The sequence below is a fragment of the Phodopus roborovskii genome, unplaced genomic scaffold (assembly GCF_943737965.1).
Source record: "Phodopus roborovskii unplaced genomic scaffold, PHOROB, whole genome shotgun sequence".
Taxonomy (NCBI): domain Eukaryota; kingdom Metazoa; phylum Chordata; class Mammalia; order Rodentia; family Cricetidae; genus Phodopus; species Phodopus roborovskii.
The window spans coordinates 21287137-21344801 of record NW_026126407.1 but is presented as its reverse complement, the minus strand read 5'-3'; the positions used below and the strand labels follow the sequence as shown (position 1 = coordinate 21344801).

Here is a 57665-nt window from a genome sequence, read left to right as displayed (position 1 = left end):
TTGGTGGTGTCTCCTCTTAGTACTCTCAACATTCCTGTGGCCCAAGTCAGGTTTTGCATTGTGTGGATGGTACACCTCATGACAGTGACAACTAAAACTCCCTGCTGTGTGCCAGGCTCTGTGCAGACCAGGTTAGTCCCCTTGGTAGATATAGATGTCACCACCCTGAAGTATAAGTCAGCTCACATTCCTGCCCTAGACTAGTGCTCTCTCTGTCTCTGTATTTCTCTCTCTCTCTCTCTCTCTCTCTCTCTGTGTGTGTGTGTGTGTGTGTGTGTACAAGTGGAGACACTCTTCCAAGGAGGCATCAACAGGCTCACGTTCACCACGGCACCATTTACAGTGGCCAAGAAACCAGCTGGCCATGACCGATGAATGGATAAGGAAAATGTGGTACAATATACTCTATTTGTCGGGCATAAAAATGGGTGTCTTTTGCGATATGAACTGGGCTAGAGGATGGTACATAGAGGAGTGAAGCCAGAAAGACAAGTGTTGCATGTCCTGCACTGTATTGGGAAACTAAAACTGTGTCTCTTAAATCAGGAGTGGACAACACAGAGAAAGTCCCTGCCCACTCTGATTTTCTCCTTGCCCCATTGTTAAAGACCAGACCTGCCTAGGGAGCACAGCATCAGAGCTCAAGGCTGAAGTTCTCCCATGCAAGTAGATTATGTGAACCCTGGTCCTAGAGAACAGGAGTGTGAGGCAAGGGGCCAACAGGGGAAGAGGGAAAGCCATTGGACAATTGAATTATCTAGGGCTACTATCTTTCTTGGTGGAAGGACACTAAGGTATCACGATCTTACCTCTCCATCTTCAGCCTGTGGACCAGCCATTCAAGAGCAGGGAGAAAGTCAGACATGCCTTTAGGATGTGAGTTCAGCTTTGAGTCCCTTCTGTTTCCATTGCCTGGGAGGTGTGGGCCCAGCTTCATTTGGTCAGAACAAAAACTAAGCTGGGGAGCGCACCTGGCCAAGGTAAGCTTTGTGGGGGGCAGGTAGAAGGATCTGCAGGGACAGTGTTGTCTCTTGTTGCAGTGGAAACATTCTCAGCTCCAGCCCAGAGCTAAACCCAGGGGAAAGACCAAGACACAGGGGTGGGGGGGGGTGACACAACTCAAAGTTCATATCTGCAGAAGGCAGACAGTGCCATGTGACAGAGACTTCCCAAATAGCCCACTGCTAGCATGTGCTATTTGCACGCTACATCCCAGAGAGACTCCACTCTACCAATGTACCCTCCACCCAATTCCCCTACAGGCGCGTTTGCACACACACACATACTCACACACAGAGTGTGGTCTAAACTTGAGCCCTTGCCTCCAGACCCTTCACCCCATCTTCCATCCTGTCTCGTTTCTGTGCAATCTGTTTCGCTTTTTCAAGGGGGTTGTGCCTTCTCCATCCTTCCCTTCCCTTCTGAATTACCCCATCTTTCTATAGAGAATACCAAAGGAAAGAGGTTTATTTAGAAACAGTTTGGGAGGCTGAACGTCCAGCATCCAGCAGCCCATCTGGCCTCTGGAGAGAGGAGATGAAATCATGACAGCATGGACAGACAGAAAAGATCTTGTTGGAGAGATTGAGGGATCTAGGACCATAAACATCTCTAAGAGCACCAGTAAATCAGTCCCTTTCCACCTTTCTACTTTCATAACCTCACAGGGTGGGGGGTGGGGGGAGTGTTTTTGTTTGTTTGTTTAGGCAGGGTCTCACTATGCAGCCCTGAGGACACTGAACTCACTATGTAGATTTGGCTGAGTTTGCCTCCTGAGTGCTGAATTAAAGGCCCATGCCACATGGCTGACAAAACAAAACAAAATTATTTTTTTGAAACAGAGTCCCATTCTGTAGCCCAGGCTGGCCCCAAATTTTTCAATCTTCCTGCTCCTATCTTCTGAATACTGTATTTATAGGAATGTTCCCCAGCCAACACTTATTTATTTCTCATTTTATGTCACTGTGGTCAGAAAAAAAAGCACATGTACTGGAATTGCAAGAGTGACCCCCTAAGCCTGGCTCATTCATCCTTTCTTTTTCCTCTTAGATTTATTTATGTCTGCGCACCACATTTGTGCAGTGCCCACAGAGGCCAGAAGAGGGCATTAGCTCTCCTTGAACTGGAGTTAAAGACAGCGGTGAGCTGCTATGCTAGAAGCCCAAACTGGGTCCTCTGCAAGAGCACCAAATGCTTTTAGCTGCTGAGCCATCTCTCCAGCCCCTAGAAACCAGTCCTTAATGGTCTCCAATAATGCTACATAGAGGGCCAAGCTCACAACACATGAACCTAGGGAACACACTCACCCCATATCCAAGTCAGTGCATCTTTCCCAGGGCCTTCTTTCTCATGTGCCTCATGGACCTTCCCAGAGAAAACAAAATGAGCACAGAGACTCAGTTGGTGAAGCGCCTGCTATGCAGGTACAGGGACCAGAGGTCAACATCCACATAAACAGCCATGTGGCACAAATTAATAACCCGGGTGCCAGGGAGACACTAGAGACAGCGACAGTAGATTGTTAAGGACAAAAGAATGCTTTTTGCTTTTGGAAAGAACACAGGTTTGACTCGCAGCATCCACCTGCAGCTCATCACAATGTGTTACTCCCGTTCCAGGGCATCTGATACTCTCTTCTAGCCTCCAAGGACATCAAACTCACACATGTAAGCAAAACACTTATACCTGGAAAATTAAAATAAATAAATCTTGGGGGGGGAGGTCCCCAGGAATGACACCTGAAGGGAGGGTGACCTTGGTCTTCCATAACAGCCAGATCAACCCTGGGTGACAGACATCATGGTGTGGTCTTTCTGTGTTTCTTCACTGGTAGTTTGTTGAATTTCTTGATTTTTGCTTTGTTTGTTTTTTGGGTTTTTTTTTTTTTTTTTTGAGATAGGGTTTCTCTGGGCTTTGGAGTCTGTCCTGGAACTAGCTCTGTAGACCAGACAGGCCTCAAATTCACAGAGATCCACCTGCCTCTGCCTCCCAGGTGCTGGGACTAAGGGTGTGCACCACCACTGTCCCACAATTAGGAATTCCTGGGATGAAACTGAGTAGAATGGTGCAAAGCTGTAATCTCCAAATTAGAGATGGAGGCAGGAGGTCCAGGAGTTCAAGGTCAGCCTGGGACATACAGGACCCTGTTTTTAAAAACCACCACAAAGAAGGATGAGAAGGAAAAGGAGGAGGAGAAGAAGAAGAGAATAAAGAGATAGAGACTGGAGGGGACATAGGAATTCACTGGCAGAGTGCTGACCCAGCGTGCTCAAAGCCTTGGACTCAGTGTCTACTGCTGCATAAATTGGCATAAAGCCCAACTAAATCCAGCATTTGTGAAGAGTCAGAAAGATGAAAAGTTTAAGATCATCCTTAGCTACATAGTGAGTTCAAGTCCAGAAAAACAATAACAGCTACAGGACAAAAGGAAGGAAGGACAGAAAGAAAAGAAGCTCATAGAAGGTCTTTTCTGGGTTATGGTGTTCTGTGGTCAGAGCAAGAGCTTTGAGGTTGGGGTAAGGGAACACAGAGGAGAGAGACCATGAAGTGTGTGGATAGGCTGGTGATCCACAGTGGAAATCTGATTCTGTCAACACTACTACCATCATGTGTGCTTAGCCAGGAGTACAGGGAATCAAAGTAAAGATCATCCTTCCCTGGGATGCACAACACAAGATTGGGAAGCTCCTGCCTGGCAACACAAGCATTGTGGAAGCCAGCAATGAAATCCCCACCTTCACAACAGAAGTCGGAAGCCACTTTCTGTGCCCTAGCCAGTGCCCACAGCAAAACAGGGCCTGGGAGTTGTATCCTGAGTTTGAATATTGCTTTGTAAAGACAATTTAATAAAAGTCTTGCACAAAGGGAAAAAAGCAACAACTTTCTCACACTTGTCTCCTAGAAGATATAGTAGTGTGGATGGATGTTTTTCTCGACAAGTCTGCCTTTTGCCTGGCATCTGTCCCAAGCCAAGCTTGAGACAGTAGGTATGCACATGGTGGGCTGGGATCGTAGCCAGAACAGGGGCTGGGGCTCTGGCCATTCTCTCACTGACCGGCAGGGGGCAGCCTGGTCTTGCAGTTTAGCTTTCCATGCTTGGCTCTCTCTCTCTCTCTCTCTCTCTCTCTCTCTCTCTCTCTCTCTCTCTCTCACACACACACACACACACACACACACACACCACCTCCACCACCACACACTATCACAGCCATGAGCTCATTCTGTCCTGTCTGGCAATCTGGGTGGGTTCATTTCTCCTCACACTCTGTCCAGCTTCATTTCAAATGACTCATGCATGGTTTTGCATTCTCCCCCAGGGAGACCCCTGCCCAACCTTCTCAATTAGGCAGTGTTTCCTGATAAGTGGCCCCTTGGCCCACTCCTCCCAGACCACCCGAGCTTGGCTCCCCTGGTTCCAAATGCTGAGTGGGTATATAGGATGGGGACAAATCCCACCTCTTTAACCTCTTCCTGCCTACCGTAGGGCCCGCTGTTGACTGTCTACTTACAATATGCAACTCTGGTCTAGAGAGAGGGTAGCAGGATAGCCTTGGGGCCCAAGGTGCCCTCTATGAAATGGGGTGAAGCTAAGACAGCTTGTCCCTCTTAAACCTGTATTCTCAGTGGAGGACAGTGAAACTTCAGGTTTCTGGGAATCTACATGAGCCCAGTAATCTCGAAAACATCTGGTCATTCCCTTTCTCTTTATGGACAGGTACCTTGAAAAAGAGCTAGAGGCAGGCTCCTTCCTTAAGGGGACTGGATCTCCCCTTAACTTGAGGGTTCCTGGCCTGTAAGTGGGCTCAAGTCCTAGAACCCATCAAAGAGCTAACACAGTGGCATCTGGCCCCTGCATTGTATTTGGATAGCTGCACAGGCCTAGGTGGTCACTGATGGAGATGGCAAAGAGCCTTCTAGTCCTGTACCCAAAATGAAACCAGAGGGCCACTTGCCATCCACCGGAGCACAGTCTTTGGGAGGAGACTTTCCCAGTAGAATGCCCTTCCCACACTCTGCAAAGCCAAGAGCTCACCACCCACACTGGAGAAGGGGAGATGGGAGGGAAGAGGAAAGGGGGAGGGAGTCCACTTCCTAGCCTGCTGCATGTCCTTAGGTAGGTGAGTGCCAAACTCAGTGGGCTCAGTTTACCACCAATGCTTATCAGCTCTTCTCTAGGAATGGCCTTCTACCTGCTTCCTGGCTTCTTCTGGCATTGCCTTTTGACCAGCACAAGAAAAGCGCCAGAACCTTCTGTTTCCTGGACCTTTCATTCTCTTCCTCACTGAGCTGCTGTTTCCTTTCTTCAGCAGAGACACTGATGTGTGGAGCGGAACCTTCACAGGGCAGGTACTCTCTCCACCCTGGCACTGGGCTGGCTGGTGGCAGATGCAGTGTGGCAGGGCAGAGCCCCATACGAAGAAGCACCTCAAAGATCTGTGAGGGACAGAGAGAAGCCACCGCGGCTTCTCTATGCTATGAACAGGGCGGTGCTAGCCCTGGGCGAGGCTGCATGCAGGTGAGAGTGTATAGGGTGGGTGCTGCGGGTCTCCTGAAGTTCTGTTGAAGGTGGGACAGCTGTGGTCTCTTCACCATCCACTACCATCTCCCCCTATGGGAATGGAAGGCTGGGGTAGCCCTCAGACGCGGATCTGGAATTACCTTATGTGGAGCATGCATCCTGCCACTCACATGCCCTGGCCCAGAGGTGAGCCAGGGCTCTGAGTTTGACAGGTCACAGAGATAGGCTACCCCCTACTTCCCATTGTCATGATCAGACCTAACCAAAGCCCAAGAAAGCAGAACCCTGCCTAGTATTTAAAAGGTGGGTCATGTTCCCCATCTCCACAGATGGCCAGGGCTAAAACCAGGTCTCTCTGTGCCTGGGCTGCCCAGTTGCTGCCTGCTTCCTCGGCACTTGCTGGGTGGCCGAGGTGCCAGCTCCACTCTCATGGAGTCTGTACCGCCTGCAGTGCCTGGCGACACTCGTTTACAGTCTCACACATCATTTGTCTTGGAAGCAATCTTATGCCTTTAAATATGTCATCGCTCAGGGTCTCCGGTCCCCTGCCTCTTCCCAGGAGCAGGAGCCAGGCCTCCAGGTGGAAGTCTCCCTGGTGCTGAGGCCCCCAAAGCTGGGGTGGCTGAGGCTGCCTTTTGGGTTCATTTTGCTGAGAAGCACCATTGGACAGCTAAGTGGGGTGCAAAAGGGTTCCCAGCAGTGGGGAGTCTGCCACACCCTTTAGGAAGGCAGCTCGTAAGCTACAACATGATATTGCAAGTTAAAGACACCACTCAGTGGAATTAAGTGGGCCTTCGATGGGGAAACCAAGGCTCAGAGAGGAAGTGATGGGCTTGCCCCACCCCTCACTCAGCCACACACCCACATCTGGAAGCTTTTCTGCCAGGACACGGCATTCGCTTGGGTGGTCTACGCCCACAGGAGTAACCTGCTTGGCTCGGGCCACTGTGGAGGCTGAGGCTGATGTGATTCTCTCTCTCTCTCTCTCTCTCTCTCTCTCTCTCTCTCTCTCTCTCTCTCTCTCTCTCTCATTTCCTCTTTTGCTTTCCATAGGAGCACCCTTCCTGTGACAGGTGGCTGAGCAGTCGTGAACAACTAGACAGCCCAGCCTCCCAGAGGAGCTCCAATCTTAGACTTGGAAGTCTCTTCATCCAGAACCAGCCCTTTCAAGCTCAGAAGGTGCTGGCCTGTATGGAGGTTTGCCTTCCTCCCGAGTGGAAAGCCTCAGACCAAGGAGGTTCACTAGTGTTAGTGGTCCCCGAGTTTTGTCAGCCTGGCTCTGGTGTGTGTGGGGTCGCCACCTTGCACAGAAGTGCATCTCTGTGACACATGGGCATCTACTGGACCCAACCCTGTCCTCCAGCACTTTATATGTCCCTGCATAAGCTCTACCACCCATCTCAGGGAACTTGTAAGTAGTCTACTGGGTGCCCTGAGCTTTCTGTTTCTTCACATCTTAGTTCAGGTCTGACTTATCAGACAATGCAGTCCACGAAGGTGAGTCACAGCTTTGGGCTTTCACAGTCAGCATCCTAGCCAGCCACAGTCATCTTCCACCCTGTTGTGGGGGGGTGATGAGGTCCCTGGATGTTGGTGCTATCCGCAGCTGGTAGTCAGAGGGTCCCTAAGCACCACATCGCCCCACTTTCTGGTCCAAGTTAGCCACAGTGCCCGCTCTGCAGAAATGCCCTTTTGGTCTCCCTTCGAGGGATCACCCTTCCTTTTCTCCAGCCACAGCACCCCAGCTTCCAGCAGTGGCTCCCTCTTGGCAACATCTCGGGCCGAGTGGATTCACGCCCCAGCGCTGTAATCCGGAGGCTAACGTCGCCCCCAAGACATCCAGTCACCACCCCTCAAGCACAGTCGTCCAAATTTCCCCGGTCTCGGATGCTTTTCCCAGAGACCAACAGCCGGCCCCAACTGTCAGGAGACTCCCTGGAGCTCGCACTTGGGTCCCTGCTGCAGACGCCTAGCCCGGAGCCTACCCTTGCTCGGTCTCCGGTCCCGGCCCCTCCTTCTGGCCCCGTTACTCGGCCCGGGTTCCCATCGCGCCACGTGCCCAGCCCTCCCCACGGCGCTCCCCAGGCCCGCCCCGCGAGCCGAGCGGCTCAGCGGCGGGCGCACAGCTCGGGTTTCGGCCCGCCCCCGGCGCCGGCGTGACCCCTCCTCCGGGGCTCCAGCGGGCCAGGCCCAGCTGGCCGGCGCCCCGCCCCGCGGCCGCGGCTGCGGACGCTATAAGAGAGCGGCGGTCGCGGCGCGCCCTGCGCGGATCCCGGAGCGCGATGGTCAGCCGCCGCGGCGCGGCAAGATGCTGGATGGGTCCCTTCTGGCGCGCTGGCTGGCCGCGGCCTTCGGGCTGACGCTGCTGCTCGCCGCGCTGCGCCCTTCGGCCGCCTACTTCGGGTAGGTGCCCGCGGCGGGCGGCCGCGCGAGGGCGGGCGAGGGCGGCGGGGCCGGACGGGGGCATCGAGCCCGGGGCAGCACCCGCCAGGTGCTCGGCGGGGTACTCGGGTGGCTTGGAGTTGTTAGTTGGCAGCGAGCGCGCCTCTCGGTCTGCAGGTCGTTGCCCGCCGTGCGCCCTAGAGGTAGAGGGGCCGGTGTCCCCGACGGGCTTGCGCGGGGCCGCGGTCCGCGGTGACTTCTGAGTCGCTGCCGCCGCCTTAGGCCGCGGTGCTCTTGCCAAAAGGCTGGAGCCTCCCTGGCCCCTGCCCACTACCCCCCTTCTCTCCTGGAAAAGTTAATTTAACAACAACAAAAAAACACGTACAAAATCCAGATGTTCCTTGCACTGAGCCCCAACGGGGAGAAAAAAAACCCTCCAAGCTGGAGAAATTTATTTTTCTTGCGCTTTCTTCTGGCGCCCGCCCGAGCCCGGGCCCCGACCTCGGCCCTCGGGAACACGTCTGGGAGACCTGGCCCGGGGGGTGGACGCCGCCGCTGTCCCGCGGGGTCGCCGCCCGCACTCGCTTTTCTCTGCGCTAGCAGTTTTGCCGCGTTGTTGAGCGCGTTTCTTCGCCTTTAGTTCCTTTCGTTCCTCCCTTTCTACTCCCTTTCCCAGGTCTGGGATGCCTGAACCCAGCGATCTTTAGAGGGACACCCTATGCACTTTGAGTTCGCCGAGGTCCTGGGTGGCACCATGAGAGGCAGCGTCCCAGCTTTCTCCGCCCTCCCTGCTTCTCATCCCCGCACTGACCCCCTGGGAGCTATGGTTGGTCCCTCGGGTCGCAGCCCCGGTTCTGGGTGCCCTGGACTGCTCTTGGGCCGCCGCCCTTTGCCGGTCACCTGTTCCCTCGCCCCTGGCTGTGGTGCCCGCTCGCAGCGGTGTGGCCGGCAGAGGGCCCCGTTGGTCCAGGAATCTGGTACCCGCCAGGGCAGGGAGAGGCGGCTGGGCCGAGGAGCCCTGCAGGTGTATCCTGTTCTCAAAGAAAATAAAATATTTTCATGGGAAAATTTCCCTTTGTGTTTTTCTTTCTCCTCCTTTCTCCTCGTCTGTCCATTCCTTCTGGGTTGTCTTCCAGGGTCAGTTCCATGTCTCGGTTCCCAGGGTCTCCCCCTCCCTAGCTCCCTTGGCTTCCACTGTGGATCCAGCCCCTGGGCCTTGGCCTGGCACGCCCCTGCACACCATCTGTGCAGCCCTAAGCCTCACCCGCGGGCAAGAGGGAGGGCTGAGGATGGCCGTCTGGCCGCAGGTCCGCGGTGAGTCACAGCAGCCCATCAGCCAGCTGTGCCTTCCTCTCTTCTAGCCCAGCCGGGCTTCTGACACGCCCTGGGCTCGCATGGGCAGCCTCTTTGCTCCCTCTGGGATCTCTGCTGCAGGCAGGCCTTGTGGCCCCAGGATCCAGAACTTACAGATGATGGTGTTAGAGTACTGGCTGCACTACTCTTCATCCGTCTTTTTCTCCCCCTCTCTTCGCTGTCTCTATTCCTTGTGTCTTGAGAAAGTCCTCTTTCTAGCTTGGGTACTGTAGGGGTGTTGGCACCCTTTGATTCTATGGCAGGGTTTAAGCACAGGGTAGTAGCTCCCAAGCAGGTACTGAAGACATCAGTATTGCTATGGCTTGGGTCAACCTCTTCCTAGCTCTCTGCCCCAACCCTCAAGGAAAGCCAAGCCTGACTTAAGTGCTCCTCTCCTCCAGCTGCCCTGGAGACCAACTTGGTTTGGAGGAAGAACTCTAATAGACTATAAAGATGGACAGAGTGGATACCTGTTGAACCAAGAGCCAGGGGGAAACCTGGGAGGACAGGCTAGCTGACGTGGGTCTCTCTGAGAATTGATTTCCATTGAATACGTATGTATGTGTATGTATGTTGTTGTTGTTGTATGTATGTATGTTGGGGGCATAAGATGTGTCCTAGGCTGTTTTGTGTCCAGAGGTCCCACCCCTGCCTCAACCAAGGGAGGGTATAAGTGTGGGAACCCTGAAAGGCGTAGCAGGCTTGGAGCTGGAGGGGGAGCCTGAGGGTGCGCCCGTGAGAATGTGGTGTGCCTGTGTCCCTTCCCAACTGGAGAGGGAGTGGAGAGTAGGGAGAAGGAGTTGGAATCTGGGGCTCTCCTCTCCCTTCCCCCTCTCCAAAGCTCTGCCTGGCACGGAGGCTCCCAGGCAGGAACACGGCTCCAGTTACAGCCCAGGAACCCAGAGAGGAGAGGCTGGCCCGGGGGAGGGTCACGTGGCTACAGGATCCCTCCCCACCCCCTCTCTGAGCTGCAACCCAACCCTACAGTTCTGGCTGCCCTTCCCTTCTAGAGGCCTCTGGCCACCCTGCTGCTGGACCCCTCCAGGCTGGCCACCAGCCATGGGTAAGGGGCTCCACTCTCCTCTTCCTCTTCCCTAGGCCCAGCTTTGCATCCCAGTCAGTTCCTCAGATCAGCAGGTGGCAATTCCATTAGTTTCTTCTAGAGCTGCTGCCTGCTGTAGGCCTGTGTTCCTGAGGCCAGTCGGAGGTCACATGTGGGTTGGGAACACAGACACAGAGTCTCGTGGAGGCTTTGCTTCCCTCACCCCCTGCATCTCTCTGGGAATTGACAGGTGAGAGGGCTGGTGTGAGCAGACCCTGTGGCTGTTCCCCTGCAAGATTGCACAGAATCTAGAAAGGAGGCCCCAGACTAAGTGGAGGTCAGGATTAAGAACTGCACCCTCGAGCAAGTGAGCTCCCCAGCAGAGGCCTTTGGGAGTTTGGAGACTTTCACCCTGTTTTCTTGTAAAGAACTAGGAAGGTGCATTATAAACCTTACGACTTCCTTTCTTTTCTCTGCTCTGGTTATATGCATCTGATTTCTATCAGGGATGCTTATATGTCCCCTTCTGAAAGATACCCTCACTTGGGATCTCTGTGGACTGTTTGGGGCTGAGTGGTATCAGGGCCTACTAATATAACTCACATCCCAAGAAACTCCCCCAGCTCCGCGGTTTGGGGTATATTCACAAAACTGTCAGCCATCACAACTGTCTAATTCCAGAACATTTTCCTCACCCCAGAAACCTCATACCCACTCAGCAGTCATTCCCCACTCCCCTCCCTCCAGCCCCTGGCAACCACTAATCTTTCTGTCTCCATGGATTTTCCTATTCTGGACTCCTTGTAGAAGTGGGACCATACGCTCTGTGGCCTTTGTGTCTGGCTTCTTTCATTCGGTGTCATGTTTTTGGAGGCTCATCCATGTTGTAGCATGAATCAGTGTTTCACTCCTTTTTATGACTGAATTGATTATACAACAATTAAAAAAAACAACCCTGTTTGTCAGTTGATGGCTATTTGGGTCATTCCCACCATTTGGTTATTTTTACTAATGTTGCTATGAATATCAGTGTTCCCATCCCCAGTATCTTTTTGCGGCTCTTGAGTAGTTCCTATCTAGAAGTGGAATTGCCAGGTCCTCAGGCAATTCTACTTTACACTTCTTGAGGAACTGCCAAAATGTTGTCCCAAGTAGTTACAGTATTTTATATCCCTCCCATAAAAGTGCAGGGGTCCAATTTCTCCATGTCATCACCAAATACATTCTGCTTTTTTCATTGTTGTTTTTAATTCTAGCCATCCTAGTGGGTGTGAAGCATGTGTTCTAGTGAGTTTGATGGCTGGTGACATTGGTTACCTTTTGTAGGCTTCTTGTTTGATTGGTTGGTTTTGTATTGTGATTTTTTTTTTTTTTTTTTTTTTTTTTTTTTTTTGAGACAGGGTCTCTTCAGTATATCGCCCTGGCTATCCTAGAACTCACTAGTGTAAACCAGGCTGGCTTTCAACTTAGATCTGCTTGACTGTGTCTCTGGAGTGCTGAGATTAAAGGGATTAATGACCATGGTTTTTGCAGACTTCTTGATAATTGTCATACCTCCTTTGGAGAACCATCTGTTCAGTTCTTTTGCCCTTTTAAAAGTTGTGTTATTTGGTTTGTTGTTATGTGTGAGAGCTCTTTACATAGTCTAGATCTCTCCTAGATAGAGAAGTTTTATTTCTCTCATCCCATACACAGAGGTGGTAGCAATCCTTAGCTGTTTTTCATGTGCCTGCCCCAGTCTGACTGTAAGGGTGGAAGGGCATCCTTTTATTTATGATAATTCTGGATACTGGAGAAACTAGAAGAGGAAGATCTCCTCAGGTCAAAGGGCAGGAGACTGTCCCATCCTTCATTCTTACTCTGGAGCCTGGGTGGGAATACCCTGTGGCCATTTGCCCAAGCCTAATGGCTCTTTGGACAAGGGGACTCAGGTAGCTCTTTTCCTAGAGTCAGAGAAGGCTGGGAAGGAATCCAGGCAGGATGCTGGGTCTGAAAGCACAGACTGTCCAAGCTGTATGCCGCCTTCACTGTATGTGTTGAGGCGCAATAGAGGTTACCAAGAAGTCAGGGGTCTGGGTGCAGCCAGGAGCTGAGTAGGCATGAGCTGTGGCATCCGCAAAGGCTTAGGGACAGACTAGAAGGTCAGGCCTAGGCCAGGAGTGGGTGCTGAGGTTGGGATCAGGTGTATACGTGGAGCTACTGGGCTCAGAACACCCCAGGATGCTCACAGGCCTTTGGGAGGTCAGCAGAGTATGGCACCCAGGCAGTGGGCTTTGTGGGGCAGCAATGGGAGCAGACAGGCTAGTCTTGGAAGTCTCTGCCAAGGGGCTCTGTGGGTAAGACCCTTTGGTAGAGGATTAGGAGAAACCAAGAGTTGGGCGAGGGGAGGGGAGCTCCTTGGGGCCCACTGAGGTGGAGGCGGAGCCGGTATTCCTTTGCCACTCCCCAACAACTCCCCACCCCACCCCCACCCCCACCCCCAGCCCGGCAAGTGGCCAGCTGAAGTTGGAGTTGCCTGGCTTCCCAGCTAGGCTGTGTGGCTGGTGTGGCATGAGCCCCAGGTAGGAACTGGTTACCTTCATTCTGCATTGGCAACCCCTTAAACCCTCCACTCCAGCTGCCCTCGAGTTTCCATCTGCAGTTCCTGGAACTGGTAGGTGGGGGAGGGGCTTTGCCTTGGACCCCCTCATATCAGTCAAGCCCAGACCCCCAGCCTAGAGTGCACAGTGTCTCTCGTGCCTTGAGGAAGTGGGAAGTGGTGTTCAGCAGCAGTGTGGTGGGATTTAAGGTAAGGCCAACCCGGGGCCACCTGGCCCCACTCAGCTGTGTGAGCAGATGTCCTACTCACAGCCGGCAGCCGTCTGGACTGGGAGACAGCTGGCCTAATCTTGCTCCTGTCCTCACCATACGCTCTGCCTCCTGCCTTTGTGGCTTGGGGTGATTGTCCTAGGCAGGACCTGGTAGGTGCGAGGCAGCATCTAGGTGGCCTAAGGCCCCAGGCACCTTTTGCCTCTGCCTTTGCCTCTCTGCCAACTCCCAGGTTTGGCCGTCATGGGTAAGGTGTGCAGGTAATTTGTACCCTAGGAAAGAATGTACGAGGATAGATTCCTCCCAGGGAGGCCCTGAACCCTGGAGGGTGATGAGCTGATAAGGGGTAGGTGGAGGGGGCAGCCAGGCCTGCCTGGCTCCTTGCTGGAAAGACGACACCTGTTGACAGGCTCCCTGCACTTGCCCTCTGAGTCCAGCCTGCCGGGCACCCGCTGCCTTTGTGTATTGTGCCGTGTGGCGGGTGCCCTGCTGGTGCCCGGCTGACTGCAGCAGGCTCTGGACAAGGCACAGTTGTCTGAGTAGTCAGAGAAGCTTTTGGCATGAGCCTTAGATGCCTGTGGATGAAGCCAGGCCTCCTGAAACACATAAGTGGATTGCTTTGGGGAGAGTCTTGCTGGGAAGTTGGGGTGAAATCAGCATTTGCCTGGCTTACTGCCTCTACAACAGCCCAGATGTGTCAGTCTTTCCCTAATTCAACCCTGGGACATACAGGAGGGTCTCTTATGAGTTTCTTCTTAGCTATGCACTGTGCCCCCTAGTTCAAGGCTGCTACCAGCCTAAGGCCATTGGAGGACTCTCTTTTCCCTGGGGGTGTCTGCATTTCTTATTGATCTTAGCTTGGTCTACTACCCTGACTGGAGTCTTGACTTCACCTGTTTGATGTGTCTTAGAAGAGGTGTGGCTGCCTTTTCTAAGCTCATGGCTGCCCAGCTGGCATGCCATCCTACCTTCTGGCATGTCTGAGATCATTATGAGGAAGGGGCCTGTACATGTGGATGAACACTAGTGAGTAGCCATGCAGTGTGAGTCCAGCTGGGAAAATCAGAAAGTACCTGCCCCCATCCCATGGCAGGTGTTTGGGGACAGGCTCACCATACTCGACGATCTGGGTGGCTCCAGACTGCCCTGCCCCTGTGACCCACAGGCCTTGCCCCTCTGGCAAGGACTCTGCTGGCCTTATGCCACTACCCACAGGAGGAAACCCAGCTGCCCAGCTGGCAGCCTAAGTACCTTGGGTCAGGCAGCCGGACGAGGCGATGGAAACGGCAAGCCGCAAACTGCGTTTGTTTTTCATCTCAATACCTGAGGTCTGAGCAGCTAGGGGAAGTGGGCTGGAGGTCTGGCCCAGGACAAGATGCTTGCAAGGAGCTCCCAGAGCCTGAGGACATTGGGGCCATCTGCATCTTGGCAGATGGGGATATGGAGATGGGAGCCCCCCCAGTCACAAGGCTGGGCAGCTAGGGGTCTAGTCCTCTAGGGAGGACTGCTGTATAGGGTCATGCTAGTGGCTGCTGAGGGTCCCACAGTTCTGCTTTCAGTGTCACAGGCCTGTGACTAGCCTTCTGTGAATACTGTTGCTGGACACGGGTGGCTGTTCCGGGAAGTTCTGCTCCCATCTTCTTCCCAGGGGTCCAGTGTGGCGCTGTGGCACCACAACATGCTTGCCTGTGATGGATGGGGTCTGCTGGACAGCACCTTGGATCCTGGGGTGGTAGCTGGATGGTGCTTGTCTATCCCACAGTCCCCAGGAGCTTGGCTCCTCCAGGGCAGTGGGCAATGAGGGAGGGAGACTGGATGACTGCCCATTTGTAGCCTTTGACCAGTGTCTCTGTGGAAAACATCCTTGGCCTTGTCCCGGGCGCATTGCCACCCCCAGGGACATGGAGGTACTCGGGTTGGAAGTGGGACTGCGGGAGGGCGGAGGGTTAATCTCAGTTCCGTCTCTCAGTGCTGGAATTTGTTTTGATTTTGTTTCACACAGAAATTAAATGCTGTCTGGCGGAGCTGAGGTTTCCTCGGCTGGGCGCTGTGGCTTCTGGAACTATACCCTTGGCTCCCTCCACCCTGGCCCAGGGGAGAGCTGGTTCCCTGGCAGGGTGGCCCGGGGGTGGCCTAGCTTGTTGGTGGGATGGAGGACTGTGGGAGCAATTCTGGGGGCCTGCTGTTATAAGGGCTGCTCATCTGCCTGCCCTGTGTGGGGGAACAGCTTGGGCTGCAGGACTGGGGTACACTTCCATCTTGAGCTATTCTCTGCTCTTGATAGTCTAGCTGGTGCTCCAAGGAGGCATCTGGGTCCCTAAGCAGTCACAGCCTCAGGCCTGTCCAGCACTCAGGAGCAGTCACCATCTCTAATCTCTCTAAGGGTCTAAAAGGGTCTCTGCTAAGTTCCTGCAGATCAGTGAGGGGGCAGGGTTCTTGGTAGACCACCTCTCAGCATCCTAGAGGGTCAGCAGTCTTAAGTCATTTCTACTCCGTGGGACTTTGTGGGTTGGAATGACAGTTCTGTCACATGTGGTTCTGCGTGTTCCAACTTCTTTCTTCTCTCCTGCTGGCCTTACATCTTCTGGAGTGGCTGTAACGTGAATGAGGGAGGTGTGAGAGCTTGGGATGCCTGGGTTACTGGGGGTGTGTGGGCACACCCTGAAGACCATGTTGGGTTTCTTGCCAAGGAAACAATCTTAAGTCAGGCTTGTTCATGGGCTGGATTGGGGGCTGCTGTTGGATCCCTGGTCTCATCTGGTTTCTCTTCCTAGACAGTGCAGACTTGGCCATGTCACTTTAGCCTCTACCCTTTAGAGTCCCGCCAGTATATGGAGTGAAAACACCTACCAAATCCATCAAAATGAGAACATCTTTGGGTATAAATACCTTAGTTTCAGTAACAATGGCCCATGCCATCTTGTTGAAAACAGTTGAAGCTGGATTTGTGTGTGTGTGTGTGTGTGTGTGTGTGTGTGTGTGTGAATATGTTTGTGTTGTATGTGTGTGAATGGACCTGTGTGCATGTTTCTGTAGGGGTTGCCGTGTATATGGGTGTGTATATGCATATATGTGTATGAGGATGGTTAGTGTTGAAACTGTCCAAAGCCAGTAAGATGAAGCCCGTAGTTGAAGATCCATAGAGATCTTCTCACATGTGGAGCGTCTCACAGGAGGAAGGACAGCAGAGGAGGGAACACTCAGTGGAGACTTTTCAACAACCATCAGTGCCCCAAAACTTGTAGGACACCCGATGATGGCCTGAGTCTCTGGCACAGTCCAGGGTCCAGCCTTGCTTGGACTTAACTTATTCTGAGCTTGGAACTGTCATGGCTACAGCAGCCTGACTACATAACATGGGAACAATTTCAATGGGCTAGGTATGGGGCTGTTGTCGATCCTGGTCTGTACAAGTGACCGACCACACACCAGTGTGATGTGTTAAAGCAGCAGGAATTTGTTCTGTGTCAGTTCTGGAGACTAGAAGTCTGTATTCAAGGCATTGGCTCTTCCTGAAGGCTCCTGTGCAAATCTTTCCTGTCTCCTCCAACTCCTGGGGCCCTCACTGTTTTCTTATGTATTGCGTGTCTTTGTGCATGTGCACACATACGTGCACATGTACATGTGAATGTGCACATAGAGGACCGCTGTCCACAGCAGATGTCTTCCTCCACATTGTGTTTTGAGACAGGGTCTCTTGCTGAACCTGCAGCTCACCAGCTAAGCTAGATTGACCATCAGGACCTAGGGGTCCACCTATCTCCCCTGCATCCAGTCAACACTGGCATTGCACACACATGACACCATACCAGGCCTTTACATGGGTGCTGGAGTTCTTAATTTAGGTCCTCATGCTTGTACAGTAAGCCTTTGACCCACTGAGTCATCTCTGCAGAGCTTCCCCACTCCTTTCTTACAAGGACACCTTCTGCTCCTTTCGGGGCTCCAAACTTCAGGACTCTGACCTTCATGATATCTGCCAAGATTCCAGAAGACTCCTTGAGGCTCTGGGTAGATGGCCGTCTTGTGGGGTCACCATTTACCCAAATCTCCATGTTTTATACCTTATTTCAACTTGTTTATGTCAAAGACAGCAAGCAGACGCAGTCTAGGGTAACAAGACATGCATGGAGAAGCAGCCACAGACACAGGCACTAGAGCATCGCAATTAGAGGGTGGGGAATCCCAGTGAAAGCAGATAGGCTAGGAATCTCTGTACAGAGAGAACCCACAAAAAAACTGACCCAGCAGTTTGGAAACACCAAACAACTAGGGGGAAAAGTGCCAATGACAGATGGGTTGAGAAGCAGATTCAAAACAGCTGAAGGGAATTAGCACGCTGGGAGCCAGGCAGGAGAAATTACCAGGGTGGTAGAGAGGCAGACAGATGTGGGACAGGGGACTACCTCCCTACTAGGAAGATCCAGAGCAGGGGAGGGAGCTGAACTGGACAGGGCTGATGTTCTGAGGTAGAGGGCAAGCACTTTCCAAAATAAAGCTATGCAGAAGATTCAAAAAACAGTGGATGGGTAAAACCCAGCCAGAGAATACAAGTGAATTTCACAGGAATTGATTCAATCATGAAACATCTGTGGATACTGAAGGCAGGAGTGAGATGGGCCAGAGAGAACAAGACACAGATGACATGATGTTCATAGGAGCCAGGGGGCTGACACTTCGGCAGCTTCCCCACCCCATCCCTAGAAATACAGAGAAAATGGCCTCTGTGAGGTGACAGGTGAGACAATGCTGACTGTAACATGATGTTTCCTTGGCCCCAAGCTGGACCTAAAGTACACAATAGATTTCATTGGTGGCATGAGTGTGAACAGGTGACCTACACTTGCATTGGATCTGGGTGAGTGACAACCTCCTGTCAAGGAGAGCTAGAAAATGGGGAGTATATTTAATACTAAACTGTAATGAGTAGAGGGGAAATTGAGGGATCCCCAAGATGAAATAAAGAAAGTATATAAAATGGACAGGTATGGTCCAGACTAGATGAAAGAAAACAGCAAGCCGAGACCCTCAACCTAACTAACAGGTCAGTGCTCCATGTTAAGGCTGAGCAAAGAGCGAGTGATCCAGTACAGTGTGGTAAAGGCTCCTGGTGAGACACCCATCAAAACATGTGTGAGTTGTGTGTGAGTTGTGTGTGTGTTGTGTGAGGATGTGTGAGTTGAGCGAATGAGAGAAAACATGAACTTGGGTGCTGACAGTGGGGGGGATCTAGAGAGACAAAGAGGAAGGACCCAGCTTTGACTGGAGCTCGGCTTGTTGATGAACGTGAGAATTGGATCTTGTATGGAAACCCAAGGCAGTGACTCAGGCTCTGTAGTTTCCTGAAGTAGTGGCCTGGACTCTGTGTGGCCTTCTGGAGCTGGGGATGCAGCTGCAGGTTCGCAGTGACTGGAATGGTGACAGTTGATGACTTCCGTGCTTAAGTTTGAGGTGGGTGAGGCTTGGAAGCTCCAAGCAGAATTCCATCAGAAGGAATGTAAGCCTTTTAAAGTCAAATACAAAGGCAGTCACGGGAAGACAGTTGACAGCGGCAGTGCAATATACCTAAAGTCAGTGTGCTGCACCTTGATGAAGGGCCAGGAAACCCTGTCTGATGATGTAAGGTGGGGCAGCTGCTTTGGAGAACACGCTGACAGTTCCTGGAAGGTCCCTGACCCAGCAGTTTCTTCCCAGGGACACACCCACAAGAAACAGAACAGGCCTGCTTGAACTCAAAGGCAGAAACAATCCAAGTGCCCATCCATCAGTGAATAAACAAGCAACGTGTCCTTCCACACAAGGGAATGTTTCCAACTAAAATAAAGGACTCTTAATATTCTTTACCATGGATGAGCCAGGAGAGCATGACCGAGGGAAACAAACCAGCCACGAAGGACAGCTGTTGCCTGGCTCCCTTCAAATGAAACACTCAGAGTGGCTCAGTTGATGAAGTGCTTACTGTGCAAGCACATGGGCCGGGGTCCCCTAGGACCCGTGTAAAAATACAGGTGTGAAGGTGTGATGTATACCTGTCACCCCAGGGTTGGGGACACAGACTGGAAGGTCCCTAGGGTTTGCTGGCTAGGCAGCTTGCCCTCATTAGCAAGCTCTAGATTCAGTGAGAAGTCCTGTCTCAAAAAATAAGGTGGAGGGCTGGCAAGATGGTTTATCAGGTAAGGGTACTTACTGCCAAATCTGGTGGACTGAGCTTGAACCCCAAGACCCACATGGTAGAAAGAAAAAAATCAACTTGTGCAAGTTATGCGCTAATGTCCACATATGCACCACGGCACAACCCCCCCCCACACACACACAGAAATTAAAATTTTACATTTACTTTTATTGTATGTGTATTACTGCTTTGCCTGAATGCGTATATATGTACCACACATGTGAAGGTGCCCATGGAGACCAGAAGAGGGTGTCAGAGCCCCTGAAAGTGGAGTTACAGACAGTTGTGAGCTGCCACATGGGTGCTGGAAACTGAACCTGGCTTATGTGTAAGAACAATACGTGCTTTTAACAGCTGAGCCATCACTCCAGCCCCTAAGTAAATGTTTATTTTTTTTGGGGGGGGGGAGACTGTTCTGCTTAACTTTATTTTTTTCTTTTATTATTATTTTTTTTTCTTATTTTACATGTCGACCCCAGTTCCCTCTCCCTCCCATCCTCCCATGTGCCCCGACCCCCCTCCCATCCCATTCCCCACCCACTCCACAGGGAGGGTGAGGCCTTCCAGGAGGGATCATCAAAATCTGTCAAGTCATTTGGAAAAGGGTCTAGGCAATCCCTCCTGACTCTAGGTTAAGGGAGTATCCATGGGGAAAGTGCGCCCAAAGTCCTTTTGTGCACCAGGGACACATCCTGGTTCCACTGTCAGAGGTCCCTTAGACTGCCCAGGCCTTTAACTGAGACCCATGTTTTTTGTTTTTTTTTTTTCAGACAAGGTTTCACTGTGTAGCCCTGTTTATCCTGGAGCTACATCTATAGACCAGGCTGGCCTTGGACCCAGAGATCCTCCTGCCCCTGTCTCTCAAACCCTGGAAATAAAGCTGTACACCACCACACCCAGCTATGGAGGAAGTCCTAAATTTCATGCTATTGTTACATATATCTGTGTATAACACATCAACATTCTTTAAATGTGTGGGTTTAGTGGTAGGTGACTTAATCCCAATAAGTGACAAGACAAGAGGTGGCAGAATGGAGTGAGAGCTGGGGGGATCTTAAAATTCTCCCGTCTGATGTTAGCTCTCCCAGGGGAGAGCAACAGAAGGTTAACTAAGAACTGAGACTCAACAGGAAGAGCATGGAAAAGAAGGGCACACAGGTGAGACCCCAGGCAGAGTCCAGCCATCTAGAAGGCACAGCCACCCTGACCAAGGAGAGTCCTCCAGGCTTTGCTCCAGAACAGAGCTTCTGCCAAAGCTGTCGGTTTCTATACCTCCCCTCTGCAGATAAAGGGGAATGTTCATTCCCCTAAAGATGCAACATTCGATTATTCATGGCTTCCACTGAGAGCTGTTCCATCCTGTTCAGTGTGTCCATGACCCATGGTGAATGGTGTGATGTCAAGAGCTGGCCTTTGATGTTCAAGAGTGACACAGAATGCCTGGCTCAGCTTCATATACACTGGGAAGAGGCTATCTGCTCCTGGTTTCCAAGGTCTGGGCACTTGAGTGAGTGCCGGTCCCAGCCCTTGCCTCTCTGTTCTCTATTGTCTTTGGGGGTCTTCCTTGTGCCAAGCTGGCTGCATCTGGATGACAGATTTGTGATGTTGATTTGACTGTATTTCTGCCCACTATTAGAGGGCTTGGCTGTGTCTTTTTATGCCCATTACAGGGGTCCAGGTCAGCTCTTTGCTAGCCAAAGACAGTGCTGTGGGTCTGGGAGGGTGAGCATGGGATACAGTCAGCTGATGCCATCACACTATGCAGAGGGCTCTCACTGCAACGTGGAAGCAAAGGAAAAAAGATGGCACTGGGGTGGATAAAGGTATTCTTTCACAGTTAGTGGGAGCATAACATAGTTAAGCCATTCCTCAGGAAATTAAAAAATAGAGCCAGCCACCCCCACCCCCCCTTCTGGATGTATCAAAGGAAGTAAACTCAATGTGTTCAAGAGCCCGTATTCCCACATGCTCTGTGAGGGGTGGGCGCTGTCAAGCTCTGTTCTATGCTAACCACACGGGCTATGCACAGACTGCTTCAATAGTCGCCATGCAGTAGATGGGCCTCTTGAGCTTCCCCCTCCTGTTGCATTAAGATTTTGTATCTTTACCAACTACATCCCCAGCACACCTGGTAACCACTGTCCACTACTTCTGAGTTGAGCTTTCTCACCTTGCTCCTTTGAGTGTATCTGCCTTTCTGTGCCTGACTGTCTTCACCTAGTATTATGATCTTTAGTTCCTCATGAATTACCATAAATGACGTGATCTCTTCCACGATGTGGGTGTGGTGTGCTTTCCATATATGTATGTATGTATGTATGTATGTATGTATATATATATGTTGATGGACACCAAGGATTTTTCCATTTATCTGTTCTTGTGACAGTGAACAGAGAAATGCAGGTGTCTCCCACATAGTGACTTCATTTGCTTCAGAGATATGCCTAGGAGTAGGGTAGCTGGAGTGGTGATTTGAATGACTATGGCTCATTACGCTCAATGTTTGAATACTCAGTCCCCAGTTGGAATTGTCTGGGGAGGATGAGGAGGCATGGCCTTGTTGGAAGTAGGTGTATCACTTCCAATGGGCTTTGAGGTTCCAAAAACCCCATGCCATTTCCAGTTAGCTCTCTGCCTCATGATTGTGTCTCAAGATACAAACTTTCAGCTGGGCATTGGTGATGCACACCTTTAATTCCAGCACTCGGGAGGCAGAGGCAGGCAAATCTCTGTGAGTTTGAGGCCAGCCTGGTCTACAGAGCTAGTTCCAGGACAAGCTCCAAAGCAATACAGAGAAACCCCGTCTTGAAAAAACCAAAAATAAATAAATGAATGAATGATGTAAGCTTTCAGTTACTGCTCCACCACCATCCCTGCCTATCTGCGGCTATGCTCCCTGCCATTAATGATCATGGAGTCACCCCTGGAACTGTGAGCCTTCAACAAACTCTTCTATAAATTGCCTTGGTCATGGCGTTTTGTCATAGCAACAGAAAAGTAACTAAGACGGTGGATCATATGGTAGTTTTAGTTTTGTTTTGTTTTTAGGATTTCCACAATGGCAACCCTAATTTCCATCCCTTCCAGTGTCGGTCAGGGCCACATGCTTGTGGTGAGGTGATATCTTACTGAGGTTTTGATTGGCATTTCCCTAATGATTAGGAGCAAGGAATAGTCTCCTTGTAAAATGTCTATTTTGGAGTTATCTCCTTGGTTAGTTGCTGTTGTTGTTGTTGGTTGGTTATTTGTCTTTGTCTATTGTTTTTAATGTGTACTGGTGTTTTGTCTGCAAGTATGTTTGTGGATCATGTACATGTAGTGTCTACAGAGGCTACAAGAGAGCATTGGATCCCTTGAGATGAGTTACAGACTGCTAGGAATTAAACCCAGGTCCTCAGGAAGAACAGTGTTCTTAATCATTGAGCCATCCTCCCAACCTGCCTTGGCTAGTTTTCAAGGGGTTATTTCTTGCTACTGAATTGGATGCTAGTCCCTCCTCAGAGTGTCTCCTCCTGCTCTGTAGGTTCTCTCTGTTGATTGGTTCTTTGCCCTGTAGAAGCATCTTACCTTGGTGCAGTTCTGTTTTCTGTTTTTACTTCCATTCAGTGTGCTTTTAGAGTTAGTTATGTTAACACAACAAACAAAACTACCAACATCAGTCATTTCCACTATATTTTTAGCAGTTAGTTTAGACTAAGATTTAGGTAATTATAATCCACTTTTGGTCCTCTTCTTTTTCTTGATTTATTTATTTTGTTTTATATATATATGAGTGTTTTGTCTGCATGAGGGTATGTGTACTTCACCCATGTCTAGTGCCCATGGAGGTCAGAAGAGGGTGTCAAATCCCCTGGATGTATGGATGATTGTAAACCACCCATATGCATTCTGGGAATTGAATCCCAGTCCTCTGCAAGTGCAATGTGTGCTCTAAACCACTGAACCATCTCTTTTGAGACAGGGTCTCATGTTGCTCAGACTGGCCTCAGTCTAATTATGTGGCCAAGGGTAACCTCGAGTTCTGATCCTCCTGCTTCTACTACCCAGGTGCTTTAATTACAGGTGTGTGCTATCATGCAAGTTTATAGAACCCAGGGTCTTGTGCATGCCAGAGAGGCACTCTACCAATAGAACTGTATCCTCAGCCCCCTGTGTAACCCACTGTAATTGCTGTGTGTCTGTGTCAGAATGAGGGGTCTGGGTGTAGATAGATACAGAATCGGGAAACAGACATGGTATGTGATTGAGTTACAGTCTTTGGTTGCCAGAAGACCATGTAGAGTGCATGAGGCCCCCAGCCTCAGGAGAAACGCACAGTCCTGCCTGAAAGATGTGTATGCCCAGCTGGGTGGCTGGACTGAGCTGTGCAGCTGGCTCTGTCTGCCATGTTAGGCCAGACACCACCAGGGTTGGGCGGCAGCTGCGTTGAGCCTGGCAGCAGGTGCTCTGTGTGTGGCAGGCAGCTGGTCCAGTGGGCAGGGCCTATGCCATGCCAGGACAGGATATAGGGGATGCTGTCTGGACTGCAGGGCCACAACCTCTGGGTGGCGAGCCATATAGCCAGGCCACTTTGCCACGTGTTTGTGAAGAAGCCATCTGTGCCCAGGGATGCACACAGCTGTGTGGAAAAGAAGGCGCTCCCCTCCCCAGGTGCTCTGTCCGGATTTTTTCCTCTGTCTCCAAGCCTGTCTTCAGGCTGCTGGGCATGCCTTCTGTGGGGCGGGCTCCATGCCGGCACAGGGCTGTTGCTCACTCCAGGGCACAGTAGATCAGGTGGATCTAGCCTTTCCCTACTTCTTTCTTGACATCCACCAGCACTGTGTTCTATCATGTGTAAGGGTCACGTGGTATAGTGACCTAAGATAGGTTATGTTTTGAGAAACCTATGGCATGAAATAAGCCAAAAATGCATGGACTATCCCCCACTCTCCCACCATCCCTGCTCAGGCCAGCCCACTGCACACACTCAGAGTGTGGGGCCTGGCTTATAGTGGGGCAGAACCAACGCCAAGCCTGTCTCATCAGAAGCTGACCACCCATGTTACTTCTGGGCATCCGTGTTCCTCTTAGGATCCTGGGGCCAACTGTAAGGAGCTTCATGTAGCATGATGCACAGGAAAGAGCAGAAAGCAAATCCACAGTGCCATCTCTACTGGATTACTGTCCCTTTTGTGCCATTGTACAGTCAAACTTTTATAAATGAGGACGTTGTCTGGGTTAGGGCTTCTGTTGCTGTGTTGGAACACCAGGACCAAAGCAACTTGGGAAGAAGGCTTATTAGGCTTATGTGTGTCCTCATCACTGTTCATCAGGAAGTCAGGACAGGAACTCAAACAGAGCAGGAACCTGATGCAGAAGTCACGGAAGGGTGCTGCTAACTGGCTTATTCCCCATGATTTGCGCAGTCTGCTTTTATATAAACCCAGAACCACCAGCCCAGTCGTGCCCCACAGGCAATGGCTTGGGTCCTCCCACAGCAATAACTATTTAAGAAAATGCCTGTTGAGCCTATGGAGGTATTTTCTCATTTGAGGTCCTTCTTCTCCAGTGGTCTTAGCTTGTGTCAAGTTGACATAAAACTAGGCCTTCCGTAGCTCAAACGTCTCATCACCTCTATTCTTCTCTCCTCCTCTCTTTTCCCTCTTTCTCTTTTTCTGTCTGGGCCTCGCTTTTTGGCCCAGGATGACATTGAACTCATAGTCGTCTTTCCTCAGCCTCCTGAGTGGCTGGGATATGGTATGCCTGTGCCATCATGGTGTTTTTTTCCAGTGGAGACCAGTGCCTGAGTTCTAAGAGCAATTGTATTTTCTTTAAAAAAAAAAAAAAAAAGAAAAGAAATCTGTGTTGGGAGTTGGGGAATGTGCATGTGTGTCACAGAATGCATGTGGATGTCATATGACAACTTCCAGGAATTGGTTCTCTCCTTCAACCATGTGGGTCTTGGGTATCATCACACTTGGGCAGAAAGCCCCTTAACCTGCTGAGCCTTGCATCGATCCCTGCACCAGTCTTCTTTTGTGAATCGTTTTGTTTGCTTGCTTTCCTTTGTTTTTGGCAGGGTCTCTTTGCCCTGGCTGTCCTGAACTCACTTTGTAGACCAGGCTGTCCTCAAACTCAGCGATCTGCCTGCCTCTGCTTCCTAAGTGCAGGGACTAAAGGTGTGTGCCACCACTGCCCGGCTATTTTCTTCATCTTTTAACTGATACATAAAAAATTGTGCATATTAAGGGGAAGTCAGCGATGTTTTCATATGTGCAGGTGTTTGGTTTTGAAGTTAGAGTAAGCACTGTCTCCTAATATACCTCAGTTCTTCAATTTTCAAAATCTTTCTAGCTTTTTGGGACACATAGTACATTACTGTCATCTATTATGTTAGTGACTTTTTCATCCCAAGGACTAAAATACCCAACAGAAACAACTTAAGGGAGGGAGTGTTCAGGCTGTTTCATGGTGGGCGAGGCATGGTGGATCAGTGTGGCAGAGGCTGTTCACCTCGCTCTGGGCCGGGAAGCCAAGGATGTGACTAGAACCAAGGCCTACATCTACCAGCTGTGCCACATTTCCATACTTCCTGAAGGCTCCCAAAATAATGCACCGGCTGAAGAGGGCATTTCACACACAACGCACAGTATTATGCAGTCACTCTCAGACAACGCCACAGCAGAACCCCTCACGCCTGTCTGCTTTGCATGTTACTCCTGTCGTTACTAATTTCTAGGGAGATGTCTATGTCCACAGTCATATGTGTGCTTGCACACACACTCATAGAGTTGGGCTTATTCTGAGAAATAAGCTGCAAACAAGCTTCCAATATCATCTACTGCCCTTTTATTTCCTTGCCCTTTGCAACACCCTGAAGGCTTTTAGTCCTTTTATATATTCAGATACATTCACCCCTAATACCAGCACTCAGTCACAAGGAAGGACACATTTCATCCTGGCATTATTTTATGACCCTTTGTCTTTGCTTCCAGCACTTACATGGGCTGTTTTTGCATTTGATGCTGGTGTCCTGGGAACCTTGCCCTGGCTAGGTGGTCCCAGCCTCCTTCTAAGCCCTCTCAATCAGGCACTCCAATCCCCCAAATCCTAGCCCTGTTTCTGTGCCCCTGAATGTTGTCATTCTGATGACTTGCCTTCCAGATATCTGCCCTGAGTTTATCCAGAGTCAAAAAGTGTTCTGAGACAGTTAGTCCCATCAGGACAGTAGAGGGACGGCTGGCCCAGACAGAGACCCTGGTCTCTTCAAGTCCCTGTTTACATGGTGATACATGTTTGCCCAATAATTCAGGGGCACCCTGTCTTCAGTCTCCTCCACCAGAGCATGAACTGATGTTGTCTGGACATCCCCATGGTGTCCAGGCATCAGGGGACACTACACAGTCTCTTTCAGCGCTCCTGTTTCTACCCCCTTTCTCTTTTCTTTTTTTTCCCCCTCTCCCTATCCAAGACAGAGCTCTTAAAAGCTAGCACCCCACATAATTCTTAGAGGTGCTGCTGAAGGTGAAGGTTTGGAGCTTGCTTCTCTTGGGGCCAGTGGGCCCACAGTCCTGAGGCTGAGAGATTATCACGGCCAGACCACATGGCATCCAGAACAGACTTCAGGGGGTCAGGGAGAAGAAGTGAGCCCAGGACACTCCTGGCTGGTAATAGCACAGGGTCGGGTCTCCAAGCTGGGGAGGAGGACAGTATGGACACAGCCTGGGGCCCTGGTCCCTTTCCCACTGTTGTCCTAGACTTCACATTATAGTCCCTCACTGCTGTGCTCTCGAGAGTGTAACTGGGGACTGATCTTTAGCCATCAATGCTGGTATCAACTGGAACTGTCGGGACAACTACATGGCTGTTGGAGGCCCTGCCTGTGCAGCTGTGTGGGTTACATGGGAGTCCCTCAGGCATTGTATAGGGACCAGGGCAGTGCTGACAGGTATGAGAGCAGGCAGGTTCAGGGAAGATCTCTATGTACCGCCTGCTTCTTCCTGGGTTCCCTAGGGCTGGATGCTCCTGTCTTACCACTCCTGTCTTCTAACTTGGCTTAGCGTGCTGGTTCCTGTGTTCCCAGGGAGACTCTCAGATACTTCAGCCCAGACAGTTCTCCCCACCCTATGACGGGTCTCACTTTCTTCTGTCTGTCCTTAGGTTAACAGGCAGTGAACCCCTGACTATCCTCCCTCTGACCCTGGAGACCGAGGCTGCGGCCCAAGCACACTACAAGGCCTGTGACAGGCTGAAGCTGGAACGCAAACAGCGTCGCATGTGCCGCAGGGACCCAGGCGTGGCTGAGACACTGGTGGAGGCTGTGAGCATGAGTGCACTGGAGTGCCAGTACCAGTTCCGCTTTGAGCGCTGGAACTGCACCCTGGAGGGCCGCTACCGAGCTAGCCTGCTCAAGCGAGGTAAGGTCTCACTTGCTTCCCTTCAGCCACACCCTATAGTCTCTCCCTGCCATGTGTGCACCGGTGGCAGTATACCATCAGCTTTGAATGAAAGCCTCAGACCCAGGCCAAACCCTCCATGCTCCTCCTTCCACTGGGCACAGGAGCTCATGGGAGTCTCTTCATAAGCTTAAAAACTGAAGACCCGAGGGAATAGGGACTAAGTCAGTGGTAGAGTGCTTGCCAATATATGTAGCATAGATAGATGACAGATGATTGATAATAAAAAGATGATATGTAGACATGGGTAGACAATAGGAATTCTACAGATAAATGAATGGATAGATGGATGAATAGATCGATAGATAGATATAAATAGGTGATATATAGACATGGTTAAACAATAGGAATTCTACAGATAAATGATTGATAGATGATGAGGATGATGAAGATAGGTAGATGGATGGATAGATAGATAGATAGATAGATAGATAGATAGATAGATAGATAGATAGATGACAGATGATACACAGTTAGTAGAGGACCTGAGGTCTAAGGTTGGATTTGTCAAGGACCCTAGGGACAGGCCAAGACATTGAGAACCTGGATGAGATCTGTGACCACCAGGCTAGAGGTACCACTGTAGACTCTGAAGTCTTAATCCCAGCCTGTCCTACACTACTGAATCCTCGGCATCTTTCTCAGGTGCCTGCCAAAGGCCCTCAAAGGCATGGTACCCCAACCCTTACCTAGCTAGCACACATGTGAAATTGGACCTCACTAGCTCTACTGCTGTCCCTAGGCTTCAAGGAGACTGCCTTCCTCTATGCCATCTCTTCTGCGGGCCTGACCCATGCATTGGCCAAGGCATGCAGTGCAGGACGCATGGAGCGCTGTACCTGTGACGAAGCCCCTGACCTGGAAAACCGTGAGGCCTGGCAGTGGGGTGGCTGTGGAGACAACCTCAAGTACAGCAGCAAGTTTGTCAAGGAGTTCCTGGGCCGGCGGTCTAGCAAGGATCTGCGAGCCCGAGTAGACTTCCATAACAACCTCGTGGGTGTGAAGGCAAGCTGGGAGGGGCACAGGGCAGGATTGGGGTCGGGGTATTGCTGTGTCTGAGAGGAGCTGGGCCCAGTGAGTGTTTTAGGGTTAGGCACTAAGTATATGGGGGGGGGGAGGGCTTGGGTACAGGAAGGCTAGGGCTGGTCATGGAGTGGATGGAGTGAGATGCTGTCACTAGGCATGGAAGTGCCATGTGGTAGTCTAGGGAAGGTCTTTGTCACTTTCTGCACCTGTTCCCGGCAAGTCAAGGACTCGGAAGTTGTCTCTATGAATAGTCTTCCCTGTGGTACCTGAGAGCTCTTACTTCTAACAGGGCTGGGGTGTTGCTATTCTCAACATGGCTGGAGAATGAATGCCTCATACTGAGACCTTGCTCCCGTCTTATATACCTCTCATGAGTTCTGGGATTAAAGGTGTGAGCTGTAATTCTCTTTTAGACTGATTCCATCTTGTGTAGATCTGGGTGGCCTTGAACTCACTGAGATTTGTCTATCTCTTAATCCTGAGTCCTAGAATTTAAGGTGTGTACCACCATCTCTGGCTGCTGGGATTAAAGGTGTGTGCCAGGCTTCTATGGCTTGTGGCAGACTTTGCTGTCTAAATCCTCAGGCAAGCTTTAATAAAACATAAATAATATATCACTACATTGTATCCTACATGCCCAAGTGACCTGCAGTGTCACCATAGAAGTGGAGAGCAGTATAGTAGATAGGAAGCTCCAAGGAAGAGCTGATGGGTACAGGACCCATTTACCCAGGGTGTCCAGTGTTATCTGTGGCCAAGAGTGTTCTGGAAGACAGAACCCCGACTCTAAATACAAGCAAAAGGGGGATTTATTATTAGCTCTCTAGTAGGCCTTTGGGGTGCTATGGCTGCAGGCATGCCAAGCTCTGGAGTTGCCTGATTTACCTGTTGAATGTCTCAGATGTCACTTTCAGCTCTGAAGCTCCTGGTTTACCTGTTGCTGAATGGGACCAAGATAGATCCCTATACACCCCTCCACCTCATTTATTTTTCCTTCAAGACAGGATTTCTCTGTGTAGCTTGGAGCCTATCCTGGCACTCACTTTGTAGACCAGGCTGGCCTTAAACTCACAGAGATCTGCCTGCCTCTGCCTCCCGAGTGCTGGGAGTAAAAGTGTATGCCGCCACCACCCACCTCATCTTTGAATGACTCAAACTCCAGACTCTGCTTGGGCTTGGAAAAGCAGGGTCCATACCCCCCTCAGGAGCTGGGGGCCTGTCCTCCTCCCCTTGCCTGGCTCTGTACCTCCAGTCTGGGGAGGACAGCAAGGTAATTAGAGTCTGCCCTGCCCTGAGCTCCTTGTTATTGAGTAATCGGAGTTCTGAATCCCCCACTTATTAAAGGATTGGTCTGCCTCCTTTCCAACCAGTCCTTCCCAGGCCTAGGCCAGTGGGGAGGGAAGCCGGGGAGGGCAGATTCAATCTCTGAGGCCAGGCTGTTCTTTTCTTTCCTGCTGGACCCTCCCTCCCCACCTTCCCCTTTGAGCTATTAATGAAAAGTCAGAATGTGTGAACGTGCTCCTTCAGCTTACTGCTCCCAGGCAGCCGCACTTTAATTAAATCTGTCCTGGTTTCTCAGGAGAGCGTGGTTAAGTGGGACTCTCTGGTTGCCTGGCAGGAGAGTGAGGAGGTAGCTAGACTTCTTACTCCCTCTCCAATGGACACTCCTGGGGGCCAGCTTGGGAGCCCAGCAGTGGCTTAGGGCCCACCTGGGAAGAGGTGCCCCCCTTCCCCGACATTCTTCTGTCCCACAACTCTACTATCTGAAACAACGTTTGGAAGGCCCCTGGGTACGAAAGGTCAGGCAGAAGATCCCTCAGGCGGAGCCCTAAGTCCCAAGAAGGGCCTGGCCCGGCCAGGGTTCCCTGGTATCTTACCAGACCTGGACTTTTGGAGGCCCACCATGCCTGCTCCAACCTATGGTCATGGAGCGGAGCAAGGGTGCAGCCTCTCCTGGGGAGTTGGCCTTGGAAGCTCTCCTAGGTGCAGCGTTTCCTTAAGAAGTTACCTTAATTTCCCACCTTTCTTTGAATCTGCGCGCGTGCGCGCGCGCACACACACAGGGCTTGAGTTATATCCACCTAGAGCTGGTACTCAGCAGGGGTGTGGTCAGTCTAAACAAAGAGCCCTGGGGGATCCTTGTCTTCATCTGCTGAGAGTATGCTGAGACCAGAAGCAGGAAATCCTGGCAAGGCTGTAATTGTTGATGGCAGGGCAGGGATGGTTATAAGGTTAGACAGGAAGTGTGTCTCAAAGGGGGTGCGGGCCAGCCTGTGCTCATAGAGGAGCAAAGATCCATTCTGGAAGTCAAGGTGCTGCTGGCCTTACGGCCTCTGTCCCCTGGCAGTCCTGACTCAGAGAGGGAAGAGACAGCCTATGATCCTGGCTGCTGGGCTTCCTGTGTGTTGCACAGTGCTGACCCCTGCTGGCCAGGCTCTGTCTAGGTCTCTGTGAGGGTTACACAGTGGGCAATAAGGGTGGGCTAAGGTTCCAGCCTCTCTGATGTTTCTGGGCTTTTCTGGCATGCTCCTCATGCTCCTGCTCCCCCACTGCAGGTGATAAAAGCTGGAGTAGAGACTACCTGCAAATGCCATGGCGTATCTGGCTCCTGCACAGTGAGGACCTGTTGGCGGCAGCTCGCACCCTTCCACGAGGTGGGCAAGCACCTGAAACACAAATATGAGACAGCGCTCAAGGTGGGCAGCACTACCAATGAAGCCACCGGCGAGGCTGGTGCCATCTCTCCACCACGGGGCAGGGCCTCTGGGTCAGGAGGTGGTGACCCACTGCCCCGAACACCAGAGCTGGTGCACCTGGATGACTCTCCCAGCTTCTGCCTGGCTGGCCGCTTTTCCCCTGGCACTGCAGGCCGCAGGTGCCACCGTGAGAAGAACTGTGAGAGTATCTGTTGTGGCCGTGGCCACAACACACAGAGCCGTGTGGTGACAAGGCCCTGCCAATGCCAGGTGCGCTGGTGCTGCTATGTAGAGTGCAGGCAGTGTACACAGCGAGAGGAGGTCTACACCTGCAAGGGCTGACCTGAGGCCCAGTGGCCCTACCGTAAGGGCTAGGGGCTTTGCACACAGTACCTGAAGAGTTCTACACCTGCAGGAGCTGACCCCTGGGCTCTGCCCAGCCCTTCTACAGGGGTGTAGGCGTTGCACATAGTGCAAGGGCTCTTAGCCTGCAATAGAGTAAGCCCTGCAGGCCCAGCCTATCCTGCTGTGTGGGGCACATGTGTCACAACAACACAAAAGGTCTGCAAGGAAGGAGAGGTGCCCCTAGCACACTTGGGCCCTGGTATGCGTACAGCTGGTTGGCTGTCTAACTTCTCAAAGGCCCAGAGGGAGGGCTGGCCCCTGTCTGGCCTCCTCAACCCTTTTGCTTATGCCTTGGGCCTGAGCTTCCTCCCCTTGACCCGAGAGCGTTGCAGTAATGCTTTCTCAGTTTCTCAGTTGCCTCCGTCTCTGACACATCAGTCCCGAGTGTAGCCCTTGTCAGGGACCAGTGTGTTAACTGGCCCTCCCTGCCTCTCGGCTTCTGCTGAGGCTTGGAGGGCAGGTGCACCTTCATAATCACACGGCTGCCGTTCTGGCCCAGCAGCCTGATGCCAGCACTGTCTTCAGAGAGTCAAACCACTAGGAGAGAGCAGCCACTCCATCTCCAGGGCCCAGCCTCTGGCCCTCTGACCCTGAGCACTTCCTTGGAGTATCAGTGACTTTTAAATTATTATTATTTAACTGATATAGTAATTATTATTTTCTTTATGCCCTTGCCTCCTAATCTGTGGCTTTTTCCTTTAACCTGCCCCAGGCCCAGCCAAGCCAACCTGGGAGGCCCTGCCTTCCTGTTCCTCTGTACTCTCTTCTGCTTGCTCTAGTTTGAAACCACTAAATCAAGGTCATGTTTGGAAAGAAAGCAATGGAGCCTAGCCATGGCCCTCAGGGCTTCTGGAAACCCACTCCCCCATTCTACCTTACCTGGGCGTTAGAGGCCCTTAGTGTGGCCCCTGCTCTGTACCCTGTAGGTGTTGTGACCAGGTTGTTGGATATGGGTTGTGGGGTCTAGAGTGCTGGAGGCATGGGCCTTGTGACAGAGGCAGGATTAGCTTTCGAATGTCCATCTCAGGAAGCCACACTTGCTCTGTGTCACCAAGGAAGGTAGGGAGGGACAGACACACTTGCTGTCATCAGGTCTTGCTGATGTCTTTGCAGGGGAAAGGTGGCTACACTGAGCTGGTGAGGAGTGTGTGTGCATGGGTGTGTGAGTGTGTGAGTGTATGTACTCTGAGCAGTCATGATCAGCATCCAGTTGGCCTGCGCCCCTCTGCAATATGGTGACTCTTTGGCTCCCAGAAAGCCCGGCCTTAGGTTTGTGTGGGAATCCCGTGGCTACATAGATTGGAGCGTGGGCTGGTGGCAGGCATGGAGAAAGAAACTACTGAGGAAGGAGTGGCTCCCTTGGAGCTCCAGGAGTCCAGAATGCCCAAGCATGGGGTGGTGGTAGGACTGTGTCTTAAAAGGAAACCTATTTATGTGGATGAGGGCCTCTGGTCCCTATTGGAAGTGTAAATAGCAAAGTTTATTCTCCTGTGGTTCATGACAGCCTACCAATGAATGCCACGTTTCCAGGATGAGGGTATGAGTGGCAGTATGCAGTGGCTGGTGGCTGGGGAGTGCAGCCAGCACTTCTCAGCTGTCTGTAATCCAGTCACAGTGTCACCACAGACTGGAGCTTTATCTCTGTCGGATCTGGGGAAAGGAGCCTACCAGTTCAGAGGAATATTTTTTACCGAATACCACATTTAGCTCTATGTCCTCAATATTCAGAAAAGGATTTTTTAAAACAAGGCAGAATGAGAATGTCTGCCGGCTGGTTTTTTTCTGTATAAATATATACTAGAATGTCTTTCTGGATGAAGCAACTCCCACAGGCCAGAGCCTCTTTGATCTTCTTCTCTTCTATGGGCAGTAGAGTGAGCGGCTGCCCTGCTCCCGCGGCCCGGCCACCCAGGGTATGCTGGCTCTGAGGCTTACTGCTGGCCCGCCTGGCCGGGCAATGGACCCACAAGGGAGCGCTGTCTTTGTGTGGAGTCTTGTGCAGCCTGTGATTTCTCTACCTCATCTGTGTGGCGAGTAGGTGTGAACCTGAGTGACTGCAGAGAATGTATTTATTTAACAGCTTTGTGTAACAAAACCAGAAACAAATGGAAACACTAAATAAATGTATTTTAAATTATACATAACTCAAGCCTGCTGCTTTCATAGAGGTTGTGGGGAACCTGAAAGGAAGGGAGGAAGGAGATGTGGGCAAGGCCTGCAGTGGTGGGGGAGGAGGAGGGAAAGGAAGGCTGGAGATGGGGAGGAGGGTCCAGGCTGAAAGAGGAGAACATGGGAGGAGGGAGCGGAGGGAAGGTATCTGGGGAGAGTGGGGAGGACAGGAGGGTCCAGGGTGAAGAGACTAACTCCAAAGAACTGATCACCCTAGTCTGTGTGGCAGTCCCAGATCCCTGGTCTCTCTCTGCCTCCTGTGTTGAGGCTGGGTGGGAGTTGAGGCACTTCAAGGGAGCCTTCTCTAACCCTGTGGCCCAGGAAGGGACCCTCCTGTCAGAACCTCCACCAGAGTTCCTACCACCCCTCCCTTGGCTTGGTCCCTGCAGTCTTTTCCCTGTTCTATGGCAGGGGATCTCCTGCCCCATGTCTGGGGTGCCTTCAGTGTAGCCCTCAACCCTCCCGCTCCTTCCCGGCTACTGTGACCTTCCTTGCTTGAGTTTCTAGTGGCTCCGCTAACACCTGCCTGTGTTCTGCTTGCCACCCTGCTCTATAGTTTGCACCCATGAGCACCAGGGGAGGGGCTGCCCTCTGGGGACTGTTTGAACCTGATCAAGATGTCCATATCTATAGTCCGGCGTCCAAGAAGATGGCCATGCCCATGCTGGACCTTCACTGACTCTCATCACAGACTGAACCCCACCAGTTGTGTTCCCCTCCAGTTCTTCAGGGCTCTGGGCCTGACAAACAGGGGTTGGGGGGTCATGATTCCTTCCTGGGGTTTTGGGCGACTTCATGGGGCCATTTTTTCTGGGTAGGTACTGTGAGCACTGACCGAATCCCATCTGCATAAAATTGCTGGAAGGCAATCTGATCTGTTTCTACCTGGACATGTAGACTATCCCCCACCACCACCCCCCCAGGGCGGCGGGGGCTGGTCATTCTCTTGGAGTTTTGGCTGCCAGCTATAATGGGGTCATATCCTTTATGTATGATGTCCTTTGGTTATCTGGCCATTCTTTCAGGACCTATGAACATGACCCTGTGAGCAAAAGTATGCCTAGGTCTGTGTACTCACGGATGTGTGTATGTGTTCAGAGGGGTCGTATCCATAGATTTGTCTGAATGTAGTTTTTAATGTACACATGGGAGCCATGTCCTGTGTCTGTGTCCACATATATCCATATCTTGTGACTGTACATGGCTGCATCCATAGGTTTGTCCCTTCATATATGTATGTGTGTAGAAGTATATGTGGCACATTGTGTCTGCATGTATGGTGTGTCTGCATGAATGTTAGTTTGTGTGCATATTGGCACAGTAGGGACACAGTGCTGGCAGTAGCTCACCTCCTAGCCCAGTCCTTCCCTACACAGTCTTTGCCTTGCACAGCCATCCAGCACAGTGAGGTCTAGATCCACTTCCATCTGATTTTCTCAGTGGATGGGTTCCCATTGGCCACTGAGGCAGGAAGAAAGACCTCTCCCATTGAGTTACTTCCTCAAATAGACAAGACACCCTGGATCCTGAAAGGTACTTCCTACTGGAGAAGAGGTTCCCCAGCAAAGACAAGGGGTGGGTCCCAGGAGACAGAGACTCTTCAATGGCCTGGCCCCAGTCCTTCATAGGTAGAGACACAAGCCCAGGACATGCAGGTGCTAGGGGCCAGCCACAGACCAACCAGGCAACTCCCTGAGCTAGAACTGGGGCAGGGGCAGGCGTCTGGCTCTCCTCCCAGCGGGGCTGGCTGGTGTGGGAGATGGCTGGGGGATTAGGTAAGAAGGCACTTAGGTAATGTCTCAGAAAGGCTTGAGTGTGCAGAAGTGGGAAGGTATTGGGTTGGATCCCGCCTTGCCTGTAAGACTGACTTCAGACACCAAGGATGAAGGTAGAGAGGAGGAGGGACTGAGGGGTAGAAATGAAGAGGGGGTAGAGAAAGGGAAGATATGGGAAGGAAGAGAGAGAGAGGAGGGGGCAGAAGGGAGGAATGAGAGGTAGATGAACGATAGACTGGGAAAAGGGAAAGGAGGAGGTGGAACTCCGGATGACCTGCAGCAAGTCCTTGGTTACCCTCAATATGTTGAGCACAAGGACCCCAGGAGGTGTCCTTACTGTCCCCAGTTGCTGGCCCAGGTTGCTCAAAGTAGGACAGGGTGTCAGGGGAGGTTAGGGTGTTACGTGTTGACAATAGAATGTTGTGAGCAGGTTATGTTGGGTCAGGGGGTCTAGCCTGTCCACATATGCTCACACACAAGCCCTGTGCCCCTCCCCCGGCTTACTGGAGACTGGGTTGACATGGTCCAACCTGGGAGACCCCCTCTATCCACAGGGCTCTCCATGATCCCTCAAGCACACAAGAAAACCATGAAGGGACTTGCTGACTTTGTGGGACTGGGGATGGGGCAGATGTACACACATCCAGGAGCCTGCTGATGCCCTAGACCCTGCAGCTGCTTGGAGACTAGCCACACTGGGCACTGCTCTACCCAGTCCTTCATCCACTGCCTGCCAGGGATGGCTGGGCTCTGTTCCTGGAAGGTTGGATGACCCCAACCGGTTGCCCCAGGGAGGTGCTGTCACCCAGGGACAGCAGGTGGAGCTTTAGGCTGTCCTCGGCCCTGGGCAGGGCTGGTCTTGCCTCCATTTTTCAAACTCTGCCTCTGGAGTGGGGTTAAGGGTTACAGGCCCTACCTGGCAACTCAGAATTATGGCCTGGGGTCTCAGCACAGCAAGGTACGGCCTGGAAAAGGGCAGTGGTCCTATCCGCGGCTTTGCTGGCCTGCTTAGGGATGGGAGTGGGGGAGGGGTCCAGCAAGTTGCCAGGGAAACAAGAGCAAACAAACACTTCCTCCCCTCACAGGCCTGCTGGCCTGCTGGGGGGCCTGTGGCAATGACCTCATCTGCCCACCCAACCCTACTCCCAAGGCCAGGCTGAAGGTGGGGGGTCCTGGGCTGTTTGTATTGGGCCCAGATCCATGGAAACGGCTGGGGCTAGGGGTGCAGGGCTGTTCCTGCTGCTGCCTGTCAGTAGGTGGCAGGAATAAGGACAACAGAGGGAAGGAAAATGAAAGGGCAGAGGAGAGGAGAGGAAGGGAAGCGGGAAGAGGAGAGGGCATTCCAGGGAGGAGCAGAGAGGGAGGGCAGAGCGGTCAGGGCTGGGGTGTAGAGAGACCTTGAGCTTGGCAGGGTGAGGGGACAGAAAGGGTCCCTAGAAGCACGCCCTGGGGTATAAGAAGAGCCCTGTGAGAGCTGAGGGTAGTTGGGTTGGGGTGAGGGTAAGGGCATGGGCACAGGACCTAGGATGGCAACTCCCTCAGGAGAGTTTTCTCCAACTTGCCTTTTTTTGGGGGGGGGGCGTGCTTGGTTTTTCAAAACAGGGTTTCTCTGTGTAGCCTTGGCTGTCCTAGAACTCTCTGTGTAGGCCAGGCTGGCCTCAAACTCAGAGATCCATCTGTCTCTGCCTCTGGAGCTGGGATTAAAGACATGGCCCTCACTGCCTGGCTCCTCTAGCTTTCTAAACCGAGATCCTCCCTGTAGGAGAAGGCAGAGCAGCATGGTTGTAACACTCCATGGAGCACCTACCTTCCCAGGACCAAATCCTGCAAGCTGGGCCCGGGGCAGGGTCCTCTCTGCTCTTAGAGCACACCCAGATCTTTTGTTTCTCTGTCCATCTTAAAGAAGTGGAGATCTAGGTGCTATGTCCCTGCTTGCTCCTATTCCTATGGTAAGGGGCCAGGAGTGCACTGGCATGAAGGTAACTGCCATGTTCCCCTTGTTCCTCTCTGGCCGTGTGATGGAGGACCCAATAAGGAAGCTCCCTTCCTCTGGGGCCTTCTGCTCTGGTAAAGGTTATATCCTACACTAGGAAGCCCGATTCTGCCATCTCCAGGACCAGATGCTGTTGTTCGAGGACTCCATGTGTTTGTGGTTTTCAGTGTCACTAATGATTCTGGATGCTGCACAGACTGAGCATGCCTCACCTAGAGAACTTGGGACCAAAGGGGTGTTCAGAGGTTAGGTATGTTTTAGACTGGAGGACATTTGACGGATAGGGTAAACATCCCTACCCTGAAAATTCATGAGACCTAAGGCGCTCCCATAGACGAAACTTTTGAACATCATGTAGCCTTTGAGAGCATTTCAGACCCCAAGATGGCTCAGTGCTTGCAACCAAGCCTGATGATCTGAGTTGAATGCTCAGAACCCACAAGGTGAACAGGAGAATCAATTTTCCCAAGCTATCCTTTGGTATCTATGTGTGTGCCATGCCAAAGAAATCAAGCAAAGAGCAGCTAGGTCAGCCTGTCTTGGCTACCTGCCAGTCTCAGTGGCCACCTGACACCTTTCTGACAGGGATGCCGAGTCTGAAAGTCCCCCCCCCCTCTAATGAGCAGACAAAGAGCAGATGTGGAGAGGTCACCCTTGTGCAGAGCACCTCACCCTTCACCCACTTTCTGTTTGGAACACGAGATCTGGTGGCACAGTCACAGCAGCTGTCTTGAGCTCTGGAGTAGGGAAGCCACACACTGAAGCTGATGGAGGAAGACTAGAGAAACGCTACCCTTTGTTTCTGTCGCCTGTGTGACTTAACAACAAATGAGCACTGGCTGGGGGTGTGCTCATGGGGATATACCATGTGCTTGGATGTGCAAGACTATTTCCAGCCCCAAAGTAAACAAACAGATTTTTAAAATTTACGAAGATTATCTGTTTGAGTATGAATTAAAATTGCAGTTACAGCTAAGCCTGAAGCCAGGGTGATGGTGTGGGCCTGTAATCCCAGCTACTACAGGGGCTGAGGCAGGAAGGTCAAGAGTTCAAAGCTGACCTAGCTGACCTTGTCTCAAAATAATTAGTAAACAGTAAATTTTTGGAAGGAGGGTTGAGATGTTGCTCAGTTGTACAATGCTTGCCCAGTCAGTGTGAGACTTTGGGTTCAATTCCTCCATACCAAGATATCACCAAACCTAGATAATTCAAGGAACAGCCATTTACACCCCAGATAGCCACACCTACCAAGATAACTTCTTTATAAAAGTTATCTGTTTTTATAAAACAGAAAGCAACATAGATTTTATATAGATGGGTGCCACAGGGTGTTGTGCAATGCTCTTTCCATGTTGCATTAATGCTCAAGTCAGGGCGGGCAAAGTTGTTTCCTCCAGTGTCAATCTCTGTCTTCCACAAGGACATGCACGTATCATACACACATACTCCTATATGTGAGAACACACACACATGCCACATACACACATACATGGAAAAAGTAGAACTGAGCTGTGAACAGAAGGCTGGTGTAGCTGGGAGCCTGAGGCCATTTAAGTGCAGAGCTGACCCATCTGAGGTCGGGGAGCTGGGACAGATGGTGGCTGCTTATCGTCTTCCTAGAGATGACTGGGCTAAGCCGCTGAAACCCTGTGCCAGGAGACACCCTCACCCACTTCCCACTCCTCTGCCTCTCCTTCTCCCCTCTGTTTCATTTTCCTCTATTTCCTTTTTAAGATTTATTTATTTATTTTACGTATGAACGTTTTGCCTGCATGTATGTGTATGTGTCATGTGTGTGCCTGTGGAGGGCACATGAGAGTTATAGACAGTTGTGAGCTACTATGTGAATGTTGAGGATTGAACCTGAATCCTCTTCAAGTGTAGCAAGTGTTCTTAACCATTCAGCAATCTCTCTAGCCCCTTCTATTAAAAACATACTTTCATTTTATATGCACGAGTGCTTGCATGCACTATGTGTGTGTGCCTGCTGCTTGCAGATGCAGAAGCAGGAGTAGGATCCGCTGGAACTGGAGTTACATCTGGCTGTGAGTTACCACGTGGGTGCTGGGAATCAAACCTGGGTGCTCAGCAAGAGTAACACGTGCTCTTAACCACTGAAACATCTCTCCATCCCTTCTCCCTCTTTTTCATTTCAGTGATAGACACCCCCAAAAGTATATGTAGTGTGTGTGCGTGCTGCCTATCTGTGTACAGATGTGGTTGTCCATGCATATCTGGTGTCATATCTGGTGTCTTTTTCCATTGCTTTCCACTCCACTTTTTTTTTCTTTGAGACAGAGTCTCTCAGTGAACCTGGGGCTCACTGATTCTCAATTCTCAGCTAGGCTGACTGGCTAGTCAGCACAAGCTGTTGACCTGAGCCATCCTCCTGTCCCTTCTTTTTCTGTTTCTCCTTTTCTGGTTTTTTTTTTTTTTTTTAATTTACTTCTTTTTCTTCTTTCTCTAATTTTCTCTCTTCTTTTGTATTCACTTTTTTCTCTTTGTATTTTTCCTTCTTTTCTCTCCATCTATCCACCACCCATCTATCCAGTAAGTACTTACCAAGAACCTTGCATAATTTCCTCCTGCAAACACTTGAGATTAAGGATGTCAGTATTAGCACTAAGGATATGCACTTCATGGAGGGAAGTGTGTTCCACAGGAGGAACATCTGTCCCCGGGCACCTTCACACAAGCCACCTGGTACCCAGCCTCACTGACCCATCACCACGTTAACACAGAGAGAAGAGGTTCCGTGAGGCTGACACATGGAACCCCTGTCATGTCAGGGAGACACACTGAGTCATGAGCATGTCAGAGCAGCAGACCATGGGCCAGCTCAGAATGTCACGGGCCTGGGGAACTGCTGATAGGAAGAATGGATACTGGTATGAACTGTCACGTCAGCCAAGCTTGGCAAGCTTGAGGTCACTGGAGTGGTGGCAGGGTAACTAGTGGGAGAAGGGTGGCTCATGACTCCAGCCCAACACATGTTTGGCTTCAACAACGTGGGATTCCGTGAAAACATCCTTAATTCACTCAAGGGCAGCACCCCAGTGACTCAACCACTTCCCACTGGGATCATCAAGGTCCCACCTCTTACCATCAGGGTCTTGAGGAATCAGCTCCCTGGTGGAGAAAGCACAGGAGAACACAAGATTCTATCCACTGCGGAGTCCTCAGGAGGCAACAAGAAAGCAACGAGCAGATGCTTCCTCTGCTTATAAACCATATCCAGACAGGTGGCGGTGGCACACACCTTTAATCCTTTAATTTCTGATTTTGAGACCAGCCTGATCTACAGAGTGAGTTCCAGGACAGCCAGGGCTACATAGAGAAACCATGTCTTGAAAAACATAAACAAGAAAATAAACCTTCCCAAGGTAAGTAAGAACAAGAGGGTATGAGGTGACAACTGATGACACAGGTGGTACCAGTTAGCTGTGGGAGGTCATAGCCTCGTGTTAAGAGGGATTCATCCCAGGGTAGACCAGGCAGGACCAGAGGCTCCTGTTCCTCTCACTGGTGGGGTCCTTATCTGGAGGCAAGCTCACCCACAGAGGCACACCCCTGCATCTAAGAGACAGGCCATGGAAGCATGTAGAAGCATGTTAGACTCCTGTCTAATGATAACAGTGGAAACTTCACACTGCTTGAACAACTGGCCAGGGTGTCCTTCAAACTACATCAATGGCTCAGGGTGAGGACCATGTGTCTATTGGAACAAGCCTCTGACCCTGTGAATACCACCTGCCTCCCAAGCAAGTGTGGGCTGCTAGGATGCACAGCCTGGGCCTGGCTGGGAGATAGGCAGGAGTGATGTGGAGGGAGCTGGGAAGATACATACAGCTGGTTACTGAGGAGAGATGGGGAGCCCAGGCAGGCCAGGAGTTTGGCCCCCATGAGGAAGTGGAGGCTGGTAGAGTGTGACTGAGGTGTGCCAGTTTAGCCAAAGGTGTTCTGAGGTTTGCTGCTGCCTGGAGTTGGGCCCAGGAGCTTCTGGGACTTGGACTAAGAACTTCCCTTCTGTCCTATCTACCCTGCCCTAGGAGCCCCGGGGGCGGGACTATGATGGCTGGTCTGTGGCCGGTAGGAGATCTTGCTCCATGGGGAAAGAACTGTGGTTCTGGTGAGGAACTAGAGCTCTGTGGTTGTCTGGGACTCATTTCTACAGAGCCCAGGTCCCCAGTGACCCAGCATCCACATAGATCTTTATCCCTCTGTGGTGTCTGGGCTCCGGCCAAGGTGGCTGGAACCCCACGTGGGGATAAAGGAAGTTGGCAAGGCCAACCCAGAGATGGTTAGAGCTTCATGAAGATTCATAGCAAGAGGGGCAGAGTGATGAGCTGTCCCTACCCAGCCCCCAGTTGGCCCCAGTACAGGGCTGTGGGTTGGGTGGCCAGCTCTGAATGTTGGTAGCTGTCATTGATAGCATCTACTGCTGATGACATTTATGGTGCCCTTGGGGACATTTTCTATGCCAAATAACTCAGCAGGGCTCACACATGGAGAGTGAATGTGTGAAATCCAGAAAGGCAAAGGGGTTGTAAAGGTTTATTGTGGGGCGCCTGGCCACATAGTCCAGGGGACTGGGAGCTGCTCAGGCATCCCTATCAGTTACCCACCCATTGCAGCCAAGTATCTGACTCCCTGCTTGCTGTGCTGGGGACAGTGGGGCAGACTTGGCATCTTCCTGCGTTTGCCTACCAGTACATAGTGGTTGTTCAATGAATGCTTTTATATCAGCTAGACACAAAAAAGACAGGGCGCTGTCCATCCTATTGGCAGTAGCCATGAAAACTGACTCATTCTGAGATCTGTGAGACATGGCCCACCTGGGGTCTGGGTAGACACTGCCTTACCAAGTGCCGTGGACATGTGACCTTAGAACCTCCAAGTCAGCCACCTTATCCTCCCCTCTAAGAATGAGGATTCTTACTCACCCTGACAGACATTTCTCCATGTGTCTATCCTTCCATGTGGGCGGTGCCCAGAATGAAAATAGAGCCAGGGTCTCCCCACCCCACCTAAGCTACTCCTAAGGCATAGGAGAGGATAAGATCAGGTAGCAGGGTCAGGTGGGGCCAGTTGGAAGTTCAATAGATATCAGCCAGGTGACTCTGGGGTCAACCAAACTATCAAGTTAGAAATCAGCCAGAGAATCAGCTATGTGACCCAGGAACATAGCCAGCATGACAGCTAGGGCCCAGCCAAAAGAAGACGTATGTTTCATGGCTCCTCCTGGTGACTTTGACCCCTGTTCTTAGCCAGCCTGATCAGAGGACAGGAGGGGCTGGTCCTGCCTGCTAGAGAGCCACTTGGGCACATTGATAGGATCTGAATAGATGGGCATCTTGCTGCTGGGTAAAGCCACACCCAGGGAGGATGGGAGGGGATGACAGGTCTTGGTTCTGGTGGCCTTGAGTCCAGGAGTCCAGTTAGAGCTGCCTCTCCCAGGAGTGCTCAGGGCCCAAAGCTGAAATCTTTCAAGATGATAGGAGTAGAAATTTAAGCCACCTCCTCGACTGGAGGTTTGTGCTTGCCCCTTTCTGGTTGCCACAGCCTTGTCTCAGTGTCACAGCACAGACCCGTGAGACACAAGACAGACAGACAACCTTTCCCACCGGGGGCCCACTTAGCTACCGCTTCATCGCCCTTCAGGGTGAGTCTGAGGTCACAGGGTCTCTGCAGGGCAGTCTCCTCACTTGACCCACACCTGCCCTGCCTTCTGGGGCCTTGGCTGGGGCTGTGCACATCTCAGATCATAGTGGGAAAGCGGAGCACTGTCTGCAGCACCTGTCCCCAGGCCTGCAGGACAAATGTTCTCAAAGAAAGCACTTACTTCTTTGATTGGGAGTGGGGGTGAGGCCTGGGGGGGGCAGAGTCCCATCCTACGGTGGCCTCTTCTAAGCCCCAGGCTGACCAGCCTCCTTTTATCTTCCCACTCCCCTTCTCCAGGCAGGTCTTGACTTATTTAACCAAAGGTCCAGCAGGCTGTTCCAGAGACATAGAGAGATGGAGAGAGATGGTGAGAGTCAGAGATAGATGAGACAGGGAGATGGGGAGCTAGAGATGGAGAAATAGCTAAACAGAGAGAGGGAGACAGACAGACAGTATGGCAGAGATGCAGAAACATGGCAGTAAAGATAGAGAGACAGAGAGATCATGAGACAGAGATAGACGATGAGATTCAGAGACATAGAGATAGAGAGGCAAGAAGAGATGGAGAGACAGTAAAAGTCAGAAAGATAGAAACAGAGAGATAGGGAGAGAGAGACAGACAGAGATGGAGAGACAGTTAAAAAGAGAGACAGGTAGAGATGGGCAGTGAAAGACAGACAGGGAGATGGAGATAAGCAGAGAGGGAAGAATGGAAGAGGGGGAAAGAGAGGAGACAGAGACATAGACAGATACAAAGAGATAGAAATAAGCAGAGAGAAGAGGGAGAGGAAGATGGAGAAGGGGAGGGGAGAGGGGAGGGGGATAGAGACTCAGAAGTGAACTGGTCCTGCTCATCCACTGGCTTTTGTTCCCTCACAGCCTCTCCTTCCATTTCTGGGCACACTGAGCAAGGATTCAGCCTGCTCAGTCTAGAGGATGCTCAACCCACCTTCCCACCCCTAATCAAGCCCTCCCCCTGAAGGTCCAGTCAGGAACCCTGGGGCATCAGACTCTCAGTGGATCTGCCTATGTTCTGTCCCTCTGTTCCAGCTGGACCTTCCTGAGGCCCAGGCTTTCTTCTTCTCCTGTCAGATTCTCCAGACGCCAGTGCTACCTGCGAGTTGCCTCAGTCATGACTGAGGACTGGGATTCGGTCTTCCTTGGTGTTCTTGAGGCTACTTGCAGGAAGAGGGTCCCTGGACACAGAGGGAAGCCTCATGTATCCTTTCTGCAGGCTGAGAGAGACAATGGAAAGGGCTGGCTGCCAAGAGCCAAAGAGGAACCCGGGAGCCAGCAGAGGGAGGCCTGGCCTCACAGGGCTCAGGCCTTTCTTTTTGCCTGGTTATGGGGGCAGGGCACATGAGGACTATTTATGTAAATGCCATAAGCTGTTGGATTCTCCCAAGATGAAATCACACTGCTTGGCTCAGGGTCTGGGGAGCTGGCCAGGAGGGCTGAGTTGGCCTGGGGCTGCACCAGGCCCTCAGTGAGCGAACTCAGTAAGGAGAGGCACCGGAGCCTCATAGCACTCACAGCTGCCGGGACTGCAGGGGTGCAACTATCTCTGGAGCTGCAGAAGGAACAGCTGGGGGATTCCCCACTAGGGTTCAGAGAGCTTAGGATACATTTAGACTTCTTGCTCCAGGGTCCATAGAAAGAAGGGTCAGCGTCCCTCTGTCCAGGGACCATCAGGAACCATCCAGATTCCTGTGATATATGAATTTGTTCCAATGGCCTGAGATGTGGAAGAGAGAGGGTGCTTCAACTGGGCCAGGACCTAGGGCAGCTCTATGGCTGACTTATCTTTCTGAATGTCAACTCCTGGGAGCCAGGGAGCTAATGAGAGGCCTTGAAGCCAGTAAAGACACTAGCATTATACACCCTCTCACTGAAGGCTGAGCATAGACCCTGATGCCCAGACTCTTGAAGGTTTACCTTGCATGAGTATGCAATGGAAGCATGGACACTGAGAGAGTATGTAGGGTCACCTGAGGGCATGAGGGACAGGGCACCAAAAGGACATGTGGGGTCACCTCAGACAATGAGTGTATTAGTTACCTCTTTGTTCTGGGTTGAAATTCTGTGACCGAAGCAATTTACAGAGAGAAGCATTTATTTTGGTGTATGGTTCCAGAGGGGTATGAGGCTATCATACAGGGTTAGAGAACTCACATCTTGAATCAGAGGCAGGAAGCAGAGAAAGCAACCTGGAGATTGCATGGAATCTTGAAATTCCCAAGCTTGCCTTCGGTGGAACCTCCTCCAACAAGACTGCACCTCCTGAGTGTTCCCAAGCAGCGCCACCAACTGGAGAGCACGTGTTCAAACATCCAAGACTATGAGGAACTTCTCATTCAAACCACTACAGTGAGGGACAGGACATTAAGAGGACATTGAGTCACCTCAAAGCATGAGGAACGGGACACCAACGGACATGCAGGGACACCTCAGATCACGAGGGATGGGACACAGAGAGCAGATGGGGTCAGCACACAGGACGAGGATAAAGGGACTGGGACAGGATAGAGTCTGGGCTCAGGTTCTGGTGAGTGCTGAGGTTAGCCGTTCTGCATCAGGCAGCACTGGGCAGTTTGCCGTATCTGTGGAAGAACTGGCAAGTTAATGGCAGACTGTTCCTTGTTGCTGTGCCCGACCCCAGCTCTCGGTCCCTTTCTGGACAGGGATTGCCTACCTGTGCAGTAAGAGGAGGCTACGTCCTACACAGGGGCCATGTTCTGTCTCACAAGTACTGTGGGATTGGATACCTCTTGCCCCCTACCTGAAGGCCGTCTCCTGGTACTTCTCCTGGTGGGCAGCACAGATACGATCCTCCTCTCTGCCCTGCGATCTCAAATTCCTGGCCAGAGATGAAGGCAGCTTTGCAGCAACAGGACTGCTTATGAACTGCCCTCCCCCGCGTCGCTCTCAGCCCAGAGGACATCTGGGAACCAGCAGGGAAGGATGTGTGGGCGACAGAGACAGGAGAGATGCTTAAAGACAGAGGTGAGAAATGGGGACAAGAAAGGAGGCAGAGGTACCAAGAAACAGGGAGACAGGAAGATCCAGGCAGAAAAGGGGGACAAAGAGAAGGGCAGGAGAGGGAGACAAAGAGACAGAGACGGAGAGGGTGGCAGACGGCCATGAAGACACGGAGAAGCACTGGGAGACCAAGAGGGAGTGGCAGTCAGGGCCAGGGACACGGAGAGATCGGGATACACAGAGTGAAGAAGGAGATGATGACAGAGGGGGCAGATGGCCCACACCTGCGATTCCAGCATTGGAGAGGCTGAGGGAGAAGGATGGCCATGAGTTTCAGGACAGCCTGGGGTACCCTGATGTGAAGGCCAGAGGAACACAGAGGTAGAGCCCGCGTAGTGACAGAGTAGAGGAGTCAGAGGGGGAGAGACGCTGAAAAGTCACAGAGACAGGCCGTGAGGACTGTGAGAAGCAAAAAGGGGAGACAATCAGGAACAGAGAGGACAGTGCATCCAGCAGCGACCTGGGCCAAGGAGTGTTACAGTTGGTGGTAAGGAATAGACTGCTACTTGGGGCAGCTAAAAAAAACTTCCTTTGCCCTTTAGGTTCCACTTGCCCCCAAGGCCCCAAGGTGCCTGTGGCTCCCCGGGTCATCTTTCCTCAGCTTAGGCCACGCCACCTGTCACATATGTTAGTGGGTACCAGATGATCTTGATTTTTACTAGGTAGAGGCAGCAAGGTGACAGTGAGGTGACAAAGGCCATATGTTGCAACTCTTGAGGAGGGAACCTTGGATGTTGGGTAAGGGAGTTCGGGGCTCATGTTCAGATACTGAGCTCAGGGTGGAGAATTTGAGGTCTGGCATTCTGACCAGTGGTCTGGTGAGGGGCACTACCCCCGCCACACACACACACACACACACACACACACACACACACACACACACACACAAAGTGCCCTGTGAAGGCCCTGCCCTCAGTCAAGAGACAGTTCGATCCACCAGGCCCAGGCCCAGTGATGTTTCCCCCACAGCAGCATTGTATGCTCTCCCTAGCCCGCTGCACGCTCAAGGAAGCTCACTAGGCATGCCCACTCTCCTCGTCAGTGGTCACTGTTTCTATATACATGTGCAGGAGACACTCTAGGAGGGCCACCCTCCTTACACCTCCTGCCTTCTGGCTTCCTAGCCCCAGTATTGTTCAGGGTTTGTCAGCTCCAACTTGCAAAGCAAAGAGCATTCTTCACCTCAGAGCTCCTTCTTTGGTAGCACTTCCTGGAAGGAGCTGCTCACCTCCAGATGCCTCTCCATCCTGGACCCCCACAGAGCTTCCCATTTGTGCCTGCTCTGTGTGCTCACCCCAGCAGACCAAGGGTCTTTTCAAAGTATTTATTTGTATTTTTATATGGATATGTGCATGCTTCCATGAGTCTGTGTACACCATACGTACTTAAGAGGAGGCCAGAAACTGTGTTCGGATCACCTGGGACTGGACTTTCAGGTGTTTGTGGATCCTGGGGACTTAGCAGTAAGTGCTCCTAATTGCTAAGCCATCTATTCAGCCCCAACCCAGGCGGCTTTCACAAGATCAAATGACCACTCACCAGAAAAAGAAAGATGGGGCAGAAGTGGCAAGAGGACAGAGAAAGAAAACTGAGGCCTAGGAGGGAGGGCCCAGAATCCCAGAGGGGCCAGGGGGGCTAAGTCTCTTCCAAGCCTCTGCCCCTCATCTCCGCCCTCCTGAGAACAAACAGCCCTCTGTCTCCCAGCTTACTCTGGTGGGCAGTTGAGGCCTAGCTACTGGGAGATTCCCAGAGGGACCTCATATAGCTGACACTGAGGAAACTGGCCCTGAATGGATGTCACCAGTCATCCCAGTAACCTCTGGGCAGTTGCCCTCTGAGCTGACGACCACTGGGCCATGAGATTGGCAGCCTCCATGGTTTCTCTACAAGCCGGGGTCCCTCCTGGGCCAGCATCTTTTGGGAATGAGTGATGTAGCTTAGGGAAGTTTGGACCCAGGAGTCCCAGCTAACTGCTGCTCAGCCTGGGGCACCCAGCCTGTGGGACCTGGAGGCGGAGAGGAGTGCTGACGTAGCCACATCATTCAGGTTCTTTGAGAACTCTGTTATGTGGAGCTGGCTTTGTGTCACCACACACACTGTGGCACCTCTGATTTACTGAGAACCTGCCAGGGCTGGAAGCCCCACCCTCGATACCTGGTGCCCTGGATGGATGACTGACTTCTTGATGCCCAGCCCCAGATGTTGTCTGCTCACCAAGCTGGTTCTTAGTAGGACTCTGTCAGATGGGCTGGGCCAGGGTCCCCTTACTTGATGTTCCCTCCTAGCCACTCACCTCCCCTGTTCCTGGGTGTAATTGCTACCTAAATATGTTCAAGGTACATCTTGATCTTTTCTCCTACTGCCAGGCCACATTGGGAAGCTCTATACTCCCTGGATGCCCCCTCTAAGTCTGTCTTTAACAGGTGTCAAGAGTACATTTTTCATGCAGCATGGTAGCAAGTCCAGGCAATGTCCCTTGTCCCCATGGGCCCATCAAATGGAAATGAGATCCCTATTGCCTATATGGACAACATGAATGGCTTCCATGTCATACCAATAGCACTAGGCAGCCATTAGACCTCAGGATTCCAGGAGACATGGCTCCCACACATGGGATAAGGTCGTCTTCCTCCCTGAAATTACCCAAGTCCTCCCTGCCCCAGGCTTCCAGATACTTCTCTGAAGTTGCTGGTGAGTACACCAGGTGTTGTGTGCCCAGGTGCCGCATGTGAAAGTAGGTGTTGGCACCTGGCTTGTGACAGAGCCATGAACAGGTGGTTCATGTGCAGGTGCTGGTGGCCAGGGGCAGGGCCAGGGGCAGTGTTTTCAGTTCTTGGCCTTTTATCCAAATAATTGAAAATAAGGGTTCATTGAGACACTTGCAGATATAGCAAGATAACTATTCAAATGCAAAGCGCTAGTACAGATTTAAAAGGGTACCCGCAGTACAGTAGGGCACATGCATGAAGGTGTTCAAACGCCCAGTTAGTGTTCCGTGAGTCCTTTCGTGTGATCAAGAGAAGTAACCAGTTTGGTTACTGGGGGCATAGTGAGGATGGTTCTCTATTTTGACTGATAGATTAGGTCATATAATCATTTTTCTATTGCACACATCTCTTTCCATAATGCATCTAATTTTAATCATCTGAATACATAATTATGCATAAGCAGAAAATGTTAACTAGGAAATTTTCCTTAAAAGCATACTTTTGTTTGGTCACCTCCCCCTCCCCTCCCCTCCCCTCTTCTCCCTTCTCCTCTTCCTCCTCCTCCTCTTCTTCTTCTTCTTCTTCTTCTTCATAGGGTCTCACTTTGTAGTCCTGGCCTGGAACTTGTTATGTATATCAGACAAGCTGTCCTCAATTTCAGAGGTCTGCCTACCTCTGCCTCCTGATTTGAAAGAACATGCTGCCACACCTGGTTCACTTTGTTGTTGATTTTGTTGCTTAATTTTATTAACTCTGTGTGTGTGTGTATGCACATGTGTGTGCTCACAAGTGCACATGCATAATCACAAATGAATAGGGGCCAGCGGACAACTCATGACATTGGTTTTTCCTTCCACCATGTGGGTCCTGCATATTGAACAATGAGTTCATGTTGCCAGTCCTAAAAATTCACCTTAAAAGACACAGTTTGCCTTGTTTTTTCATATGCTTCAAGTCAGTTCAGGCCAGATCAGCTTTTCCAGTATTAGTACCTGGATACACTGGGAATACATTTGAATAGAAACTCTAAATCTGATGGCTATTAGAGCCAAGAAACTTACGCTATTGTTGAGAGAGGGATGTACATGTAGCCTGATGAAAATGAGGGTCTGATGGTTTTTTTTTAAAGGTTGCTAGATGTGTTGTTCGAAGGTGGGGTGTACACAGTACACACAGGTAAAGAAACTAGGCTGTCAAGTATATTTTTAAAAGGGAGGTGTGCATAACCCAACTCAAACAGAGTCTTGAGCTACTAAACATCTATTTCCTGTGTCTGCCTGCCTCATCCACACAGCTTTAGACTCTGCCCGCAATTCAAGATGCTGAAAGTGGTCAGCCTGAGCACTGTGAACCCAGGCTCATACATAGACACCTTGTGTGTTGGGTGTACATCTACAGACACAGCATGATGTGTAGAAATCCAACCTCATAAACACCTCATATTACATGTGATTTACATGTATCATGTAAGTACTATGCACCTGGGGCACCATATGCTCTGGGTGCAAACTTGTGGGTCTTGTGTGTTTCAGTATGGACAGTATGCACTCTGAGTGCAGAATCATGAGCTATGGATACCCTATCTACACATATGTGTGCATTTGTTTGTGTACACCCTCTCCCACACCCCAGGACTATGGCTTCCCTGGCTGGTGTATTCTCCTTCTCCAGTGGAAAAACAGTCTGCTATAAGTCAATAAGTTGCACCCCTTGGATGGTGTCTCAAAAAGGCAGGTTTAGCTTTCAGAGATTCTGATGACACAGATGTTGGAGAAGATGCTATCATCCTTCTTCTCATTCGTATTCCATCTTTGCTGTTTCCAAGAGAAACTGAATGTTGAGCAGGATGAGGAGAGGCAACTGGAGCAGATCCACTTCAGCCCCCACACGGGAAGATTCCAGGCTATCAGAAAGAGCAGGTGCTTGGGGACCCCTTCCAGCACTGCCCTGTGAGTGCTGTTTAGAAGGTCCTGGGAACCCCACTGAGTGGCACCCAAGATGAGGATTAGGCCATCGTCTTGAAGCAGAGAGCCCAGATGAGAATCCTTTGAGTTTGTGGAGGTCACTGGGGGGGGGGGGAGAGAAGGCCTTTGGGAGCTCAGAAATCAGACAGGAAGCCCCCCCCAGCCAGACCATCCACCTCCTGAATCCCCCTAAGGTTTTCCTTCTGACAGTGCAGTCTGGGTCTTTTGCTTCTTCTAGACAGCTCTTTCAAGTTGCCCAGGCTGAGGAATGCATACATTGGTCAGAGTAGCCTTGGCCTCCACCCACAGGAGTGTGTTTCATCACCCAGAGCCTGAAATGATCAGAGGTCTGTCTACGTGGAATCATTGGGCTCTCTCCTGCTTCTATCTGGCTGCATTTGCTCAGGACCCACAGCTTACCACAGCCCAACACTGCAGATTGGTAAAGAATAGTCGAGGCTATCTCCAGGGGCAATCCCTGAGCTGAGAGTGAAGGCCCAGTTCTGCTTTCTCTGTCCTGAAAGAGCATGCAGATACATCCCTTTCCTGCAGTGGGGTTAACTCCAAACTAGGACAAGGACTGGGACTCTCCAATTAAAGGAACAGCATTTTCTTTCTCTTTTCTTTAAACCTTGTTTTTATTGAGCTATACATTTTTCCCTCCTCCCCTCCCCCCTCTCACCTTCTACCCTCTTCCATGCCCTCATGGTCCCAATTTACTTAGAGTATCTTGTCCCCTTTCTAGGCAGATCCATATATGTTTCTCTTAGGATCCTCTTTGTTGCCTAGGTTCTCTGGGGTTGTGGCCTGTAGTCTGGCTGTCCTTTGCTTTATATCTAATATACAATTATGAGTGAGTACATATTATATTTGTCTTTCTGGGTTACCTCGCTCAGGATGATTTTTTTCTAGTCCCGTCCATTTTCCTGCAAATTTCAGGATGTCATTATTTCTTATCACTGAGAAGTACTCCATTGTGCAAATGTACCATATTTGCTTTATTCATTCTTTGGCTGAGGGGCATCTGGGTTGTTTTCAGGTTCTGGCTATTATGAATAATGTTGCTATGAACATAATTGTGCAAATGTCCTTGTGTGTGAGTGTGCATCCTTTGGGTATATGCCCAAAAGTGGTATTGCTGGGTCTTGAGGTATATTGGTTCCTAATTTTCTGAGAAACCACTATACTGATTTCCAAAGTGGCTGTACAAATTTGCCCTCCAACCAGCAATGGAAGGCATTTTCAAGTAGACTACAGGTCCTACAACCATACTGAAGACTGCCCCCACTCCAGGATGTTTCCCTCCCTTTTCTTGTGAACCGCTAAAAGGCTTACTAGGGAGCTAGTCTTGGAAGCCCCTTCCTCAGTAGGACTGAAGCACCTGTACGGCCCTAGCTCCTCCACTCTTCCCCATTGGACACAGGCACAGGGTAATCTGGCCAGCTCCCTTCAGGTTACTCCCATGGGTCTTATGGAACTTGCTCAGGGCCAGGCCTGGCTCCAGTAACCTCCAGGACCGGCTAGGGTCTTGGGGGTGGGGTCTTATCTCCCTTTGGTAGCTGGTCCATTTGATATCTGAGCCCCATACCTCCCCTGGGAAGGGAACCTCCCATTTACCTTTGATACTCTAGGACCAGAGGCAGAGCTGGAGATGTGTCCAGGAGCTCAGGCTGGGGCTATGACCCAGAGAGAAGATAGGGGCTGAGGCCAGCCTGAGGTGGCTGCAACTGTGAGGGTCTAGAGTGCCCAGCATCTAGAAAATGGCCCTTTGGGGATCATTAGCCATCATGGTCTCTGCTGGTCTAAGATGTAACAATTCTGTCAACCCTAGAAAGCTGAAGGAAAGAGATCTTGGCCCCTCCTGTAGGCATCCACTGCCTGCCTTGGCAACCCTCCCTCTCCCTCCTAGTGAATTCCCGGAATTCCTTCCCAATCCCCTTGCTGTGCTGGGTGAGATGCAGGTGGCTGCACTTCTAGCATCTGTTGGCCTTTGGTCTCCAGGTTGGATCCAGGCATGGCCTCTCAGGCTTCCCAGGCCTGAGAACTCCATCAGGGAGGGCTCTAAGGTCCCAACCCACACTTTTGGGTCCCGATGGGAAAGGAATCAATGAAGACTGCTCTGGAAGGCAAACTGGAAACCTGATGCTCTCTACCTACTCATAGGAGGATTCACTGGGCTGGTGGCACTTCCCAATGTCTAATCCTGAGCACTGAGCTCCTGAGAACCTGTCCAAAAGTGGATGGGGGGAGAGAGAGAGAGAGAGAGAGAGAGAGAGAGAGAGAGAGAGAGAGAGAGAGAGAGAGAGAGAGAGAGAAGGAAAACAGAAACAAAGAGACAAAGACACAGAAAAAGATAGAAAGATAAAAAGGAACAAAGATAAATGACAACGATAAGCTAGGAAAAGAGACAGCCAGGGAGAGATGAAAGAGACTAAGAGAGATCCACGGAAACAGAAGCAGGGAGACTGAGATAGGGAGAAATATAAGAGAACAGAGAAGAAGAGGAACAGACCCAGAGACAAACTGAAATAAGAGGGGGAGCAGGCGGGGGAGGGGAGGGAGAGGAGACAGAGAGAGACAGAGACCAAAAAGAGATTCGACAAAAAGGAGGCAATGACAGAGACAGAGGTGCATCAGGAGGTTGAAAGCCAGAGTGAGTAGAGCCCTGTGCCTACTATGGGACCAAGAAGCATTGCAACACCACCCACCCCACTAATATCCAGAGGTGCGAGGTGCTCTGGAACAGCCTGTGACACCATTCTGGAACAGTGGTTCAGAGAGCAGCTAGCACATCACCCCAAGCCTGTCATGCCATGCCCTGCTGGCTCCACAGGGCTCATAGGGCCAACAGTGCGGTCCTCACCCAACTATTTCTCAGATCATGTGTGGTCCCTCAGCTGTGTGGTAACCTGACAGGGACAGGGTGGCTCAAGGGTGGTATGTGGGTGAGCCCAAAGACTGAAAGGGGAGTGGTAGGGGGCAATCAGCAGCATCATGGCAGGTTGCCATGGCATCTCCCTAGGTCTCCTGGTTCTACTAGAGCCCCTCAGAAGAAACAAATTGTTTCTGAGGCTGGCTTACCCTGAGCCTTAGTTTCTCCTGCACCATCAGGCAAGGGTACACAAAGTACAACATGAAATGGAGGCTTGCTGCTGCTGTGTAGGTTTCCTAAAGAGGCCTGCTGAGCCCCATCTCTAAGAATTTTCACCACTCACCTCCTGGCCCTTCACCCATCAGGCTCACTTTCATCAAGCTGTACTCTCTAGCCCATCCTGACCTGTGGAATCTAAGCCAAGACACCATCCTTGCAGATGACTTTGTGATATGTGGGGGTAGGGGATGGTAGGGGTAGGGGTGACAAGCAGAAGACATAGCCCAGCTGCCAGCAGCCTGATGAATTCTTATATCCTTCAGGGAATGCCACTCAGGTAGACGCAAATTCTTTTTATTATTTTAAGTTTTGTATTTGCATATATTAATTATACAGAATAATAGATTCCATTAGGACATTCTCAAACTTGTATATAAAGAATTTTGATCATATGCATCCTGTGTGCTGGCTAGTTTTATGTCAACTTGACACAAGCTAAAGTAATCGGAGAGGAGGGAGCCTCAGTTGAGAAAATGTCTCCATAAGATCAGGCTATAGACAGCCTGTAAAGTGTTTTCTTAATTAGTGGTTGATGTGGGAGGGTCTAGCCCATTATGGGTGGTGCCATCCCAGGGCTGGTGGTCCTGGGTTCTGTAAGAAAACAGGCTGAGCAAGCCATGGAGAGGAAACCAGTAAGCAGCACTTCTCCATGGCCTCTGCATCAATTTCTGCCTCGAGGTCCCTCCCCTGCTTGAGTTCCTGCCCTGACTTCCTTCAATGATGAACTGTGATGTGGAAACAAAAGCCAAATAAACCCTTTCCTCCCCAAGTTGCTTTGGCCATGGTGTTTCATCACAGCAATAGTAACCCTGACTAAGACACCCTCTCTTGTTCCCCTTTCCATTCCCCCGTCTCTTCCCTTCTACTTTCTGTGTCTTTTATTTTTGTAACCCGCTTAGTTTAACTAGAGTTGCTTACATGACCATGGGTAAGGGATTATTTACAGTAACTTGGATAACTTACCAGTGGCTACAGCACTGGAAAAAATATCCTTCTTCCATCAACTGGTTTAGGCCCCATGAGCCCCCTCCCCTTTCTGTGACAGTGTTAATGGGCCTGGTCTTGCACAAGCAATTATAGTCGCTGTGAGCAAGAGTACAGGGCTGCATCATGCCTGGAAGACACCGTTCCACAGTCCACAGCACTCCGCCCTTCCTTTGGCTCTTACATTCTTTCCATCTCCTTTTCCATGATGTTGCCTAAGGCTTGGAGTGGGTGACAAAGATGGGTGACTGATCTTGCCTCAAAAAATAACTTCAGGATGAGCCGATATGAAATAAGATTTGGAGTTTATTGAGATTTTAGCACAGAGATTCATGAAAAGAGAGGCCCTCAGGAAAATAAGACATACCCAGGGGCATGGGTATGGCCTTCTCAAAGAGAATTTTAATTTTCTCCATAATAGCCACATGTATGTATCAGTTTGGGTGGTATCTGAAGCCATATTTCATAAGTTTCTAAGGAACCTAAGTGAGATCATAAGGTGGTGTCTATGCATTGTGTAGGGTTATTGTTGATGAGATAAAACCCAAATAGGTTGCAAGAGTTGCTGGGGAAGACATTTATATTATAAACAGAATAAAACAAACAAAATTGGTTTAGTATTGTTTTTAAGATTCCACAGAGGGCTGGAGAGATGGCTCAGTGGTTAAGAGCACTGTCGGCTCTTCCAGAGGACCAGGAGTCAATTCCCAGCATTCATATGGCACATCTGTCTCTAACCCCAGTTCCAGGGGATCCGAGGTACTCACATATATGTAGTTAAAACATGCATACTAAATATAACCATTAAAGATTTTAAAATAAAAAAAATAAGCAAACAGTAAAATTTCAAGCTGGGTGTAGTGGCACAAGTCTTTAATCCCAACACTTGGGAGGCATAGGCAGGTGGATCTCTATGAGTTCAAGGCCAGCCTGGTCTACAGAGTGAGCCAGGACAGCCAGAGTTACATAGAGAGACCCTGTCTTAAAAACAAAACAAAAATTATTTCTCAGAAAATATGTGGGAAAGGGTAAGGTCATATTTGAAGGTCCTGTAGGCTTAGACCTTAGCATGGGGTCATTGCTATTTAACATAAAAATCTCTATATAAAAGGAAGATTATTTCTGTTACCAACCTTCATAGAAATGACTGCGCTGGAATTCTTGATTCTCAGCTGTTGAAAAGCTTCACCCAGACTCCTTTCCCCTTCCCATGTCCCCTTAATTCTCGCTCTGTGCTGCCCATAGCAGGACCATGTGGGCAACACCCCCTAATTTAACAGCGGAGTGACTGATGGCTCTACTGACTGAGAGAAGGTGAGCTGCCTATAGTGACCTGACTCCTCTCTCTGCTTCCTGCTTCTCCTTATGGGGTCTCTGAGGACAAGAGGTCAAGGCTGTTCCTTCTGTTTCTTGCTAGTCCAGGCCCAGTGAGCTGACTCTCTGAGCTGCAGGGGATACAGGGCTCAGTGAAAGACATCCTGTGGAAATCAAGCCCGTGCTTTGGAGAGGGGTAAGTTCTGGGCCAGGCTGGGTTCCTCAAGTCTTGCTCTCATTGAGTGGTTAGATGGTCCTGTTTGAGTGAGAGGCCACCACACTGCAGAGCCTCACCAGAGGAGGAACACAGGCCAACTTCCTCCCAGCTTCATCCTGTGAGGACAACCAGCCACACCCAGCGGAGGGGTGCTTGCCTCCTTCCTTGTGTGTCAACAAGGCTGCTTCCACCAAAGTCGACTGCCTGGGGCACAAGGTGACTGCCCCATACTGCTGGGACAGCCCTAGTAATAGGCCCAATATCACACTGCCTTCCTGAAGTTGGAAACCTACCCAGGAGTGGTTTGTGGCAAGGATTCAGAAGGTGGTCTCAGCCAACAGTCTAGGCACTCTGGGGTTCCCACAGTAAGTTTAATGGACAGGAAACCAGAGGAGACCAAGGCCTGTTCCTACCCAGAAGCCCCCAGGTCTCACCTGGACTGAGGGTAGAGATGACCTCTTCTCAAGCAAATGAGCCCCGGGCTGCCTCTTTGTGTCCCTGAACACCAAGTCCCCAGCGACAGCAGACTCTAGCTACTGTCCACTATTCTTCTGACTGAGAGTTTCATCCGTCCAGTGACTCTGGGGCACTCAACTGAGAAAGCCCCATCCCACCTACTCCCCAGCATTCCAAAGGGTGGTGCTTGGGTGATTTGTTTGTTTATTTTGAGACAGGGTCTTAATAGGTAGCCTTGGCTAGCCTAGAACTTGCTATGTAGACCAAGCTAGTCTCAAACTCAGATTCTTGTCTCTGCCTCCCAGTGTTAGGACTACAGATGTAGTTTGCATCCTCAAGATGTCCCTCTAACAGGGGCCTTTGTCCTGTAGAAGGCTCCAGTTTTCCTGTGGTGGTA

The 57665-nt window shown here is 51.0% G+C and overlaps 1 protein-coding gene across 1 annotated transcript; it reads left to right on the top strand.

Moving 5' to 3' along the window:
- The first annotated feature begins 7725 nt into the window (after positions 1–7725).
- Positions 7726–33981, top strand: Wnt9a (Wnt family member 9A). The gene is made up of 4 exons (XM_051180562.1): positions 7726–7921; positions 27415–27671; positions 28453–28715; positions 31292–33981. Exons 1-4 carry the CDS (start codon positions 7827–7829, stop codon positions 31772–31774), a joined length of 1098 nt encoding a protein of 365 aa, XP_051036519.1. The 5' UTR covers positions 7726–7826; the 3' UTR covers positions 31775–33981.
- The last annotated feature ends 23684 nt before the right edge of the window (positions 33982–57665 follow it).

Excerpts from the sequence above, each read along its gene's own strand:
- Wnt9a (XM_051180562.1), top strand. The coding sequence starts at position 7,827 with ATGCTGGATGGGTCCCTTCTGGCGCGCTGGCTGGCCGCGGCCTTCGGG. Across the intron at positions 27,672-28,452 it reads AGCTAGCCTGCTCAAGCGAG|GCTTCAAGGAGACTGCCTTC; the intron begins GTAAGGTCTCAC and ends TGCTGTCCCTAG. Across the intron at positions 28,716-31,291 it reads ACAACCTCGTGGGTGTGAAG|GTGATAAAAGCTGGAGTAGA; the intron begins GCAAGCTGGGAG and ends CCCCCACTGCAG.